This window comes from Stegodyphus dumicola, chromosome 6 (genome assembly GCF_044657685.1).
Source record: "Stegodyphus dumicola isolate Sdum_Otavi_A_Nest chromosome 6, ASM4465768v1".
Taxonomy (NCBI): Eukaryota; Metazoa; Arthropoda; class Arachnida; order Araneae; family Eresidae; genus Stegodyphus; species Stegodyphus dumicola.
The window spans coordinates 86,410,569-86,469,663 of record NC_140773.1 but is presented as its reverse complement, the minus strand read 5'-3'; the positions used below and the strand labels follow the sequence as shown (position 1 = coordinate 86,469,663).

Genomic DNA, 59,095 nt, shown 5'->3' with positions numbered 1-59,095 from the left:
CTTCCTGTTTTTTTTTATCATTTATGCTATTTGCGGCACTATATTTGCAATAATAATATATTTTTATGCGATTTCCATTTTTTTAATTATTAAAATGAAAAATTAAGCACATTTTCCTAATTTTTAGAAAATTGCGTAAGTAACGTAGATTTTAACAAAAAAATCTAAACTGTATTTTAAAATACTTATGCTTTTTAGAATTGAAAGTTCCAAACATAACACATTAAAAGGTATAAATTTTGTGTCTGCAATTGGTAAATTCTACAAAGAGACTACGAACCTATATGAAATTATAAGTATGCAAAATTTATCTAGCTTTTAAGGTATGAAATGCTTAACATATCTAATAATCAGTAATGCTTATGAAAAATCTTTCTAATTAATTTCCTCTATTTATATCTGTAATTCAAAAGGTAACAACTTTAGCTAGTTAAGTTTAAATATGGAAAAAGAAATAACAGCAAAATGCTACATTACCAGATAGGACAGAAGGGAAAATGTTGCGCACACAAGATTCATTTCAGATTTCTATGTCTTCGAAGAAAACCAGCAGTGCAGACAAATTCAAAATTGTGAAATAAGTGTACGTTTTGACGTTCGCTTATATATCAAAATTGTGAATTTCCGCGTATACGAAATGTGTTTTTGAAATTGGCAATTACGAAATTTGACAAATTATCAGCTTTCTTCACGCATAAATCGTGCGTGTGAAGGAATAATGCATTAAAATCTTTAGATTCGAAGGCTAGGTTCACTCTGACGAATTAGACCATACTTTTTACAAGGAAAGGAATTTTCTTTCACAAGGAAACTGGTTTTTTACAAGGATTGGTTTTTACAAAGAAAGGAATTTCGAAAAAGCTTTGGAAGGTTAAAAAAAACGCAGAATTTTATTTCAAAATCCTCATGGAAGAGAATAAACCTGGAAGAATCATTTACACAAGCAAAATAATTGTCTAAATCTATACAAATCTGATTTTTTTGCGGAAAACAGCATATTACCTTAATAATTTTTTAAACAATTGATTTTTGTGCCATTGTAACGTTTACTCACTTAAATAACTTATCCACAGATATTATTTTCATTTTCACCTTACATGAAATAACTGCATTATTTAAATTTAAAAATCAAGAATCTGTGTAATCGAAATAACAATTTTCAGCGAATGAATTGCTAATTTCACTTACTGTTGGAATAAATTTTTGCTTTGACAAATTAAAACCGAAATTTATCTATTGACTAATATTAAACGTTTAAAAATTTATCAATTTAGTTAGAACTTCTGTTTTTAAATTAAATTATATGATGCGATAAAGACATAGCGCATTATAATGCTTAATTATGCTTACATTTCAGAAAAAAAAAATTTTAATATCTCTTCTATTTATTTTATAAAAATAAAAATCTTTGCAAATCACATTAATTTCTATTTCCAACCAAAATATTAAAAAATTCCTTAATTGTTTTTTTTTTTTGGTGCTTTAAAATTTCTTAATATGTTATTTTTAACCGCGGAATGCTTTGAAAGGTTGGCATTTTCGTTACCAACATTCATTCTCAAAGCGGAAGAAAAATTCGCAACAGAATATCTAGAAGACCCATATAATAAATTTATATGGATCCATATAACAAAGTTACGGTTCATTTTGTTTATAGTTGTACATATCTGTTTTTCCAATTACTAATTTTTGTTACATTTTGTATATTATTTACTAAAAGTGGTTACTATCAAAATGAAGTTACAGTGAACCAACCGTAGCTATTTTGGTCGTGCCGCTTAGTCAACAGCAAGAGACATTTCCGCCTAATTAGCATTTAGCCAGCACGTACACTTCAGCCTAAAATACTTTCACTGATATGTACAATAAGAACAAAAAGTGTAAAACTGTTTTAAAAAAATCCATACATATTATCGGCCAGGAGGGTTGCAGCACACTCGTATATTACATTACATTATCTTTCACTATTTTTTAAAAGTGAAAGGGACTAGAGATTTCTCGGCGGCCCAGGTGAAACTATATAAGACCTGGGACATCATCAGTTTCTCAGGTTTTGTTTAGCTCAGCTTGAGTTTCGGGTATGTAGAGATCCCCGCAGCAGTTTCGTCGTTTTAGATGTGCTCTGTATTACGTTGTGTTTAACGTTCTTAATAGTTTCAAGTGTAACTACTTATAGTGCTCTGTGGTACTGCGAACAGTTGCACGCCTATTTTTGTGGAAAGTTCCAGAATTGTAAAGTGTTTCTTTTGAATAAAATTAATTTTATCAAGCTAACGCCGGTTCTATGAACATGCAATGTATTACGAACACGAACGCACGCAATAATACAGAGTATTATTATCATTACCAATATCTGATAAAATATCTTCATTTCTACTTCCCTGTATCCTGCCATCCGCTCCTATTATTGTCTACTGCTAGCCCCTAAATCTCTAATCATTAAATGCAGGTGGAAATGTTGTGCGAGCATTCTGCTACAGCTTTGCGATCGCTTTCGTCGTCACCGTTCATTGTCTTTAGAGTCAGTAACTTCGAAATCATAAAAAAACATTAGATAACAGCGTTTTCTTAAAACGTTTCACGATTATTTATTATTCATCAGTCAGAGACCAAGCATCCCAAATCTACCAGCATATCAGTTAGTAAGATGAAAACAACCGCTACGTTGAAGAGTTCGTTTTTAAAATTTAGGTAGCTCTTTTTCTGAAACCCTTGAAGTTGAACATTACGTATACTTAAAAAAATTCAGAACCATGGTGTGAAATTGCTAAAGGAAAAATTAAGAAAAATACTTTAGGAAATACTGTATTTCATTCTGCTTTCAGATTATACCAGCTGTTCTGCAGAAGCAGAGAATCTGCCGACAATGGCATGCATACGTTTCGAATTGTTAGAATCAGGCTGAAAATTCAGAAGATGCTACAGATTATCCTTAAAATTCATTCTTATGCAGCTGAAGAAATTGCCGAAACAACACGATTGAGCTTTATTCCTTATTGATTCTGAGCATTATTCGGTTCTTGTGAAATGTTTCAAGCTTGCTCAGCGTAAGACAATAGTCCAGCGGCATCCCCATGTTCTTCCAATCTCATTTCTTGCGAATTTTCGTTTTCGGAGTGGGGTAGAGGATCAGTTGAGTAAACCTTAGAGCCTGAGAGACAGTCATTTCTGGTTGTTAGGGAAGAATACTTGCTCTGGCAGCACTACGTACTCGACCATTACTTCAAAGGTGATATGCATAGCACTTTCTTTTAAAATACTATCTGCATGAAAGCGTACCAGGCTTTTAATCTTAATTGATAAATGAAAAGATCGAGATCATATTATCAGAAGTTCCGTTCCTAAAACAGATTTTAATATGCTTGAACATAATAATTATTGATAAACAGTAAATTAATTTTAATTGCAATGATAAATGTACATTCACCTAATTATCCGTAGTTTCAAATGGACGTTATTCGGTTAAGATGGTTAAAAAGCAAATCTGAAAGTATAATAAACAATTTGTTTGTTTACATTGTATTTATATAAAGTATAGCTTTTTATGATGTGATGTTTCTGATTCGATTTTACTTTCTTTTAGGTGAGTACCGGAAGATTTGATTTTATAAATTTTGTTTTGAGAAAATGGCCTGCTTTATCCTTTAGCACTTCCGTAAAATAGGTAAATTAATTTTGTTTTGCTTTGTGAGTGTAATATTTAAGCTTATTATACGTGTACAGTTATCATTTTGAATAACTTAACTTATTTTGAATAATTTCAGGATTTAGATCTTTACTGTCAGTTATCTTTCTGTTTCTATACCAGAATGCAATTTGTTTCGAGAGTATATGAGGTGAGATTTTCAGCTTGTAAGGCAGATAGGATTATACCGTTAGGGTTTGCATTATAAATTTCTTCATTTAAATCGTTATGCCTCTGAGAAATTTGAACCAACTTCGCGTTAAATCATTTCTAGAGCCCTTGGGTACTAGAGTTAGATTTAAATTTAATATACTTTTGTTTTAAATTACATTGCCACAGTTGGTCGGCTGACCTGTAAGCAGAGTCATAAATTTATATTACAGCTGGGACTTAATAAAAAGATTTATTTTGAGACCTTTGCAATACTATATAGTTCTTTCCAGACGAGAGGTAATTTGCTCCAAGACAGTTAGGAATTTTGGCTTAGCATTTGCTAGCAAAGAAGACTAAGTCTGGGTCATTCTTCATATTTCCTGTTATATGCATGGGTCTTCATTAAATATATAAAAAATATGAGGCATCCTATAATTCAGTTTCATATTGCTTAATAGAGTTATTTTTTTCAAAAACGTTAAATGTGCGAATGTGCTTTATTTTGTTCTTGTATATTAAATGCGCATAAAATACTCTTTGTTAAAGCAAAGTTATTTTTGGCTTTCTGAGAATTAAGGAATATAAAAAAGCATGTTTTAGTTTAAGGGTTAAAAAGTCTTAAATATACCCAAAAATATTTTTTACAAGAACACAGATTTTTTTTAGCTTGTTGGAAATCTCTGTTAGGCTTTACGAAAATAATTCTCTCTCTCCCCCTCTTTCTTCCTCCCAAAGTGCACAAAATATGGCATCCGTCATTAAGTACATAAATGGAGAAAATATTTATATGAATCAGTTTGCTATATTAGAAATTTTATGAAATATTAATTTAGAATTGAAACATAAAAAATCAGCGTTATATTTGTAAATTTTCACACCACTAGTTTCGATGGTTTTACTGAACCATCAACCTCAGCTACCAAAGCGCAAATGAACGAGATAAGATATAGTAATTACATAAGACGAGGCTGGTTATCCATAAGGTGAAGCTCCCTATGGAAGCTACTGGCGCAATCTATTGATGAAACGAGAACTAAAACATAATTTTCTTAAACGCTGAAGGCAAAGATGGATTAGAATTAGGATTGTTAACTAGAACATAAAGATTTTTTTCATTGTGAAACGCCTCTACATTATCTAATAATTCACCAATGGAATATGTTTTTTGAATAATTTTGGCTGCAGAAAAATTGAAAGTGTGATTTAAGGACCAACAATGCTGGGCAACAGAGGACTTCCAGGTTTCCTTTTTTCTAACATGCCTCATCTTCCTTAACGCAAAATTTTAAGGTTCTCTTAGTTTGGCCAATGTAAATTAAACCACACTGGCTAGAAATTCTGTAAATAACCCAGGACATATCTGGAATGGGGTCCTTGAGTTTTGAACTCGAAATTTTATTGATAGGAGAATAAACCACCCGAAAGGTATATTTCTGTAAAATACGTGCAATTTTATAGCTAATTGATGGGAAAAAAGAGGTGACAACAAAATTCTTATAATCTAAAACAAGAGTGTGCCTTTTGGTTTGTTGAGATGTGAATTTTTTAATTGCTTCATTAATAACGTTGGGTGAAAGTCCCCTGTCAATAGCTACTGCTTTTAAATAATTTAATTCTTGATGAAGAGCCAGTTTGGAGACCAAACCTGATGTGCCCGGAAAACGAAGGAATAAAATGAAGCTAACTTTTGTTTGGTTGGATGACGTGATTTGAAGTGTGGAGGAAGACAAACAGATGAAAGTTTACGGTAAACCGTAGTACTGAAAATGGATGTGCTACGTGTGACCGAAATGTCGAGGAACGGAAGAGAATTGCATATCTCAAGTTCAAAAGTGAACCGAATAGCCGGATCAATAAAATTCATTGTTGAAAAAACTTTATTTAAATTATCTTTATTGCCGTCAAACAGAGTTTAAGTATCGTCTACTTAGCGGAACCATCCCGGGAATTGTAAGGTTTCAATTCGTTTTGCTTCATAATAATGCATGCAGATATCAGCCAGGATGAGACTGAGGGAGCTCTCCATGGCTTACCCCTCAGTTTGCTTGTACGTAAAACTCGTAAAACTTATTTTGGAAAACAGAATGCGTTTGTTTCAAACAGAGTTGAGTGAGGAAAATTAGTTCACCAATTTCGATAGAAGAGAAATGGTTTGGTTTTATTTTGGTTTCGTTTATTTGATTATGGCAAAGAACTCGAGGGCTAGCTGCCTAAAAGAAGAGATGCCTTCGTGGAAGAATTCTACGGGAAACTCGCTCATGTGTACATTACGCATGGAAACAGCCATGAAAGCGTCCCTACAGCCAGCCTGTCCGCCGTGATTTGAAAGCTGGACCGAACTACCAGTGTTAGGCGACTTTATCGCTCGGCATTTGGTGGACTTAGTCTCTATATTTCAGGAATGGGATAGAAAATTTTAGCAGTCGGAAGAGCAAAATTTTATTTAAAGAAATGATTGGAGCAAAGCGAAAACCAATGTAACATGATTTGTCATGCAAAATAAAAATGAAAAAAATGCTAAGCTATTAGAATTTTGAAAGCTTTGAAACCTTAATGACGATTAATAAAAGAAAGAACACTTGTGAAAGAGTTCAAAGAATTCCAATTTAAGTTATATTTGTTTTCGGTTTGCTCCACTCATTCTTTCCAATATATAAAATCGTTGTACTGTTACGATTGTTGAAATTTTCTTTCTAATTTCTGAAACCTATGCTTGATGCTCCTGAAGTTGATTTCAAAATCTACGCCAAAATAACTTGCTTTTGTGTTCAATGCTAAAGTTCATAATTTCTTTAACATTAAATTATGTTAAACATGTGGTGCTTGTTCATAAGTTTTCTCGTTAGGTACCCTGGAAACGGCCTTTTATTTTCTTTAGATAAATATGAAGGATCTTTTACTAAGATAGTGTCACATGTTTTTTGTCCATATGCACGCGTTGTCAGCTAAACGTGCTGTCTCGAATAAACGTCTTGTCTGTTAAACGTCCTTTCCGCTAAATGTCCGTGTCGTTTAAGTGTCCTGTCGGCTAAATAGACGTGTCTGTTAAATGTGCAATGTGCTAACTGCTATCAATTAAATGTCCGCGACTGCTTTAAATGTTATGTCATTTTGCATATCTGATAACAGTTACCTCAGTGCGTAGGAAATAAGAGATCGATAGAATAACAGAAATTTAAATTTGGGTATTAACATAAATAGTATACAAAAATAACTTATAGCGCAGTATTTACAAATCAAGAAATTGATAATCGATTTTTAAGAATGAAAGTTGATAATCGATTAAATGAATAAAGAATGAAAGTTTATAATCAAAAATAGAAGTTGATAATCAATTTTTAAGAATGAAACTGTCTTGCTGTAATTTCTCTCTTGATATCCTGAATATCAAGATGAAGTTCTTTTTTAACTGCTTTTAGTTTTGGATCTTAATTTCTAAAGTTATGTAACAGAAGAGTTTAAATTACTATTTCGTGCTTAAAACATGCGTTTATTTTGAGACATTAAAAAATCACTTTAATTGACAAACCAATCAAGAGCAAAATTTACCTACTGAAATTTCTCAGCATCAATTATACATACAAAATGACTACTGTTCATTAAATTTCAATCCCTCTTGCGTGGCATTATAACCTAAAGTTTAACTTTTCATCATGTGAAATTTAAGCGTAATTAGATTAAATTAACATAATTAGATTACTGTAAAAGAGATCTCACTCAATGTATTTCATGTTTTAGTTAAGAATTTTCGGGTAATTAACTTAATTCCTTAGCCAGGATTTAAAAGTTTTTGAAAGACTCTTGAAGTAAATGCTTACGCATAATTCGCAAGGTGAATTCCGGAATTGTTTTAAAATCTTTTTTTCACAAGACTTTTGTTCTTGAAATAGTAATTTAATAAGGATAATTTAAATAAGCCATTACTTTATTATATAAATAGAAATTAATTAAGGGGGAAAATTAAAAATGGTCTGAATTTCGCAGCATAACCGGGAAATTGTAAGAAATAAATCAAACATAGAGTAAGACGCTAATTTATATTCAAAGGTACTTTGTAACTATGAAGAAAACATTTCTTACCCTATGTTGAATTAAATCATAATTCATTGTATTTCACTATTTCGAATCATTGAAATACATCTCTTACTATGGTAACTTTCTGTAGGTGTTTAATAACTGCTGTCAACTAAATCTCCAAACAGGCTGACTGCCTGGAAATAGAATCCATCATAATACTTGAGAAATCCAAATAACTGGGTTATCTTTTCTTCCTTAGGCCAAATACTTGTTTAGTTAAATGAAACAATTTAAATTTAATTTATTGTACCTTATTTTAAAAACTACTACTCATTGCATGCAAAAGCGTATAGTTAACAATTTTAAATAAGCCGCGCAGCAGTACTGTGGTTAGGGGAGCCTACTGCGATATCGAAGAGCCTGTATTCGAATCTCGGAGAAGGCACGGCGGTAATTGACTGTCCCTTCATAAGATGTAATGGTAGTCTCCCTAGTAGCTGCTTCCACAATGAAGTGCCCTCAACTTCTGGCATTAGTAGTGACCAAGTCTAAATCGGCTAAGTGCCGCCAATGGGAGGGGATGTACTGGAATAAATTCTGTTGTGTTGAATCCATACCTAATATCCACAAAACATTTGAAGCAGTTTCTTATTTTCACACTGATTATTCAATAAAAGTTTTATTATTAAATTTCTGAGTTGTACAGATAAGACATTCATAAATCTTATCGTGTATAAACAGCAAATAACAGATAAATTTGGAGAAAATGTTCGTTTGTTTGAGCTAATTTAATCAGCATTCTAAACAAAAAGATTACATTATAAATAATGGGAGAATGAAAGTATTTCTGAGTTATGAAATTTAATTATGAATATCATGTAAGAACTGTCGTTACGTGAGAACTTGTACAAAGTCACTGAGCTCGAACTCGCCTAAAAATGTCACTTAAAAGTTTTGTTTTGGGCAGAATTCATTTGAAAACATCATTTGTTATGCTATCTCAATTTTTTTGGGGGGAGCATTTTTAATTTTATCCTACGTATTTCTATTTTCCTTAGATATTCCTTTTGTTTTATGCTGATGCTTTGCAAGTGTTTCCTTGTTCCGCAAAAAACAAACTTAACGTTTTTGGTCAGAACTCTGGTAATTTGTCAGCATGTGCGGAATTTACTGTATTTCGAATCTCTTTTTGTATGTTCAAGAATTTTTAAGTTTCAAAAAATACTTAAACAAGAAGATTTAATTTATTAGGAACGTACTTTCAGATACATTGATGACCTCATCACTTTTAACAACTTTAACAAATTAGAAAATTCCCAAATTTATTCCTAAAGCCTCTTTCTTTACAAAACTAATTCTTCACAAAACGTCATCGAATTTAGAGATCTTCAAATAGTTAACTACACACAGATAAAACTCTGTGACAGAACCCGAACTTTAAATTCGCATCTGATAAATTAATTAATTGCACTTCAGACATTTCCAGAAAAGTAATTAGTAACAATGTCATTAGTCAAGTACATCGAATCAAAAATATTTGTAACGATACACTAGATATTCAGAGCGAGATACTAATACTTATTCAAGTTCTTCAAAATGATTTGGTACTATGTAAATTTGTTAATTAGGGTCTTAAAAAGCAGTCGTCAAATACTCAATTTAAATCTATTAACTAATAGGGTTGTGACAATTAATTCCTACAGCTTCAAAAGGTGGAATCAGTGGATGTCTGTTACTTAAAGATTTGTTAATTTTGTATTTAAATTTTTATATGAATTACAATGTTTTTCTGGCGTTCTAGTCTGTTACTAACTTATGGGCCTGTTTAAATCCTCTCAACCTGGTAAATAGCCCTTTTTATTGAAGGTACATCCTCTTCTTTATGCTTTTTAGACTATTAACCAGAAATAAATAAATTTATTTTTTCATTAAAAACGTTTTCACTAAGAAGCTAGTCTCTGACGACAACTTTAACTAACAGTAAGATTATCTCGCTAATTTAAGGATACCATACCTCAGAGTTCAACACGTCATCAACAACTACTTTTCAAACTTTTAATACGACAAACCTATTACATTCCATTACAGAGTACATTTACAGTACCGCCATTTCGCTTGAAATTTTGTACACAAATAAAATAATTTTAATTTCATTTCTGGTATTGTCCCTTAATTTGCTTATAAGTCCCTACTTTTAATTTAATATAAAGTGTATTAATTTTGATTTTACTTTTAATTTAGTGTATGAATCTAATATAAAGTATTGATTTGCACATATTTCTATTACTATCTTCTCCTAAACATGTATTAGTTTCTACAGATTTCAATGGTTTTTATTTTTTTACAATAATATGAGAGTTGTCCGAGGTTATATTTCCTAAAGCGAAGATCTCGTTTAATTTAGTTTTTAAATTAAGAAGAATTTATTACTAATTTTTAATTCAGATTTTTTATAACAAATGTTATGGATTAAGCAGGTTAATTTCTTTCTAATAAACTTCGTTCATAACTTATATTCTACCAAAATAATTAATTTGATCCTTACTTAAAAAAAAGGCAAAACATTCTCATTTAATGTGGTTATAGCTATTTGTTAGTGGATTGGTTTGTTCCCCTTGACAAGTTTTAAATCTACCATTAAGGACAATAGCTACCTTTTCAGTGATTTAAATTTTAACTTTTATTTTTACTGTTTAAAATTTTTACGGTTTAAAATAATATTTTTATACGGCTTTTAAGTGGATTTACTGCAATAGAAATCTAAATAACTTTAAATGCTGACTTAAAATATTGCTAAAATACTGACAAAAATTTATTCCAATAATTTATCGCTTTAAGTGTTCCAATAATTCATCATTTTAATTTAATTTCTGATCCATGGAGATGATATACGAAACACCGTTTCTAATAATAAAGGATTGATTTATCACTAAGCAGCTTTTAGCTCAAGCATTTGGCTTTTTAAATTACTCACAAATGCTTTTAATTAGAATTTAGAATTTTCATTATATATATATATATATATATAGTACTATATTTACTTTTGTATGTGGTACTATATGTATGTGTATAGTTGTAGTATGTTTTTTTTTTTTTGATTACTTCTAGATATTTTTGTCTTATCTTTAGGTAAATTACTTTTAAAATAATTTTGTTTTCTTTCCGGAAATTTTGAATTTAAATGTAATTAATTACCTTTGTTTTGCAACAATTGTTAAGCAGTTTTTACCTTTTCTTTGATTCCACATTTATTGGAAGTTTAATTATTTACAAAAATATGCTTTTGTAATTATTACTTGAAACTTCATTCCTAAATTCTAGTTTAGAAAATGTTTATTTTATATTATTTAAATCTACATTGTATGATTTATTTAAAATCACTGGGATCAAATTATAACTTGATTCATTAAATGAAAATTTTTAAACTTAGGCTTTTATTAGCATTCTTTAATATTATAATATCAAAAAACATTTATGACGTTGTATTTTATTTTAAATTACTTTAAATGTATTTTTAAAGCTCAGGTTTTTATTATTTTGTGAATTAATTTTATTAATCGCTCGTATATGATTCAAAAACGTGGTTCTGTTGAAAGTGGTTTTCATCTGCTCCTTGAAAAGATCAAAGAATTTTTAACTACTTGTTCTTTTATCATGTTATTTATTATGTTGTTTTGTGTGTTCCTCAATTTTGATTTATAATCTTCCTGTTAGCTAGTTTACCACATTTGTTGATTTAATTAATTTAATTGTCTCCTGAATTTGTATATATATATATATATATATATATGAATATAAATTTTCAATCATGATAGTTTCTCAGATTTAAACATATTGTTTCCAAAAGTCTGCGTTACGTTTAGTAATCATTATAAATGTGTCATCAATGTAATTAGTAACATCGGAAGGCGCATAAATATTTCATTTACAAGTATTTTCTGTATTGATAGCATCATCGAAAAAATTTCACTTTTGTATAGTTCTAACGTATATTTTGTATCAGAATTTAAAAAAAGAAATATATTTTTTCACTTTCGGGAATTTAAATTTCCATGGCTTAATGATTTACTTATGTGTATGTCTTAGTGCTGCTATCTAAAATTATACTATTCGGAAAAGTTTAAAAAAAAAAAAAAAAAAAAAAAAAAAACTACTTTTCTTCATTCTGTAGTTCGAAATATTTAGTTTGAATTAAATACTAAAAGAGAACGCTTAGTGTACAATAGAACATTGGCAATCTTATTCGTTCAGTTCAAAAACTGTTATAACACTTCTACACGAAATGTTCAGAACAGACACATACCACTCTGTTAATTATCAAGCGTAATTAAGAAAGCTTTCGAGCTGACGAGATTCACTACTTTCACTTCCACTTATCTTTAAGATATTAGTTTAACTCTAATTGAGGCAGACCATTATTATTATTATTACATATCAGTTTTCTTAGCAAAAATTAAATTTGTTCGCAGCGAGCTGATTATCTTTGTAATTGCTGGTACTTTCCAGAAGCAACGCTTTCGTTATTAATTATAGACTTAGGCGGTTATTGAAATAATTGAATATTACAATTGAGAACATTGGAAAGTGAAATATGTTGGTTAATACAAACCGAATGCTGAAACGGAGAGGCATTTAATTTCCACGTGTTGTTTTCACATAGGGTTAGAAAGATTTTCATCGAGTGTAAAATGTCAGATTATTTGTTCTGTGATTTTTTCGTAATTTATTTCATTTATTAATGCTCAGGGATTAGTTAGTGTCTATATTGAAAAATAATTTCGTGTTTTGATAATAGCATTTTTTCTTATTTACAAAGATTAAATTGTTGTCACATTACATAATATCCAAGCAACAGCTGAAATTCCCTTCTGTATGATATGAAAGATCCAATCTTTTTTCAATATAGTCTTGACTCTGACGGATATTACGGGAGAGAAAAACGTTACGATGACATGTAGCAAGGAAATGTGATGTTCAACATCAAGGTGTATAACAACATTTCGTCCGAAGTCGAGTCATAAGTGTCGATTTACATGATTTACGTCGGTTTACATTAACAGGAGATAATTCCGTTTCACGAAAGCAGTGAACGAACGAACGATGGGGAAACGTGGAACGCAATATTCCTTGAGATTAATGAAAAACTATTAGATTGTGTTATTCTCTATAAATCAAACATAATCATTATGCCTGAGCTCGTAAATCACGTCAATGTACCCTTGAAAACGAATTCTATAATGAATTTCACAGTTTAAACGTCACTTTCTAAATAGTGCGTTCATCAAATCGTCCAAATGGATACGAAACCGTGGTAGACACTGCAGTATTCTGCATAATCAGTTTTCGCTATAGATCATCACGAAACGTTTTCTCTCCCGTAACATCCGAAACAGGAGAGAAACTTAAAAAATGCGGCAGGCTATGCCCTCAAATTAAATCTCCTCTTGAGATTATTTTATATTCTCTTGGAGAATGGTCTTAGTAAAATTGTCACCGTTTCATATGATCAAATCATTTAAGTTACCATAGTTATAATTACTGCATACGCAAAACAATATATTCTAAAAAAATATGATATTCATTAATTTCAAAGGGAAACATATGAACGTTATACAACAAAATCAGTTCTAAGTTTACCTTGGAAAGTTCAGTATTACCAGAACATCATCATTCGCTTTGTGAGTTAAGACCTTGTTTTTTGGCTTAGTAGCTTCTTGGTCATTTATCTTATTTTATGAAATCTCTCTACCACTCGATAATTTGTTTTATTATGTTAAAATTAAAAACAGTGTGCAATTGCTGGAATATATGGAGCTTTTGCCATTCAACGTCTTCAGATTGATGATAGAATTTAAGTATACCCTGGACGCATTATTTCAAATAAATGAGACTCTCCTGTCTATTGAAGTGCCAGCCTCGAATGACAGGCATTCAATCGTATTTCAAAAGACTGTGGGTGATAGTATAACCTCTCTAACGTCTATGCGAAAACTTCAAGCATGCCAATATTATGCAAAGATAAACATATTCTGAAAATATGTCTAACTAATAATCACGCAAAATCAGAGTACTGTAGTTTAGAAGCACTGATTAGTGTTCTGAGGTAAAATCAGATCAAGTCCTTCAATTCTGTTATAGCCAAGAAACTAGAGTTGCACCTGTTGTTGGCTTATGCCTTCCACGCCCTATAGGTGACCCAAAGACATTTTCTAGAATCAGCTGTAATTCCTCCACCTCTCGTCCTCTTTTGGCAGCCTCTCGAAAGGATTTCGGCTGTACAGTATTTTAAGTGCTGTCATGCAGCAAATACACGATACAATCACAAACATCCATGCCATCTCTAGAGTTCGAATCCGAGTCTATGACAGCCGGCTATGCTATCACTATGCTAAGAGGTTGACAGGCACACTTGATATCGTGTCCGTTTGCGTAGATGGTTAATTAGCTATGTTGCGTAGATGAATATTTAGGTAAGGATACTTCAAAATAAAGTAGGAAAGGTTTTTTATAAAGGGGTAGTTTCATTCCGCGTATTTAACTAATTATATTTTAATACAGCTTTACTGCTGAATTTTAATACTGCTCTTTCGTGAAAAGATAAATGAAATAAGAGTGACAACAGGCTAGAAATATCTAAAATTTTTCCTGAGTTAACATTTCGAAAATATTTACTAAGAACAACGTATTTATTTTTGTAAAATGTTGAAATATAGGCTGCTGTCTTAATAAACATATAGAGACGTTGTTTATTTAAAGAAAATTATGAATAACATAACAAATGAAAATTTTAGATTATAAAAATTAAGCTGCATGTTAATTATGCTTCTATTTTTTATGTTCATTTATTTAATTTTAATCTTAAATTATTATTTGCTACAGTCAGCCTATATGTAAATAACAGTTTAAAAAGTATGTTATGGCACACATTAAGTTCCTGTACAGCATTTTAATGCTAAAATAATGCGTAGTTCACACTTATCTTTTTTCGAGTCATTTCACATTCATGCTAATATGTAATCACAGACTCTATCATCCACCATCCTGAGAGACTGTCATTCACTCACCTATTGCCAACTTTACACAAGAAAACTGTGATTTAATTTTTTCTGTACGTTACCAAAATCATCAGTTCAAACTTTACTTCACCAAAATCATATAGTTCAAACTTTACTTCAGACGATTCATGTTACATTCATGCCAATACATTATGTAATCACAGACTTTATCGTTCACCATCCTGACAAACTGTCATTCACTCATTGATTGCCAGCTTTGCAAAAGAAACCTTTGATTTAATCTTTTCAGTAAGCTACCAGTACTACGGCTAATCCTGATCTTGAGGGTAAAGCGTTACAGTTCATCAAAAAGATGTTTAGTGTTTTATACAAAATACACGGAACAAATGATTTGCAGTGATTTGTTTTTGATAATGATTTTCAATAGAACAAGGAAAGTTTCATCGTAAATTTTCGTATGCACACACTTTAGAGAAGCACACGTTTTCAGGTGTAGCTACCCAGAAACTGTTCGATAACTCCACTATGATTTATTCTCTGCCCTGCCAGTGTTTTGCGTTGCATAGATGTTTACGTCATTATTTAGCTTCTTACAAATATCGTGATTTCTAATAGCTGATGCATCAGAGCATTCTATCTTTGTTAGTAGATACACATGGTTCCTGTTTAAAGCTTTTGGAATCCTGTTCTGTAGACTACAGGGTGACAAAAGGCTAAGTCTGAATTCATCCTAATCCTACTGACCTATTTTGCTATTGATAGCTTAGTTCACATAGTTTTAGTACCATCTTTCTATACGCTGTCTTAATAAAGATATAAAGACGTTGTTTATTTAAATAAAAATTTAACGAATGAAACTTTTTAAAAACACACAAATATAAGATTGTATATACAATGTACACAAAATATAAGCTTTTAAATACATTTTTCCTATTTAATTACTTTTTAACATTTACGTTTATAAACAATAAACCTCATGGTGCATCTTTAGCTGATTTTTTCGATACCTTAAATATTCGATGCAATTGTAAATATATTTAATATCTAAATGTATAATAATTATATTCAATATTTAATTATGTACCTAAAAGATATTTCTAATGAGCATTTGTAACATTGTTTCTGATGCCATGGATTTCTTGCCTGGTATTAAGTCATTTGATTTCCTCATAAAATTATCTTTCGAATTGAAATAGTACATTGTTTATTTAAGTGTCTTAAAAGCATTGTACACACTTCTTCATAGCATGTTTGTTTATTTTGGTTTTTTAATGACATCTTTAACATATGTAATTTATATTAGAAATAATTCACGTACTTTCATTATATCTAAAAGCTAATTTTTGTGAATATTTACGCTAATAATGTAATTCCTAAAAGACGTTTCTAACACAATCTTACAGTGATGGCATTCAAACGTTTTCAGGATCGGTTTGCTTCTTTATAAATTATTAAATTAGCTATAAATATTTTTGATTTAGTTTTAATAACTTATAAGATATTTTATCTCTCCTTTCTGCATGCTTTCGTGGTGTGACGGTATCACACACAGCGCGTATTCGAAATTCAAGGTTCGATTCCCGCGATGGCACTGCACATTTTTCACGTTCCTGGTTCAAAAAAATAACCTAATGACTCTACAAATAGTGCTCGAACTAAGAGGTGGTAAACAATAACTCTTTCACTAGGATAGGTCTTCTATTCGCAGTCGCCCTTTAAAAGTGGGAGTATCTCCCTCCTTCGAGCGTGCCTTCATAATGTAACGGTAGCACGAGGCGTGTATTCGAGAAGTCCAAATTCGAGTCCCGGCGAGCTCACTGCGCATTTTTCACTTCTCCTTCTTCCAAATAATCTAATAACTCTACAAAATGTTTCCATGAAACGAGAATATACTCGAAATTGCTTATGCCAATCCACTGAAAACCTGCTCTATTCCCCTACTGCACACATGTATGTATTACATGCATATTTCATCCCATTAAGTGTTTATTTTCGCATCATGCTAATAACTAATTCGCATTCTATGAAGACAGGTTAAAATAATTAATATGTTACTGGATCCATAGGGAGTTTTATAAGACATTATATGCAACAACACACCCCAAGGAAAAATAATATGTTTTGCAAAGTTGTGTAAATAATGAAATAACACATTAGCTAGTTTGCTTTCTTAGTTTATCATTTTCGATAATTTCGAATTTGAATTCATTACTACAATTCATCATAAGTTCTATTTCATTTTAAGAGTTATATCCAAGAGAAGAGATATTAATTTTGCAGCACAAGAATCGTTCCCTTTTGGCTATTTCCATAAAGAAATTTATAGTTTAGGTCCATTTCCATGAGTAGCTCTTTCTCTTTCACCGCCGTGCCCGATTCTATTAATTGGTGTCTCTAGCTGGTATTACGAAGCATTAATCTTAAAATATTATTTCTCCACATGTTGTTTCTCAATCCGTTGTTGGTATTTCGGTAGTGCTTGTTCCCGTCGTAGGTGCTGTTGTTTCTAGATTGGTAGTGGAAGTTGTTCCTGGACTGGTTGTGGATGTTGTTCCTGGACTGATGGTGGATGTTGTTCCTGGACTGGAAGTGGAAGTTGTTCCCTGACATGTAAATGTTAATCGAAATCTTGGTGGCTAAAAGAAAAGTATAGTTTTCATAAACATACATGTAAACCTATAGACATTTACAAGTAAAAGTATGAAAGACAGCAGCGATGTGCCTTAGGTCAATTGGTAATGCCTTCATATACTAAATATCCCTAAAGAATTCATATTTATAAGTCCTATAAGAGGTCAGAGTGAAACGGTTTAGTTCTCCTTAGCAGATGAGCATCTTGAAGCTTCCTAAAAGTATATAATGCAATCCCATCATGCACCCCGCATCCAGTGGTATTAGAATGTAATTTCAATAACATTTGAGATTCACAAATTAAGCTGAAACATCTCTTTTGATGCAACAAAAAGCGGATAAACATATAGCAGGAAATAATGATGATGTGTAGTTCCAGTTGCAACGTTTCTCAAGTTGATAACTTTATGAGAACAATTTAAACAGAGAGTGTAAAGCGGTTTAGTGAACACAAAATTTAGTTTAATGTGCTCCCAGTATAAAAACATGTTCAGTTAGTAAAATGTTCAACATACTATAAGATGTTAAATAATTAAATTCGTCAAATGCTATTATGTGCAAAACTGAGGAAGATATGCATAATTATTGTAACACTACTTTGAAAAAAAATATGAAATCAGATTATAAGGTATTTCTCCCGCCTTCTTATCGAACTTTCGTGGTCTAGTGATCTGCACGCTTAGCGCGTAATTGATTCCTGGCGAAGGCGTTGCATATTTTTCATCTTGCCTGCTTCCAGAAAAATACCTAATGTCTCTACAAGATTTTAAAATACGACCAAAGCGGCGGTTTTTAACATTTTGTGGGTTACCATTATTTATTAAATATCATATTCTTCGCAATTAACCATAAAATTCAATTCAAGAGCAATATCGCAAAATAATTGTAAAATGAGCATATCTTTAGAATTTCCGATACACAGTCTCGTGCTGTGGAGATAAAAATTTTCTTTTCTGTACAAATTTGCCATTGCTTCTTTGAAATCCTTAAGTTTGTTCATCAAAAATTCGTAAAGTTTACAAATTATGAAATCGGTAATAAAACAAACTCCAAATTTCAAATTTGGGCTTCCAGATCCCATATTCGCAGCAGAATTACGTTGTTCAAATTTGATGGCTCTAGGGACTATTGTTTTATCACAATACGAGAAACATACATACATACATTCATGCAGATTCTTCATTATTTAATTTATTGAAATATAATACAGGGCGATAATATTTGGTGACAACAATCTGAAAAGTGAAACAACGTCAAATGTCAAAGCGAAATTAATAGTCCTTCTGGGCAAGTTGCCCCTTTGAACTTTAAAAAAAAAAAGAGAGAGAGAGAGAATCCTCAGGTATGAAATTACTTATTTGAACAGCTCATGCGCAGGTAATAAAATGATTATAAATTCAAGGCCATTGAACCCATTAGAGGCGTTCAGTTGCACGTTGAACGTCCAAATCCGTAATTGGCGAACCCGCCTGTAGCATGCTTGTAAACATTGTGATAAGGGGTGATAGAGTTTCCTAAGCTCATCCTGCGATACATTCTGCCAGGCATTTCTCAATTCTTGCTCTAGATCTGCGAAATTTTCACGTGCGGGGATATGGCAGCCTACCACATCAGATTCATGTTCGATTGGCGAAAGGCCTGATGTCCGTGCTGGCCGAGGAGGAATGTCAACAGTTGTGAGAGAGTCAGTCTGGACAGTACAATAACTCATCACAAGCCAGTTGTAAGAGAGTATAGAAATGTGCGAGCCATATGGAATTAAGGGAATTGTCCTCAAGATGCCGTGCCATGAAGGGTAACGCAAACGGCCACAGCATGTCATCAACATATCGTTGAGCTGTTAAAGTCTTATGCAAGACGACTACAGTTGACCTGATGCCGTAAAAGATGGAACCCCACACCATCATACCAGGTGTAATGTCTGTGTGTGAAATTTACGGAGAAATTCAAAAATTTATTTCGGCGTATTTTGTTCAGTTTTGCACAAAAATAATTTACTTGGAGAACTTCTTAATTCGTAGCAACCCATTTTCGCTTTCTTTTTTTCATTGTAAAACGTGCGGAAAAAAGACGTCCTTCATACTTTCAAATAATTTTAACAAGGTGCGTATTATCGTTTGGCGTTATTATCGTTCAAGAAAAAATGTGCGAAATTTCAAATTGCTCCAATATGTAAATTCATGAATATCTTTGAATTTTGAATAAAAACTTTAATTTTTTGCAGGTGTGCCTAGAAATACATTAAGATGATGTTAAAACTTTTGTAGGTTATAATACAATTTTTTTTCGATACATTTATAAAAAAGTATTTAAAAATGCAAATATTAATAATAAATAATTAAAAATGTGCGAATTCTATTTGGATTAAGCCTAAATTTCGAATTCTGGAAGAATCAATCGAGTAAGTTTAATACAAAAGAAATATTGATAAATATATATCAGATTCAATTTATATTGAGGAACTAAAATTTTGAGAGCTATTTTTTTTAAACTACTTCCGCTATTTTTACACAACGTGGCAGTTTGCCATAATTTGAGTCGTACAATCGAAATATGGAAAAAAATTGGCATGTTATTTCAGAAAAAGTCCGATTTTGTGTCAAAGTACCTATATTAAAAAAAGACTATATATAAATCTAATACATATCCGAAGTCGTGCTTTCGAGACATGAAAAACGCAGTTTGAATTTCGTCAACGGGCCCAATAGATCGGGAAATATAGAACTGTTGTCTTTTTTTTGCGCAATGTACCTCATCATAGTAATTTTAGATTCTGTATAGAAATCATTTGCTCTATTAAGCATCTTAATATGTTTAAGCAACCATTCACTTACAGATTGGAGGTTTTTTAACACCATTGCCACGGCATTTTACTTTTACGACATTTTTGGTCATTTGTAAACATCTTTCAATATTTTTATGCAATATCTTTCACTATTAAAACTTACCTAAACACAATCAAATGCAAGAGGGATGGATCTATGTCTGCATTCAGGTGTAGTAAAGTACCAGTGAAAGTTTTTTTTCTCAAAAGGACGTTACCTCAGAAGGGCTGTTAGTCTCAGAACGGCTGTTAGTGAATCGCTTAAATGCATTGTATCACTTTTCAAATTGTTGCCATCAAATGTTATCACCCTATATTACATTTAAAAAATTAAATAATGAAGAATCTACGCGAATGCATGAATGTTTCTAGCCTTGTGAGAAAACAACGATACCTAGAGCCATCAAATTTTGAATAACATAATACTTCACCCGAACATGGAGACCTGGAAGCCCGAATTTGGAATTTCGAAACTGTTTTATTGTCTATTTCACATTTTGTAAAACTTAAGCGAATTTTTGTTCAAAAGACTCAATAATTTCCAAATGATCAGTGGCAATAATTTAGGACTGTTTGAGTCAGAAATTCGAAGCATGCTGTTTTTAAATACTTTTAGCCCAAATACTCTCGAAACGTATAAGTGTCTGCAAATGAAAACAACGCTCGTTTGAGCGTAATATAAAATCTGAAAGCGTTTAGATTTTTACATACTTTATTTCATTTCTGAAGTATCCTGTTTTTAATGTCTTCAAAATATATGTGTCGTATTTTAAACATAGCAGGTTCATATGACCTTTTATCTGCTCATACAAGCTTTAATGTGTTATTAATCTCCTTGCTTCGCACGTATGATTTATGATACGGCTCACGTTCCCTCCGTGAGCCTACTGGATCAAATGTGATATGGGAGCGAAGTGTCACTGATGGCCTTGTAATATTTGATAAACTGAAACGGAATGATTTATTTCCGATTTTTTTAAATGCGCTGAAATTATATCAGAATTCTCCAAATACATACTGAATAGAATCTATAGTGTTAGAGTTGCTATAATGAATATTATTTATTATTTTATTCTACGAAACTCGCGATACTATCATGTGCCATTCGTAATTTAGAAATGCTTCACGTTTTGTAGGTAAGATTTTTACTTCATGATTATAAAGACATAATTTAGATTTAGGAATATAATCATTATTACTAAAAATATAGTTTAATTTATTCTAAATTCTTATTTTAATTCTAAGTATTATGATTTTCTGTTTATATTATAAGAAATAGCATTTAAATGACATACGAAGAATCCAAATATTTGGAGAAAAAACAGGTTTTATGTGAATAATTTTCTCATATTAAACTTAATAGAAGAAGGCGCTCGATGGGCAGTGATGTTCGGCTCTCCAAAATCATTGGACACGGGGTAGAGGATTTCGTTCGCTCGACGTCGGGAGCAAAGACGTTAAACTATGTTCTTCTCATTAATGCGGCAGCTGATATTTCTAAACCCACTGAAAACTAACTTGCTTTATAAAATCTGTCGAAGTTGTTTTGCTATTAATAAATAATCTTCTAGTTCTTTTAAGAGCTTGGTGTAGTTTCATTTTTTGTGACATTTTCCTTTCAAAACTTGCGTATAATACACTTATAGAAAAGGCCTTTTTTTTAATTATTTCTTTTTTAAATGGCTTACGGATATTTTCATTTTTAAACGATATCCCTCTGAATTAAATTTATTCTGTCTTTTAAGGCTATTTTAATAACTATATTTTTGTTAGGTTAAAGATCTTTTTACCAACGAGTTTCTCTCATGTGATAAAAATTAAAGTAAATGACAAATTATATACTAGAAAAAAATCAAATTAAGAAATCAGCTTAATAATAATTGAAAAATACATGAAAGAAATTAATTCCCGATTCCTAATGCAATTAACCTTTTGAGGTCGGAGCTTTGGTAGCAGTAAAAGCTACCAAAGGACGGGAAATCTTGAACAGAATGCTTTCCCCCTTTTAAGAAATCACCTCCTATTTGCAACAAAGATTCTTATGTGTAGTTTAATGGATTCTCAGAGGGGTGCATCTATGTCGCAAAAGGAAGACTTTGAAAGAGATAAGTGTTTAAAACCCCAGGACGTGAAATTTGACATTTCACCCCACTTTTCAGCCTGGAAAATGGGGGAAAAAGATATGGCCACTAAAGTGGACAACCCCGTCGTTTCAAAGAGAGAAAGGACTCTATGGCCACTATAATGGCAATCCCGTCTTCAAAAGGTTAACTTGTAGGAACATCGCTCATGAAGAAGACAAATTCAATTTTCAAACATTTGTTAATTTAAATATCAAAGTATAAAGCTCGTACTATTTACAAAGTAATTATTATCTTTATTTTTCTCTCTTGTGTATAATAAATTATTTCGTTCAAATCTAACAATTAGTCTGCACTAATACGTTTTAATAAGAAATTTAACTGTGTGCTAGAAAATGCATTGACTTGGCTTTGCCTAGATATTATGGTATGTAAACTGTTAAAGACTTTTATCTGAAAAAATAACTTTAACAATATTAAGCTAGCATCTGTAAATTTATATTACATGGAATTTCATTTTCTTTTTTGCCCTCCTTGTAAATCAACTTCAGAAATTTGTATTCTTTTTGTATGGGTTGCAAACTTATTTTCTGGCAAAACGATATTTTTAACTTAGAACCTGCTAAGTTCTAGTTTAGAACCTACTAACTACTATGTTCCTACAAAGTTTACTTACATCTCTATTTCCTCTTGGTGGGTTGGGTTCACAAGACAGACCTTCTTGGCAAGGACAGTATCCCATGAATTTTCCGCCGAAATACTCCAATTTGGATTCAGGTTCCCTGCATCTCCTACCTGGAATGGAAAAATAAATCTCAGCTTTCCTTTTCTTTCTTTTCTCCGCCGGCAGGGCGAGTTGCTTGTCGGCTTGTTTAAGTTCTATTGCAATTATAATTATTCCTTATGTTCTTAGATCATGTTCTTCAAAGACGGTCTTTGCAAGAGAAAACGAATGGAGGAATTAAAAATTGGAAGATAACTGTAAAGAGAGTAAAGATTTGAAGAGGGAATGGGGGCAATGTGCTGGCTAGTATTATTTCTGCGTGCAAACCGATTACTCATTCAAAAGAGAAATTCTTCGTGTTACCAAATTTCTATCACACGTACTATAAATTTGTACATAAATACATTTATAGTATGCACATACTCTTTCAAAAGTATTACACTATTCTTAAATATGTTTATATGGACATCACTGATACAAATTAAAAATCATAGATACCGAATTCTGTTACAGATATTACACATAATTACATGCATATATCTAATCACTATTAAAATATTAAATTAACTATTAAATTCACACTATTAAAATATTAATCACTATTAAATTAACTGGTTCGAATAAATGCGTTCATGCAAACACTCCTGATACAAATGTACAGATACTCAGTTTCTGTTACAGACTCGAGTATTTCATAAATTTGTACGTAATACATGTGTATGCGCAAATGTACAGATGTGAATTCTGTTACAGATATTGCAAATAATTACATGTATATCTATAATAACTAGTTGGAATGAATATGTTGCTGCAGACGCTCGTAATACAGATATACAGATATTCAGTTTCTGTTACACACGCTATAACTTTGTATTACATGTGTATACACATGCACTTTTAAAAGTACATAAGCTAATTCAAATGCTGATGCTTGAATCCCTAATAGAAATATACAGATACGAACTCTGTTACAGATATTAGTAGTAATTATACGTATCTGTGGACTCACTGCTAAAATGCATTAACTAGTTCAAATAAATATATTGACGCAGGAATTTTGTACTTAAATACATATATGTACACAAGAATCACTAAAATACGTAAAATAATCCAAAGTATCATGTTGAAGGAGATACCTCAGTATACTCATAAACATATAGCAAAATGTAATATATAAATATCGATATGAATGCAGTAAGTATGCAGAAGATGGGGAAATATGTACTGATTTAGCAGGAAAAGTATTGTGATACTGATAACGACAAAAATACAATTTCATAAAAAGGCTTAAATATAGTTTAATCTTCCAGAAATGCCGACTATATTGCTTGTATAGTTAAGGTAAAGCGCACTAGGGCTAACTGGATAAGATAAGGATTTTCTAAGGGAAACTGGCTCGGATACACGATTAATATGGGGAAAATCACGAAAACGTCTATGCAGTCAGCCCATTCGCCGGCATTAGAAGCTTAAACAGAATTACCATTGTACAGCGACTTTACCACTCGGGCGCTGGTGGGCTTTGAGTTTCAAAAAACTATTGCTTAAAATCTACATTGCGTAGTTGTGATCCGGGAGATCGGTCAAAACTTGGTTTTAAATGAAACTTTGTCGAATAAATCTTTAAAATATTCTTGTATATATGTTTAAATTTCGATTAATTTTGCAGCTTCAAAAGGTAACTGAAAGCCCTTAAAAGTTTCAGGATGAAAACACTTTCATTTTATAGAAAAAAGCATGATTAAGCAATGGGTTTGCAAAAATCCTTGGATTTTTAATTAAAATTCATAACTACATTTTTGGTAAATAACTACATGAATATTAAAGGACAACGTGTTCTTATACTGAAGTTTACTACTTTATACATGATCAAGATGAAAATGAATGCAAATGCAGAATTTATAATAAGATAAGACATTGCATGCACAGTATTTTAAACAAATTCCTTAAATATAATTTTAATAGATGCAGAACCTTTGAAAGATATGTAACGATACATAAAATAATGAAGCACAAAGCGATTTATATTTAATTTTTCGCTAAATATGATTTATATAAATATAATTTATATGAATATTTACCTTCTCTGTTCAGCCTTAGACAGATTCCTCTATTATAGACCTGAATGCCTAAAATTGCAGCACAGCATTCTCCCTCTCTACAATCATTTTCGGTTTCGCATAAACGAGCGGACGCAACAGCCTGAAATAGAATGTTATGCTAAATGTATTAGTTGTACTCTAACTTTCAAAAAACGTCAAAGAATTATTTCACTTAAATTAAATTAGAGTGATAAAATAAACAAAAATCAGCAAATCATAGCAGTTTAAGAATGAACAGAAGAATAAGTATTAAACATGTCACTGCATTTTAATAATATTTTAGATTTCGTATTAAAAAACTGTATTTTTATGTTAAAATACAAAGTATTTAAGTCTAATGCAATATTCTTACTGTGCTGTATGGTGGACATTAAAACCTCTCCTGTATTGGAATAGGTAAACCCACGCGTAATTTCATCCCGAATTTCTGTTGCCATCTGTTTAGTTGTTGAGATTTTTATGATTTTTTAATATGTAATGTGAGAAAACGCATAATCATTCAGTGGTTTTTTTGAAACTCTTTTTCTTTTAATATTAAAATATTCAGATGTATGAGGTTTTCATGATTATTATGAACTATAAAGTCTAAAAATGTAAAAATATAGCAAATTATTCAATGTTTATGTAATATACAGCCATTTAAGGTAGATTGTCCTGGAGTGCTTACCTTAAGAAATAAATCTAACTGACATTTAAAGATGTGGCTTGCTTTATTTGGTTTTGGCAAAGCACGCGAGGGATATCTGCGTAAGACGAGGAATGCTTCCGTGTAGGAAATTTTAATGAAAAGTAGCTAGTTTCCATTTTAAACATGGAGAAAGTCACAAAAACGCGATACAGCCAGCTTGTTCTCCTAGAATCGAACATAGGTCGAATTATTAGCATTCGTTGAACTGCCGCTCTGTCGCTGATAGGCATTTAAAAATGAAAAGATAAAAAGACATATTTCTAGCAATATGAGACATATTTCTAATTTCATTCATTTCTAATTCATTCTAATTTCATATGAGACATATTTCTAGCAATGTTATTTTACTTGAAAATTAATGTAAGTATACGTGCCACAAAGATAATGCGTGTATCAAACAATAAACGCATTCAATATATTTATAATCCTTTAAGTAAAGAAATTGTAGAAAGATGCTTAATTTTGAATTCTTTTTAAGTACATTACATAGATATTTCCTAAATATGGCCATTGTAGATAATTCTTAATCTGATGTTTAAGATTTTCAACATAAAGAAAAGCTGAATAATGTAATTTTAAAAATTATCTGGCTAAACATTTCAGTAATATATTTGAAGTAGATATAAAGTTCTGATATTAAAATTAAAGATGTGCTGATACTAAGTAATTTTCAAATTACACTTTTAAATTCATATCGGGATCCAAGATATGGTAATCATTTTGTCAATTGATTAAAATTAGTGGGCTTAAGTGTGGACTCGTCCTCCGAGTTATGGTTCTTTCAGCTGGATCTTCATCCTAGTAGGGATGCACAATTACATAGACAAATAGATAGGCAGAGAATTCACATTTATATGAACAGAATAAGAATAAAAAATTAGATAAAGAGGTACATAGAACAAAGAGATAGACAGGTGATGCTGTTAAATAAAAGAGACACTGCTTGAAATTAATTAATTTACTATTTACGTTTCTGTCATCCATTTGTTTTCCGTCATTTTTTTCTCAAGCATTTGTTTTTCAAACCAAACCAAAGAACTCTTTTTACTGTTTCCAAAACTAAATAGGAAACGCAATGTTGCCAATGAACCCATTTTCCTTTTTAAGTTAACAAATTGGTAAATAACTTGAATTTATCCCGTGAATATAAGTAACATTTAAATGATAAGGATGATTTGACAAATTTTATAAAATATAAGTAGACTTGTCCTTCAGTTTCCTCTCCCTAGTCGCTATGTCACTTTTTTCCACAAGATCTTTCCTCTTTCACGAAGAAAAAAACTCTCGAAAGAGTTTTCACTTAGAGGGAGCTGCATACAGGTATTCGAATTTTAAAACTGTTCTAAAGCAAATTCTAAAATATTCTCGAATGTTTCCGAACTAAGATCCGAATCCTCCAAGAGAGAACAATATGAGATGGGAGGAGAATAGAAAAGAAAAGAAAAACGCCTTTAATTATTTGTTTTTAATTTGAAACCAAAATTTCAAATCTTTATGCAATAAGAAATAATTTCAAGAATATTACTTTAAAATAACGCCTGCATTTATCAAGAAAACACAAATGAAATTTTAGTTATAAGTGTGCCTAATTAAAAACAAAAATTGTGATTCATTTTCTCATTCTCAATTTCTTGCCACATACGATATTGCTGATCCAAGTGCATTGAAAATGCAACAATCAATTATTTTGTTAACATTTTTTACCGGAAGTAAATAAAATTAATCTTTCAGAGTTTTAAATTGCCATTTTTTATTAATTATTTAGGTTAGAAATGGAAACATTCCAATAAATGAAAATGTTCGGATACAAAATTGCTATCTCAAATCTTTAACGAGACTCATTAGATTAGATGTTTCGAAAGTCTTACTTCTAATTAAAAATACAGATATCAAATGATATCATTTGATTCAATTATTTATTAGAAGCAGATTACTGTTTTTAATCCGTTCATTTGTTTATTTTTCATTCCATTTGTTTGTAATTCGATGAGCAATAAATTTAATCACAGAAATAGTTAATAATTATACATAATGGTAAAAATATGACAGTTTTTGAGAGTATATCTGATAGAATCCGTCAACAAATTTTCCTATTTTTAAATGATAATTCAATGAAGAGAATACCGTGTCTGAGAGCTGTCTCATAAATTTAAGTTTAGTCAGGGAGTTTTCTTTTTTAGCCCATCTGTAAGGAGGGGGTTTTCATAATACGAAATAAATGCCGCGAAATCTTCCTAAGAACATAGTTTCAAATTGCACTCTTTTATTCTAATTGTAGGGTCATTAGGATTTTTGAAGACGGAAACACGGAAAATGTGCAATGCCCTCTCCGAGACTCGAACCTGAACCTCTCGAATGCACTCCGAGTGTACTACCGTTACACCACGCAGGTATACAGAAAGAAGGGAGAAAATACCTTACATACTTCCTCTTTAAAAGGGCAGCTGGAGATTAGGGGACTCAATCGCCAAATTCTGGTGGTTAAGAATAATCATCCACCACCTTTTAGTTCGGCCGCCACTGTAGAGGCGTTAGATGTTTTTGAAGCAGGAGATGTGAAAAATGATTAATGCCATCGCCGGGACTCGAACCTCGACCTCCACAATACTCGCCGAGTGTGCTACCGTTACACAACGAAGGCATGCAGAAAGGAGGGAGAAATTACCTTATAAAATGACAACCTTAGAGGAGTAATTTGTATTATGCTTCCGTAAATTACAGTCACTTTCATAGATGGTCATTTTAAGGACTTGTTTGCACCGAAAGGTTGCATTTATATTCTTTGCAATATTCTTGCAATATTCTTATTTATATTCTTTGCAAGTGATATCTTTTGTGTCTAATTTTTATGAGAACGTATGTAAATAAAACAAATGACTGCAATATTGATATTTTTAAATGAAAACGAAATCAGTTTTCTAACAACATACCTTTTATCAGCAAATTTATTCACGTACAGAAGTAAAAAATATCATTATATATCAACGACTAAATATTTCTTGTTATTTTAAGAAATAAGATGTTACGTGGTTAGGAAACATTCCTCGACTTTAAGTGCCAAGAATTATTTTTTCTTTCTTCAGGAACAAAAATTTATATAGGAACATGCTTTAACTAATTATTATTAATAGAAGAACCAGATGCTTAAATATCATTTCATGAATCAGTTAGCTCTGGTTTTGGATCTTTGATGTATTTGAGATAAAATAGTTTTCTTATTTATATAATACTGTATAAATATCTCATTTACATGTGTTTTGCTTACATTTTATGAAAAATTATTTATTAAAAAAGTAAAATTTTTCTTTGCGTATTTATAATAATTTTATGGACCGCGATAGTAATTGTAATAAAATTAAAAATGAGTTTGGAATGTTTACTTCTATTTAAAGTTTTATACTAGAATCTAAATATTTAAATAATACAAAATACTCTTATATTAATTTGAAACTAAAAGTTTTTTTATGTTTTTGTGGACAGTTAGTATGTTTACGATTTCGTCGTTATGTCATATCTTAAGAGTTGTTAACATTATTACACAGATATTTTTATGTGTCTTCTGCTTGAAGGATGTTTTTATTCGCTGCACTTAATTGCAAATGAACTGTGAAAACCTTTCTTTTCTTTATTGCATAAATATATTTTATCATCAGAAATTTAAATTTTTGAAAACATTAATTTGGTATGTTGTGGTATTCAAATATCCATCGCCTCAATTTCTAAAATATATTTTATGCTGGTATTTGTTTCTCCTGTCTCTTTGAATCGTTGATGACCGCAAAGATTTTAGTCAGAAAAACTGTTTGCAATAGTAACACATTTCCTGGATATTTTTTTTATTTTGTCTGTTAAAAATTCCTTATGTTTCTAGAACATCTCACTATTATTAGGTTCAGAAAAAAAATGAGGATTTTCTCGAAGATTGTTCTCTAACATTTTTCAACTAATTTAAATTAAAGCAAACGACTTAAAATGGTTGAATATGGACACTGCATTCTCCTTATGAAATATTAAAATTTATGTTCCTTGAATTGAAACAAAAGAATGAAATAGAGTGATTAATGTGTCCGCTCAGAGAGAGTGTTTAAACTTATTTTTCTATTGATATTATTATTGCTTCCATTATTAACTATTATGAATCTAATTATTACAATTATTAATAAATTATGTAATTACTGACGAATTGTAAGTCAGTTATAAATATCGTCAAAATAAATGAAGAGATTGTGGTGGAAATCGTAAAACAATTTATTTTTTCAGAACAGATGCTGTTCCACATTTTATTCAAACTGAATCTTTTTCTTACTCTAGGGTTTTTTTCAATAAAATTAAGCATTCGAATGATAAAAAATATATACTTATGAAGGATTTTCTGAGAGCGATTAACTTGTACGAAAGTTATAAAGCAGCAAATGAAAAAAAATATCTCGTGCAGCCAGTTCTGTCAGTAATCCTGAACTTAACTCTTTGAAGATAAAAGCTTTCATTGACCTTATAGGCTCTGTTACTTTCAATATGTCAAGTTATTTTAAATTATATTTTTTTCAGCCTACAAATTTAAAAAAAAATTCTTATAAAGGAGAAAAGTAAGTAGAATAATTTTATGAATTATTGTTTCATAGATTGATTATTAAAACCAATCTCATACATATAATACTTATCTTTTTCATAGTTTTCTGACTGTTTAATATAGAATTTAATTTTTGCAAAAAAGAAAGGGCCACTTCGTTTCCTCTTTAGACACTGTCTTTAATTTAAATATTTTATGATTATGTAGAGCAATAGATGGATTTTTTACAAACAAACGTTCTTTAATTAAAATAATTTAGAACTGGATATAAATACTTATATTAAGCAAAGCACAAGACGGCTAGTTTCCAGTTCCACATGACAGTTTGCCAAGAACACGTATAGAGAGGATAAAAGTGTATTTGTCTTCCTATATTCCTTCAGAGAATTTTTAGGCAGACGGACGGAAAGTGTGTTTTAAATTCCAAAGGACTGCAGTCACGAGCATCCATTTCTTATTCGAGAGATACGAATTGGATTCACAGACATGCGTAGTCAGCCTCCTCTAATCGCCATTCAGTAAGGGCCAAAGAATGTACGAGTTAGTTATTTTATTACGATATGAAATTTCATACTAATGTTTTGTTCTTTTATCATCTAACACATTTATCTATGAAACAAAATGCATATACTCGCTGATTATGTATTCTGGTTTTTTCTTAAAATTAAATCGTATTATGGGATGTGTTGAGAGTTATGTTAATCTGAGTTAGGTGTATAATCTGGAGTAGACATCTCTACTTTGAGGTAATTTGTAGATCCATTCTTGCACAGGCAACTCAGTCTAAATCCTTTTGACTACAATTTCGAAGCAAGTATTTACATACTGAGAATCTAACTTCACAATCTGAACCAGAATCAACGGAATCAGAGTCTGTCGTAGCTCTCTTCTTGTACCATCGTAATTTAAAACTTTAGTTTTTGGGTAAATTGGTTTTTACCCATTCTTCAGATAAATTGCAGATGCAAAATTCCAAAAAATATCCGATACAGTTAAATTAACTCAGATTTATTTTAATAAACGGCTTTAAAATATCTTTATTCATGTTAGTTTCGATATATGTCTTATTGATAACAGATAATTTCTATAATATGCCGTTCGAAATATAACTCCTTGCAATTTTCACTGTAGAATTTTATTCTATTAGCTTCTCGTTCCATCAGTGGCAGAGAAGTTAATACCACTGAATACAAGTAGTTCTATCTGGTTTGGGTCCAAACCCATTCAAACTGGTTGCTTGCCTTCGTATTTTTCTCATATTGTGTTTTCATGCTTTTAAAAGTACTCCTCAAAAACATTTTTCTTTAGGCAGATAACTGTCAGGCTTTTCCATATTGAAACAACTTGATACAAGAGCTTTTCTATTATTTATCCTATTAGGAAACAAACTTTAGGTTATAAGGAAAACAATTTTTGATATGTTCCACATGCAAATTTGATTCAGTCAGAAAATTTGTAAATGGTTCTAAAGACATATACTTCTTTCATGTGCTTATTATCATTATAACCTCAGCGGATTTATTTTGTTTTACATTAAAGAGATATGTTATATCAAAATCCTTAAGCTTTTGCATGAGGAAAGAAATTCTAAATATCTACGCTTTCTTACATGTGTAAATCTTTCCTAACGTTATAAGAAAATCCAATACGTAGTATGCCATTTCGTCCCTCGAGTGCTTTACCGTAATCAAATAAACCAAACCAAACCTACCTTTTGTCCTAAGGTATTTCGTCCTGTACGAACATGATATAATACATCTTACATTCAATGGAAAAATTACGCTTACTGGTCTTTTATTTCGTTTGTCTGTAAGGTGTGTCTGCTCCAAATTTCTCGAAAATAAGTACCTTACAAGTCTTTTCAATTAAAACTTATCATTTACAGTTTAGTTGAAGTAATAGGCCTATTAGATAAAACATTTGAAAACTATCTGTCTCTGAAAGCGCAGAGCCTTCAGAGATCCTTACCTTAGCGCAGAGCTTCTGTGCTACATTAGCTCATATATTCGCTCGAAGTGGAAGCAAAATATCTATGATATTTAAGTATCATAGATATTGTGCAAAATATCATAGATATTGTGCTTCAACATAATCTTGTTTAGACAAATTAAGTCAAACGTTTTCCAAGTTAAGCCAAATTTAGGTGAATTTTGTGATACGAGGAATTATCATAACTCATTTTTTCGAATTAAAAATGAAATAGGGCTTTATATAGAATTTTGTTTTTAAATTTCCTCTATCATTTCGCGCTTTATTCGATCTGCCAGTGACCATTGGTCCGAGCCAATGAGACAGTACATTTCAGTCCAAGATGTTCAGTTCCCGTGCACCGAACTAACTCCTAGCATAAGAGTTCACGTTTTCTCTTTGTTTAAAGTGATGCGTTGCCTTTTCCTTTACCAAACCCTCATCAAAGACATCCCTCTCCTTGGACAGTAATTTTGCTTGATTTGTCATAAGTATTAAGTGATTTCTTTAGTTACTCTCAAAGTCGACACATGTAAATAGGAAACAACTGTGAATATATGATATTTGCTTAGCTAATGCTTCAAACATACAGTTCATTATTTCTAAGTTAGACGAGAATTATCTCTTTCTGTCTAATTTCCTAATTTATGCAAACTAATAGTTGATTTGTTTACCTGAAGCTATGGGAAAAATGTTTTTTCGTCCGTTCATTTTTTATCATCTTGTTCCGCTTTATTTCCATTTATACTATTTACGGCATTAAATTTGCAATAATAATATATTTTTTATGCAATTTCTATAGCTTTAATTATCAAAACGAGAAATAGAGCGCATTTTTCCCATTTTTAGAATATTTCGTCTGTACATTTGAACCTATTAAATTGAAATATTTTAAACTTGTTGCTATTAAAAAAATGAAATTTATTTTAAAATCCTAATGCTTTGTTATAATTGAAAGTTGCAAACATAAAACATTCAAAGATATAATTTGATGTCTGCTATTGGTTAAATCTCATTTCCACAAAGAGACCACAATCTTAAACGAATTTATAAGAAAGCAAAATTTGTTTAGCTGTTATAATATGAAATACATATGTATACCTAATAATCAGTAGTCCTCATGAAAATCTTTCAAATTAATTTTCTTTATTTCGAAATATAATGCAAAAGGAAATAACTATAAGCTTATTAAGTTTAAATTTACAAAAAGAACAAATAGCAAAATCTAAATGCTACATTACCAAACAGGCCAGAAGGAAAAATGTGGCACACACGAGCTTCATTTTAGTTTTCCACGTCTTCGAAGAAAACCAGCAAGGTAAACAAATTCAAAATTGTGAAGTATGCCTACGTTTTTACATTCGCTTTATATATCAGAGTTATGCATTTCCTCGCATACGAAATTTGTTTTCGATATTGGTAAATACGAAATTTGTACTCATTATCAGCTTCTATTTCTTCACACGTAAGTTGTGCGTGTGATAGAATAATGCATTAAAAATTTAGATTCGAAGGCTAGATTCACTCTCACGAATTAGAGGACACTTTGGTATTTTACGAGGAAAAGAATCTCGAAAAACCTTTGGAAGGTTAAAAAAGAACGCAGAATTTTATTTCAAAAACCTGATATAAGAAGTAAAGCCTGAAACAATCATTTACGCAAGCAAAATAATTGTTTAAAACTATAGAAATCTGATGCTTCTGGAAAATAGTATTACTTCCTTAACCATTTTTCTAAAAAACTATGATTCTTTTATGCGATTTAAGTTACGTTTACTTGCTTCAATAACTTATCCAAAGATATAATATTCATTTATACCATACAGTGAATAACTGCATGATTTAAATTTAAAGATCAAGAATCTGTGCAATGGAAATAATGTTCAGCGAATAAAATACTAATTTCATTAATGCATTTTTGGTTTGATAAATTAAAACCGAAATTTATCTATTGACCAAAATTTGACGTTAAAAACATTTATTAATTTTGTTAAAAACTCACTTTTTAAATTAAGGTTATACAATGCGGTAAAAGCACCGTGTATTATAATACTTCATTATGCTTAAATTCCAACAAAAAATATTCATTTCTTATATCGCTTCTATTTATTTTTTTAATTAAAAGCTTTGTTAATCGTCTTAATTTTCATTTTCAATCAAAATATTAAAAAATTCCTTAATTGTTATTTTGATTCTTTAAAATATTTTAATATGTTACTTTTGCCAGTGAAATGTCTTAAAATGTTGGTATTTTCGTTAATAGCCTTTATTCTCAGAGCGGAAGAAAAATACGCAACATAATACCTAGAAGACCCACGGTAAACCAACCGTAGCTATTTTGGTCGTGCCGCTTAGCCAACAGCAAGAGACATTTAGAGTTTTCCGCAACTGACATTTAGCCAGCACGTCCATTTTAGCTTAAAATGCTTTCAGTGATATGTGCAATTCGAACAAAAAAATGTAAAACTGTTTTGAAAAAAATAATTCCATACATATTACCAGCCAGGATTGTTGCAGTACACTCATATATTACATTGCATTATCTTCCAGCAATTTTGAAAAGTGAAAGGGACTAGAGATTTCTCGGGGAAATCTATGTAAGACCAGAGAGAGCATCAATTAAAATCGTAAAAACAATCTTGTATTTAGCGTAAGTATACTGAAACACTGAGTTTCAATATACTTAGGCTAAATACAAGGTTGTTTTTACGATTTTGATTGTTACATTAGCGTGTTTCTCTTCTAGTCTAGAGCATCAAATGTTCAGTTGTTGATGTTTAGTTCAGCTAAGTTCAGAAAAGTGAGAGATCTCCGTAGCAGCTTCGCCTTCCAGAGGTTCTATGTCTTGATCTTCAGAATCATAAAAAACATTAGATATCAGTGTTTCTTAAAACTTTAAACAAAGACCAAGCATCCCAAACCCACCAGCATATCAATTAGCAAGATGAAAGAAAACTCTACTACATGGAAGAATGCATTTTAAAATTTAGGGGAGATCTTTTCTGAAACCTTTGAAGAAGTTGAGCATTACGTGAATACTTAAAAGATTTCAGAATCATATGTGAAAATGCCAACGGAAAAATTACGCGAGGAGAAAAATACTTTAGGAAATACAGTATTTCATTCTGCTCTCAGATCATAACAGCTTCTCTGCAGAAGCCGATAATCTGCCGGCAATGGCATGCGGGTGGTATCTGCTTTGTAACCATCTTAGCCAGATACCGCCCATTAGTTTCAAATGGGCGGTATCTGGCTAAGATGGTTACAAAGCAAATATAAAGGTATAATAAAAAAACTTTTTATTTGTATTATATTTATAAAACTATAGCTTTTTATTATGTCTCCTTTTGATTCGATTTTAGGTGAGTATTGAATGATTTGATTTTATAATAAATGTCTTTTGGAAAAACTACCAGGTTTCTCCCTTACTTCTAAAAAATGTACTTTTTTTTTTTTTTTTTTTTGCATGACATCTGTACGCATGGACTGAGTGAAAGAGTAATTTTCCCCAGAAAAATTATAAAAGTGATGTAAAATGGATTCAGAAGAGAATTTTTTCGTGGCGTCTGTACGTACGTACATATGTATGTATGTACCTCGCATAATTCAAAATCGAGTAGCCTCGGAACGTTGAAATTTTCTATATAGGACAGCTATAGGATGTAGTTGTGCACCTCTCTTTTAGTGGCAATCGGCTGCACGAAAAGTAAGTATACATATACCCACTCTGTCATTCAGCTCCGTGAGCTCAGTTTTTATATCTTATATGTTCGTAAATTGTGCTATTTTTGCTTTAAAAATGATTAATTATGCTGTTCGTATCTTCTGGCTAAGGTTTTTATGCCTTTAGTTAACCTACATACAATATTTGTAGGATTATCGATAACTTGTTTAGGTGTGGGTAAGCCTAATCTTTCTTACCGTAGCAGCTGTATTTGTTTACATTTGAAACTTATGAGAATAGTGGATTTATTGTCAATCTAAAGAAACTAGGCATCACAACAACAACTGTTACTTTTTTATTTGCCTAATTTCTTTTATGCATCGTTTAAGATTTATTATAGTATTTGAATAGAACATATGGCAACAATTAGATTATTCTTCGGATGATATAATTTTTGCACATTCTGAGTTATAAAATGAAATGAGATGTAATGCTGTTAAGTGAATCTAGCGCCAGAGTGTCGCTATGGTTAATAAATATAGTGAATTTTAAAGAATGCATTTATTCTATTGTGGTTTATGCGCTTTCGACGAAGTAGATTTTATTCAATTCAATAAGTTTAAATGAAATGCAGGAAAAATGCGTATAATTTGATCGTTTCATTCTTATGACTGTTGAAATTTTCTTTCCTTTTTCTGAATTATAAAGACCTATGCCTGAGCTCTCGAAGTTGATTTCAAAATCTACGCCAAAATAAGGTTTCTTTTGTGTCCCACTTTAAAGTTTATAATTTCTTTAACATTAAATAAGGTTAAAAATGTGGTACTAGTTCATAAACCTTCTCGTTAGCTAGCCTGTAAAGAGCCTTTTTACATCCTTGTGCAAGTAAAGGAAGTATTGTAATCCCGAACAATTTTGGATATCATATTACAACAGGAATTTCCATTTTGACCGCTATCGAACGTAATTTAGCGATGTTTTTGTGTGACATCTATACGTAAGGACATAATAAAGGACTATTTTTCCAAAACTGATTATAAAATGGATTTAAAATGTATTCAGAAGTGAGGTTTTCGTGACGTCTGTACGTACATATATATGTACGACGTATCTCATATAATTCAAAAACGAGTAGCCTCAGACCTTTGAAATTTTGTATGTACGACTGCTATAACATTTAGTTATGCACCTCTCTTTTTGGTTTAAATCGTCCGCACCAAGAGTATATATTTATATATATATGTATATACTCACTCTGTTACTCGGCTCGGTGAACTCAGTCCTTTTTATTGTTATGTGATGGTAAACTGTAGATTTTTTGCTTTAAAAGTGACTGAATGACATTGTTCTTATGTTCCGGTTAAGGTTCTTGTGCCTTTAGTTAATCTCCCTGCAATAGTTTTTAAATTATGAACAATTTAAACCTTCTTTAAGTTCCACTAAGCCTAACGACGCCACTATTTGTTTACATTTGAAACTCAGTAGCATAATGAACTAAGTTAGTTTCTACACAGTCTTCAGCATCGTTTTGCCTAGTGGGGGTCAAAAGTTTTGTGCGCCGAAAAATATCTGTCTTTCTGCCTAATTCTAATTAATTTAAACTCTGATTTTAACTTTGAAAATTATTTTTAACGGTTTTTAACTCTATCGGGTGTTTTAGATTTTTCTGCATTTTACAATTTTTAATGAAGATGTCTTGAATATTTTTATAGTTTTTCCTTGCGGCGAAGTGCCAGCTGAATTGGTTGAATATATCTGTAAATGAAATTCGGGGGAATAAGTTTAAATGAAATGCAACAAAAAAAATTGTGCATAATTTAATAGCCCGTACAAGGAAGTCCACATCAGATATTTTTTGAGATGAACATGAAGAAATTTTACTAAAATATTGTCTTTTTGTTTTGTCTATATGTACGCCTGTCATGCTGTTGGTTAAACAGCTTGTTTGTTAAACGTCCTGTGTGCTAAATGTCTGTGTCGGTTACATGCCCTGTCGGCTAACTCTCCATATCGATTAAATGGACATGTCGTTAAATGTGCTGTAGGCTGATTGCTGTTAGGTTAAATGTCTGCTACCGCTTTAAATGTTGTGTCATTTTGCATATATGATAACAGATAGCTCAGTGCGTAAGAGATAAGAGATCCTTAGAATAACAGCCATTAAAGCTCGTTAGTTAAAATAAATAGTACATAAAAATAACTTATAGCGTAGTACTTACAAATCAATGACTTGTTTTAAAAGTTAATAATCTGGTATATTTTGAAAAATGAAACTGTCTTGCTCTAATTTCGCACTTGATATCTTGAATTAACGTTCTTTTCCATCTAATTTTAGTTTCGAATTTAACTTCTAAATTTATGTAACAGAAGTGTTTAAATTACTATTTCGTGTTTAAAACATGTTTTTAAGACATTTTCAGGAACGCTTGAGTAGACAAATCAATAAAGATGAAACATCTTAAATTTACTAATGAAATTTCTCAGTAGCATCAAGTATAGATACAAAATTATTACTGTTCGTTAGATTTTAATCTCTCTTGCGAAGCATTATAGTATAAGGTTTAAATTTTCAACATCGGAAATTTAAGCATTATTAGATTAATGGAAAAGGGGATTTCACTCAGTGCATTTCATGTTTTAGTAAAGAATTTTCGGGTAATCAACTTAATTCCTTTGCCAGGATTTCAAAGTTTTTGAAGGACTCTTGAAGTGAATACTTACGCATCAGTCGCAAGCTGAATCTCGGAATAAATTTTTTCTAATCTTTTATTCAAAAGGCTTCGGTACTTGTAATAGTAATTTAATAAGGAAAATTTAAATAAGCCATTACTTTATTCTACAAATAGAAATTAATTAAGTGGGAAAATTAAAATAATGACCTGAATCTCGTAGCATAACCGGTAAATTGTGTGAAATAAATCAAACATAGAGTAAGATGCTAATTTATATTCAAAGATACTTTTTAACTTAAAAGAAAAAAAATCTTACCCTATCTTGAATTAAATCATAATTCATTGGATCTCGTTATTTCTTATCATTCAGATACATCTCTTACTATGGTACCTTTCTGCAATTAATTAATAACTGATGTCAACTAAATCTCTTATCAGGCTCTCTACTTGGAAATAGAATCCATCGGGATACTTGAGAAATCCAGATAACTGGGTTATCTTTTCTTCCTTAAACCAAATACATGTTTAGTGAAATAAAAGAATTCAAATTTTTTAATTTATTGTACCTTATTTTAAAAAACTATAGGTATTCATTGCATGCAAAAAAGTATAGTTAATAGTTTTAAATAAGACGCGCAGACGGCACAGTGGATAAGGTCGCCTACTGCGATACCGAAGGGTTTGGGTTCGAATCTCGCAGAAGGCGCGGCTGTAATTGTCTATTCCTTCGTAAGAAGTAACGGTGGCCCTCTTAGTAGGTGCTTCCAGAATGAATTGGCCCCACTTCCGTAGATGTGGTTGTTTTGGAAAAATTCTAAATTCGTTCAAAATTTCATCTGTTTTTATTTTCCTAACGTTCCTTCCTTGCATGTTATTTTTGCAAGCTCCATATTTATCCCGGTGTTTAAATTTCGTAAAATAGAACCTGAAATTTAGTGGAATAAAAGCTTATATCAGTGCAACAACTACTTTCTGCGCAATTAGGGAACTGACATCTGTGCTACCGTCTCCTGCGCATAAATGTTTAAGCCGTGTACAAATCTGTGAAATAAAGTGAAATTATTGCATATTTAATTATTCCAAATTTTATTCTAATTCTACCAGGACATATTCGGAGGGGCTGGATTGGCATAGTAAATCTGTATTTGTGCTGCAGTTCTACTTTTTTTAATTCATTAACACGTAACCATTTTGAAATTTGCCTTCTGTTCTCAGTGTTCTTTTAGGATGTGCAATTTTTACAACTAACAGTATAAAAAAATAAAAAAATAATCATTGTTCATTCACATCAGATTGCTAAATCGTAAGCCTGATGTTGTTTCAGTATTTGTCTAAGAGAAAACTGAGGTCTAATTAATTATTTCTCATAATGAGAAAAGAGTAATTTGGATATGAGCTTAGCGTTTCTGATAGAACTTTTAGATAAGCACGTCTTCTTATTTATAATAATAAAATGCTTTGGAATGATCAATAAAAATTTGAATCAAAATTTCTACTACCATCCTTTCCGTCCATTTATAGATATGTATTTTTACTCTAAGTACTCTTTTGTGTGTACGCAGGAAGAAATCCATATGTGTTTTTGGAGATTTTTATCGCCGCTTAAAATTTTAAACAAAGAACCACTTTAACGCAATTCTAATGAAACACATTTGGACTTAAAGTTCTTGAGCTGCATTAAATATTGCAAACATTATTTTAAAATGATTTCAAATATATTTTCGATTTCATGTTTTTCATGCACTGTTTTGAATAATTAAAGGGAGGTGAAATGACGACAGAAATCAGTATAGTGATGAAAGTATTTAAGGTTAACCTTCTATAATGTGTCCGAATAGAACTTTTACGCTATGGATTTTATTAAAACCTTACATATGATGTTAAAATTCTTTTTATGTAACAGAGATTACAAGGCTTATATAGATAAATTAATGTATTAATGTGAAATGTTATGATACCCAAGTCATTATATAAATGAGATATTAACAAGGCAGTTCCCAGTCTTCACAGTCATCATCTCTGGGAGGTTCGCCTCCAGGGCCTTCTAGCTCATCATCGATTCCCTCATCAGGAGTTTCATCACCAGTTCCTTCGCCTCCGGTTTCATCGCCAGTTCCTTCATCTCCAGTCTCATCACCTGTTCCTTGATCTCCAGTTTCGTCTCCGGTTTCGTCAGGTACTGTAGTTTCCTCAGTCTCTTTCACGATCTCATCAATATTTGTGGTGACTTCTACTTCAACGTCAGTTATTCTGCCTTCAGGTTCTTCAGTTTTTGGAGGTTGTACTGTTGTCGCTGCTGGTTTCTGGCATATCATAACTGGCACAGCACTGATAGTCTTTACCTGTGGAAATAACACATGTAATTAGACAATGACATAGATAATTTTGTAATTCCAATCCTAGTATTTATTATTCATCCTGCATTTTTTTTTTCATTTTACACAAGCAAAATTCTGCTACTTTCATTTTGTAATGTCAACGCATTTATCTGCTGTTTCTTATTTTAAAAGAGTAATCATACTTGAAAATAATTTAATGTTTATTTCTCATAATTTTTTCTTAAGAAAGTATCACTCTTCTCTTGAAATTTAAATTAGATAAGAATATCAGAAATAATTTTCTCTATTTGAGATAAGGTCATCAATTCCTTGGTTTACAAAACTATATTCCATTTGAAATTACCACCATTTATAATCATTTTAAAGAATTAAATGCAAACAGAAAATTACTGTGTTTTGCATTTTTATTTATTTTCAATTAGTTTAGTAACTACCTTCATTCAGTGCAATGCAAAACTTTATTTTCAACACTATATTTTAAATGATCATTGCAATGCAGAAATTTATTTGAATATCTTGTATTGAATGCTGCATATTTTGAATGATTCATTGCAGCTTAATGCAATAACTTAGGAGAAGTAAAACTTACCCATACTTCATTCTATGAAAATATCTCCCATACTTCATTCTATGAAATGTACCTGTATTAATTATTTCTTATTTTCTCACCATATCAGGCCAGTGCTAGGTCTTTTTGCCCTCAATGCACTATTTGTCACTCATAAATTATTGTTCAAAAATTATTATCATCATTATTATTCATAAATTATTATTCATATTATTAATTATTATTCATAAATTATGTCATTCATAAATTGCATTATTCATTATTATTATTATTCATAAAATATTATAATTTTTATCATTATTATTATAGCTTTGTCATTCATAAATTATTATTATGTGTCCTAGAATTAGTTCGCCTCTAAATTCTACCATCCTAAGCGGCTGTACTGGTTGCATCGTCTCTCACGCTGATCCTGTTCTCTTTAAATATATCTTCCTCTTTACGGGAAAGCGTATTTTTAATCTGTTTTAGAATAATATTATTTAAGTTTCAGGTTAGTTACAGGATTTCCCTCCCTCGAAGGTTTGCCAGCATTTAAATCAACACTTAATGCTAACAATTTAGTTTGTATTAGTTTTAATTCTCATATTGATAATCGCCATGTTAAGTATCAGATAATTGTTCTGCAGTGTACTATAGAAAAAAATAGGTTTACAAATATCATAAATAAGGGCATCGAGAGATACTAATGCAAATGATTTCCTAAGAAACGCTCGGTTTGAAAAGAATGAATTTTATTGCGCAAAAACAAAGTGCTATTATGGATTGCATTATTAATTATCCAATTAACAGTTATTGTAAATTTTAAACTAAGATTCTTATGCTTTTTTCCATATTTTTTTCGGTTTTTCAGTTTTTATTAAATAAAATACCGTACATCAAATTTCATTGATACATTTACTCAAAAGTTAATTTTTATGCGTACCTACATTCTGTTCTTTACGCTCAGAAAACCTACAACACTAAAATCGACAGTGAAAAGATCCCACCAATGGCATAGCATTGGTAAGCAATAACTTAATAGCTGTTTTGAAATATGAAAAAAATATATAAAAAAATGTATAAAAACTTTAAAAAACCTCCGTTGGAAATATGCAATTGAATCCGTTGAAATGCTCTCTAGCAGAATCCATTGAAATGGTGCTTTGTAAAATGGTAAATATAAACCCATTTGCACACGGTTCTAATTTCCCCATCTTTTCTTTTAACAGAAAAATAAGCAAGCTCAAATGAACATAGTTTTATGCCTAATACCCAGAAATATTTTGAATTTCATTTATTATTTTTATTTATTTCATATGTATGGGGTATGTATGGGGTACATTTTATATGTATTTTATATGTATGGGGTACATTTATATATGCATTTACTTGTAATCAGTAATAGGAATATTCACTAAATATCCTTAATACGACATTTTAAACAATCTTGTTCAAAAGAAATCTAGAGTTGAAAGATTGGCAGAATGCGTGTATTTAAAAAAAAAAATTAAACAAAAACAACTATCTTAAGCTTAATTTAAAGTGCACAATTTCTTTAAGTGTGTGTTTGCAGTTAATGGCAATCTTTTAATTATTTTCAATTTAAAAAGGACTCATTGCAACTTTTATTGCTGAAATTCACGCAAGAGTTACGTTACATCTTATTATTTATGTCGGTAAATTCGAATAAGCTGTAAAATACATTTAGTTATAGATGACTACCAATGAAATATATTTTTTGCTCTTAAGTATAATTTTTGAATGGAAAGAATAATACAAGAATATATAAATTAATTATAACATAATAAAGCTATAGTTAAGGAACCTTACTTTCTTTCGTTTAGCTGCACATTCCAATCCATCTTGGCATGGGCAATAGCGCAAATACTTGCCACCATAATAGTCCAGTTTGGCTCCAGGTTCATTGCATCGTCGGCCTAAGGAAAAAATGATATTGATTATATATAAGGGGAAAATGATATGCAGTGTTTTTGATTATTTGTAATTGCTAAAATACAAGCCTTACTTAGGAGAATTTGATTTACTTAATGAAAGAAAGAACCAGTTAGGAAAAAAAAGATGTGTATCGATGCCATCTCGGTTTCTAAAAACTCGGATGTACATAAAAATTGCGGCCAGTTTAAAAAAAAATACAGACGTAAAAATTTTCCGTAATTTGTATCGCATAATGTCGCTTTTAACCCTGCTTTCATGCTTTAGCAAAATAAAATTGTTGTCTGGATTTTTTTTTATTAAGAGTGATAAATTAAAAATACCTTCTGACTGAGGGGCTTAAGAAAGGTTAAATTTTAGGTCTTTTCCTCAATATTCCCCTGTTACTTCATATAGTAATAGTCCGGTACAAGCAGTAATTTCCTGTTAGTCAATACACAAAAGTTTTTTTTTTTCGAATGATATTTAAATTGTTAGTATGAGAAATATTGCATAGATTTTATGTGCCATGTGTGCAAAGAGGCATAGTATAAAACTTATAAATTATATGAAAAGTTATGGATTACACTAACACTGATAACAGAAACCAATAATACCTCAATAATACAAACCTCGGTTAACTAGGATTTGGATTAACGATAATTCTGCCGAAACACTAAGTTTTTTCGGTGCAAGGAACATAAGAAATCAGCTATGTCTTTATCAAAATTTGAACCACGGATCTTTCAATGCTATCCGAATGTACAATCAATAATAGTATGCGAGTATGTACTGGTAAATACGAAAATTCCTTACATTCACTCGATTTAAAAGCGGCTAACGAAAAGGAACGAGATGCAGTTGGCCAGATCCATTCTTCTCGTTATCATGGAGTCCATCCATAAATCTCGCAACTAAATATCATGGAGATTGTCCTGCAAGATATTTAGTTCGGGTATACTTTAGGTGTTTCTGGAGTGGGAAATATGATGAATCAACTGTGAGATTCAAACCACTTATTTTCCTGTCCTAGCCGGATGTGCTACCAGTTACACCACGATAGCACCCTCAAGGGCCGCTTTTATAATTATAGAATTCATAATTGTTGAAATTAGGAAAAGATAAAACAATTCCCTAGTAAAAACAAAACCTAGGACATGCAAAACAAGATTGAATGAATAATGTCTGGCATCTAAGCAACATTTCGAATGATTTTTTTGTTTAAAGACATCTTCCAGTAAGTTAATATGTTATCTAGAGAAATTGACGTAATTTACTAATTCATTGGGGCTTTGTATGTGCTACTTTGGAATCAAAAGGAAAACGATATTTCAGTTTAATTATGATACCGTTTCTAGTTCCTCCAATGGAGTTCTTTTATGAATGAAATTTTGAGTTATTGATCAATTTGTGGAAAGTAATTGCAATAATGTTTTTTAATTCTAAACTAAATTAGAAGACTATCTTCATTCTTCCCAGAACATGGAAGTTGTAAATCACCTTTTCCATCAGGAAGACAGCGATAAAAGAAATCAGGATGTGGCCTGCCTACACACAGTATTTATAACTACATCATTTATATCAAATGCCAGAGACAGTGCCAAAAAGGATTGAAGTTCATCTTATTTCTTTTGTTGAGCAACTTTGTCAGAAAAAAGAAATGAAATGAAATGATGCATATGATAGCCCACAAAATGCGAGTAGGAATGTGACTTTCAGTTCTTGGATTCTTATACAACCATTATTCATCAGTATGAATCGTTCTATGGAATTTTAGTAACAGAATACTTTTCAGCATATTCTATTATTTAAAAATAACACCTAACGCACAAAACGCAGTAGAAACTCTACTAAGATATATTGGTGAGTCCTTACTGTCATTCATATATAAAAAAAAAAAAAAAAAAAAAAGACTTCGAACACTACGAACCTAAATCTAAAAGAAAATGTATCTCTCAAAACTGAATATCATTTGATAAGAAGACAGTATAATAAAGAGAACTAACTTAATTAACGGTAATTGCTACATTCAGTACTATTAGATGCTGCTTTAGCCCCGCAGCCAGAGCAAGCCGCGCCTCGCTAGACGTATTCTGCTTTTTAGCTGCTTGAATGCAGCTGTGCCACGAATGAATTTTGAGTACGTGCGGGCGAGCGGGTATTTCGCTGTTTTGTTAAAGCGCAGGCGGGCGCCCCTAGCGACTAATGCACCAGTTAAGAGAGAGCGAGCCAGTCGCAACTTGTCTGTCAGTGTACAGTGGCCAGTGCCTGGTGTGCCTAAAATTCTTACACGAGCGACGAGAGTACCTATTTGGCGCATTAAGCTACTTATTCTTTCAATCAGCTTTAGATCTCACAGGTATTTTTGGCATCAGTTTCATAAGTTTGTTATAACTGTGTGTTGTTGCTTTTATTGTTATAAAATGAAACATTTTCTTTGGTGCCACCTGTTTGACATGGCTGCAAAGAAGAGGTAAAGAAAACCGGAAGACGAAAACCGTCAATTTAAAATTGAATGGAGCGAATCTTTCTTATTTGTACAAAAATCAAATGGCTTTCCGACCTGCCTTTTTTGTCAAGAAAAATTGGTGCATAACAAGAAATAAAATTTGGAGAGATACTTCATAACTAAACACGTGTCATTTGATAATAAATATCCCACCGATGATACGATGAAGAAAGCATCTGAAGTAGATATGATCCTGCTTGAAATTAAAAGCATCGCCATACAGAAATTATTTATCTTGCCAAAGGTATTTTTCTAAGAAAATTCAATATCATTGTTCACATTAAATGCTTATTTCGTCTTATTTTTATTTTAATGTAAAATATTCCATAAATAAGATTATTAATAATATGATATCTGGTATTTTTTAATGTTACTAGCTAGTTTAAACCGACTCCAAAAAATGTGATACTTGAAAAGAAATTTGGCTCTCAAAAGAAATACTAGTTGTTGTGCTGCTGATCTTTGGCTCTTTAGTTGAGGTTGTTGACCACTGACTTAGCCGAAACCAGTGGCCAAGTGAGAGTTTCTTTCTCTTCACAATAGGTGGCGCTGTATTTTAATTTAAGAAATGCTTTGTTGGCTTCAATTATTAGGTGTAAATTTCACACGTTATTTACATTTGCTGTAAGAATTACTATTTTATTTCCATACAAATAAAATGTTTTTACGCCGGCTTTTTATTCCGAGTTTCAGAAAATGCATAGCATTGAAAATATAACAGTTTTGCTCTGAAGAATGAAATGCTTTTCCTTTTCTCGATCCATCTTCTAAGTCGCTATCTGTTTCTTCCCACGATATAGGTATTCGAAGGTTGAGAACTATGCCAGGTGTTGTTTACTGAAAGCAAACGCAGTTCTTATCATATCTTTGATACACAGACAAGAGCTGTTGGCTGTTTCACAAGGAGATCTGTTGTATTTATTACAATACTCAAATTTACTCAAAAGAAAAAATGTAAATTTAAGGGAAGTTCTTTAGACTTTATAATTTTTCCCTTTTCCCTTTAACTTTCCATAGGTTTAAAAAATTGTTATATTTATTTTTTTTTAAATATATCTAATTAAAATGTATTAGTACTATGTTTATTATCCATTTCATTAAAAGTTTTTACTTTTTCCTGTAATAACGTTGATGTCGGAAAGTCATTAGACACTTTGTATTTCGGCAGAAATTTTGAAAAATTAAACATATCCCTCAACATGAATTAATTCCAGTCGCTATAGTGGTTGCTAACTTGTTTGGTATAGTGGTCAGCAGTGATAGCTGTGTAATGTAAGTTCGAATCCTGGAAAACGTACTGATGTTTGTAAACGTACAGCGCGTTTGTTACATGGAGCGTCTAAAAAACGGTTCAGCTGAACATTCCCACGAGGTCGCCGAGAGTCTATAAACATTTTTCTTTAGCCAGTCTTGTCTGTCGGACAAGAGCGGAGTATGTCGGATTCCTTCGTATGTGTCTTCTGTCAAAATTGAAAAGAAGGCGAACAATGTCGTACTGTCACTAAGTGGCCAAGCCCTTGACCAAATACGGGTGCTCTGTTCCTCTTGGACATGATTAATTCCTGGATCTGATCGAGATCATTTCAGATCAGGATTGATCAAGATCTTTTCAGATCAGGGTGATTAGTAATAAGAACTACTGACCGTAATCTTTTAAACGCTAGATGGATATGCTAATAACTATACCATAAGCACACATGAAAATACTGCGTGTAATCCCCTACATTCTATTAATTTTTTCACGTGAGTCGCTTTTACGGTGCAGTAATTAAGGATGCTAGCTGGCTTGTTGCTTGGTCCGAGTTTCAATCCAGGAGAAGGATGGATACTTATAAGTCCATAGTGTTTGTGTGGCCTTTAAAAATAATGGTGAGCCGAAAGTCTACTCGAAAAGTTTATGGTGGTTTTCCACTAATGGGATTGCAACTCTCCTTTCTCTTGAATGTCGTTCGATCGCTGCGTATGGTGCAGTCTGGGTAACGTTCTTAATGGTAGAAGGGCCAAATGACTGATGAATGCATTAGGTATTCGAACACGTTGAAAAGGCCAATTTTGCCAAAAAAAGAAAAATTTTCTTTTATTCGTTCATTGGATAGATTGTTTATTTAGCTTTCTAAAACAGATCTGCTTTTGTTTCTACCTTAATTAGAAACTCAGATATGAAGTATTTCATAAAGACGAGGAAACCGGAAATGGGCATTTAAATCACTTGTTCATTATTTTAATAGCAGGGTTAAAATCGTGCAATTTGAATTTTGTCTTTATTTTATACGTTTTAACTCATAGAAAGTATCTAATGAAAATTCAGCAATGGCTGGTTTGATCGGTAAATAAAAATATGTCATAAACGTCTATTTAATGAAAACCATCTATATCAAATTTTAAAATAAACACTAGGATGTAGTTTATTCTATTCGCAAATACGTATGTGTGCGAAATTTCGAAAACGTCCATTCAGGAAATATTTGTCAATAAATAATTTCAAAATTCAACGCAAAAATACAGAGAAAATATAACATAAAAACTGGTCGATTTTTTACTTTTATCCTAAAACCTGTATAAAGATCATTTAGTTGAAGATTCTGAATAAATATTTGTAATATTTTTAGTGTTTGATCAATTTAAACTTGCAAAGGTCGAAATACTGACATGATTAGTGTGATCCTTATACAAGGATATGTTAAAATATTGAATTAAATCCATAAATATGCATATCGAATTTTGGAAAGCGTCACTGTAAATCATGTTGTCGCAAATACATATGTGTGCAAACGTTCAAGCAAATTGGCTGCGTAGAAAGAGGTCAAAAACTGTTTTCAGGATTCGATGCAAAGAAACCAAACTAAGTAAAAACCATGTAACTTCCTTGCTTTGAAAGAACATAAATTTAAGAAACAAATATTGTACATATTTTATAATTATATGTATTTTTTAAATAATGGACTATTCTCAGATTAATGATAAATTAAAGGCTTCCTAAAAAGTAATTGAATAATTGATTACTATTATGTTCCACCAATCTATAGACTTAATTTGGCAGTTTCTCTGTCAAGTACACTATTTTCACATTTCGCCTTAGTTATAAATTATTGCTCATGTAATGACGAAATAACACCGTTCATTTATTTATACGTTAAAGGACAGTAATTTTATAGCTAGCTATTCAACGCAGAAATTTCTCTGTAATGACTGTGTTTAGCAAAGAACCATCTTCTAGATGTCCATTACCTTCTAGACAGATTAAATTCTTTGTACTTGTTATTGCTGAGAATACTATAGCCCATAACATTATATGAATGCTATTACAGAATTGCGTAGTTGATGTAATAGGAGGAAAGAAAATGAAAAATTAAAATAGGAATAATGAAATTATGAGTAGTATTTTAAAAATAGACCTTGTGTAACATGATACTTATTAGTACTTTAAAGTTGAATAAATTTTGATTTGATTATTTTTAAATATAATTGTGCTCCGCACAAGGATTTACCCCGTTCCTCTTCCGATTTAAATTAAAAGTGGTTCAGGAATTTAAATTGCTTAAGAATTGATTAAATCAACGAAAATATAATTAATTTGTTAACAGCTTTATTCGTTTCAATGTGTGTTAACCATATTTTTATGAGTACGAATATTTGATGCAAATCTTACATTAATAATTTTATTTAGCAATGTTTGCTAAATTCAAACTGCATTTCTACGAAAGTAAATTTCATAGTTTAATTAAATGTAATTATATCATATACAAATAATTCATAATAAAAGAAATCTTAACTTTCTTTTTCTTCATGTTGAAATTTCTGAAAAGATAACTAAAATATGTGCAATTAAAGAGTACCAAATTTACAAGATAATTATTATATAAAACGGAAGCTTGTTTCAGTATGTGTCACGTATATCAGTTTAGCGTTCTTCAACAGAATATTATTACGTGCGTTAAAAATATTTATCTTAAGAAAGAATATCTTCGTGAAGGACATTCTAATAGAAAATCGCTCGAAAAATCGTCAAGAACTGGAATTTAAATCTTTGACAAAGCCTGTAATTTTATCCCTGTAAAGGGACTAGAGACATTTAAAAACTTTTTTTATGATGACCAGGTGCTTTATTTAATAACCATTAGTCTTGCGCAACTACAAGGACCGGGAGTGATGGCCATTTTGTTATGGAAACACATAATAAGTGGACGAACGAATAAGTAGACAAAGGGACGAATAAGTGGACAAAGATGCCTTCTCTGGGATTCGAGCCCAGGCCCATCGCTACGGCAGTCAGGGTCGCTAACCACCAATATCGGCCGGGCGGCCATTTAAAATCTTTCTATTCGAAAGCGTTGAAGAAAGGTAGTGAAAAATGGAAGGTAAGAGACCTTTTGATTCTATCCCCTGATGTATTCTCAATCACACCTGGGATAGATCCTAAGCACATAACCTTCATATGCTTTGCCTTTGTAGAAACTGTATTGCACCAGATGGCGCTGTGTGCGCTTGAATTCTTCGGACTAGGGCAGAACCTTGATGATTGCGAGAGATGTAAGACCAACGCGAAACATTAACAAAAGTTTATATGTGCTTCTCTTTGTTGTAAATGTATTTAATTGTGTCGTCAATAAAATATAGAGAAAATGATAAAAGGCGAGAATGCGTCTGACAGGTAAGTGAGATTTCCTTATATTTGATTTGAATTGAGTTTTAGCGACAAAGAATGTTTATGCGTATTTAAAAATCGTTTTGGTGCCGAAACCCGAGAGAGAACTTTAGATAAAGTAATTCGCGCAAATAGAATCCTGAAAACGAAAGAAAGCGAAGTTGTTCGCGAAACTGAAAGAAGGAATGTTGAAGAAACCAGAAGTGAGCAGTAGAATACAGTAAAACTTCCTCGTTTGCAGATACCTCAATACGATGGCAATATATTAAAGTTTAACGAATTTTATTCTCAGTTTGAAGTAGCTATCCATAAAAATGTGAATCTTAGTAATGTAGAGAAGTTTAGTTATTTAAAATCGTACTTAACAGACGAAGCTGAGGTAGCTCTACGTGGTTTAGCATTAAACTCTGAAAACTATGAAATTGTCTTGAACATATTAAAAGAATGCTTTGGCCGAAAAGATATTATTATAGATGCGCATATGGCAGGACTTTTAAACTTAAGTCCAGTACGAAAATCATATGACATTGTAGCGTTGCGTAGACTTAACTCAGAATGCGAAACACATATTCGAGGATTAGAAAATAACGGAATTAATCCTAATAGTTACAGTTGTCTATTGTATCCAGTGTTGTTAAAATCGATACCCAAAGATTTGTCCTTAGAATTTTCTCGTAAAACACATTCGTAAGATGAAAACAAAATATCTGATTTATTGGAATTTTTAAAGATTGAAATTCAGTGTCGTGAACGTAACGAGTACTTAAGTAGAGACTTTAATTTAAACACTTTAGATTAGCGATTGGAAACTAAATTTAATCCTTTACAAAAACCTAATCAAAAGTGTGGGAGATTTAATAAAACTAAGGTTTATTATAACGGGAAAAATAAATTAAATTCGAACATTCCTACTGATGGATATTGAAGCTTTAAAAAAGATTACAGCACCTGTCAGACGCGCGGCAACTGACACTATGAAACTGTTGGGGGTCAGTCTGTAGAAACTTCTGTAGAAACTGTATTGCACCAGATGGCGCTGTGTGCGCTTGAATTCTTCAGACTAGGGCAGAACCTTGATGAATGAAAAGAGATGTAAGACCAACGCGAAACATTAACAAAAGTTTATATGTGCCTCTCTTTGTTGTAAATGTATTTAATTGTGTCGTGAATAAAATATAGAGAAAATGATAAAAGGCGAGAATGCGTCTGACAGGTAAGTGAGATTTCTTTATATTTGATTTGAATTGAGTTTTAGTGACAAAGAATGTATATGCGTATTTACAGCTTTAATTAAAATATCAGTTTAAGTTAACTCTTTAAAAAAGTCCAAATAAAAACAGGAATTTTGTTATTTGCCAAGTGATTACCATTTTTCTGAAAGTTGCATGTCCTGTACGTGTCAATACATGACGTTATGCAGAATAATTTATGCAAAGCCCTTTTCTTGGAAATTCGACAAAGATTTATTTGAAATTATAATAAAAACATGCCAAGGTAAAATTAAGCAAGAAATCAACACCTAGTTTGCCGTAGAGCTTGAATAATATTCTGTCGATTTCGATGGAGTTCAGATATAAGTACCTCTTAATGAGCATCAAATTTCAAAACGTTTTTTCGACGTGTTTGAACCCGCATTTGCATAGTCATGGCTTTCAATATTTGCCCCCAGTGAGGAGAAGTACATAGTATGTTTTGCGATGATAGGTGAGGAGTGCAGCTGTCTGACTATAACTTTGATATGTGACTGAATTTCCTGTTAAATTTGTAAAGATATGCAACTAAACATTTTAAATGTTACAAACATGTGATGATGAAATATTTAGCATTTCTGTAAAATAATTTGTTGCGAATTGGACGTTGCAAAGGCTACGTTGCGAACTGGACAATACCCACATAAACATAATTCGTCTTATTATTTTAATTAATTTAGTTAAGCCATTAGCTGCCACATTCTTTTTCTGCAATTCGTACTTCTTATAGGTTTTCTGATTAATATAGAGAATAACAAAGATAGACATATAAAAGAAAGCTTCTTTCACATGAGCTTCAAAAGGTAACTTTAAGTAGTTTACATAAGTTTACATGAAAAATAACACCATCTTTAACATAAAAACTAGTGTGAAAAAAATCTATACACTCACTCTCATTAAAGCGCTATGAATACAGCCTATGACTTCCATAAGTTTGGAATTTTACACAATTTTCTTAATAAAAAATAATATAAATTAAATTCTATTTTAAGTAAATAATGAATTAAATAACAATTAAATTCAATTGACAAATACTAATTACGCAACTTAAAACGATAGCTGGATAAAAATGCCAAAAAAACAGCTATTTTTGAATATTTATAACCGAATCAAACTTTCCAGGGAAGAAGGGGAAGACAGTATGACAAGGAAGTTTAATTGGTATTTATACACTTTATTCCAGAATTCATAACATTACTGAATATAAGATATGTATACATGTAAACTTTCATTCTGTGAAATTTCTATAATACTGACTGCACATTAATCTTCAAATGCACGTAAATTGTGCATATGTTCCTTCTTTAAATGTTAGTATTTTTCCATAAACTGATGGATAAAAAAGAAGCTGCATTGGTTCAATGCGCACAGAATATATGTACAAACACACACACACACACACACACACATATATATATATATAATTTATTTACTAAATAATATTGATTAAATGATTATATTATCTGCTAAGTTTAATCATAGTAGAATTATCTTAAAAGAGTGAATCCATACTAGTAAGTTATATTTTGAAAGATGTTTTGAAGTAACTTGAAAGTAAAATGTTAAAAATGTTTTAACGGAGACTGGAATTAAATCATGAATAACAAATTTTCAATTATAAAAGGAATAAATTAAAGGCAAGAATTAAATTAAATGCATGTAACCATTGTCATTGATCGAAAATTAGTTGACTTTTCAAAGGGAAGAAACCAACTCCCGTTCAATGAACAATAATTAATAAATAAATACGAAGGTGTTTCGTCTTTACTCGAGCAATAAGGCTAAGCCAAACCGGCAATTCAAGTCAGGCCAAATATTTCCGTGAATAGAAGGGATTATGAACCAATGCTGATATTCAAAGAACTTATTCCTATTAAGCATTTCAGCCAATTCAATTTCGAGTAAAAAGCAATTTCTGCAGTAAATTTCGATAATGCTGATATTATTCAAAGCCCCTGCTACCGCTCAGAATTTTCGGAAACACTACACTTCTGAGTCAGACGCGAAGAGAACACTTTGCCCACTCCCCACTAGAAAGAACGTAAGTTAATTAATACTTTTTATGGCCTTTATATCTTCATGTACATTCACTTTTCTTATTTTATTTTTATATTATTTTTTAATTTTTTTACAAAGTTTGCATTATTTATCTTATATTTTGTAATTTTCTAATGTTTATTTCAACTACTTTGAATTCTAGTTCATAATGACAATTTTCAATGTTTAATTTTTACAAATAATATTGAACTCAAATGCATAAACACGAGGGTGTCGGGGGACGGTTACTCGAGCATTATCGAAATTTACTGCAGAAATTGCTTTTCACTCGAAATTGAATTGGCTAAAATGCTTAATAGGAATAAGTTCTTTGAATATCAGCATTGGTTCATAATCCCTTCTATTCACGGAAATATTTGGCCTGACTTGAATTGCCGGTTTGGCTTAGCCTTATTGCTCGAGTAAAGACGAAACACCTTCGTATTTATTTATTAATTATTGTTCATTGAACGGGAGTTGGTTTGTTCCCCTTGAAAAGTCAACTAATTTCCGATCAATGACAATGGTTACATGCATTTAATTTAATTCTTGCCTTTAATTTATTCCTTTTATAATTGAAAATTTGTTATTCATGATTTAATTCCAGTCTCCGTTAAAACATTTTTAACATTTTACTTTCAAGTTACTTCAAAACATCTTTAAAAGTATAACTTACTAGTATGGATTCACTCTTTTAGGATAATCCTACTATAATTAAACTTAGGATATAATATAATTAATTAATCAATATTATTTAGTAAATAAATTATTATTAACTTACTTTGCAGCAATTGCGCAAGTAGCAGTAACTTGTTTTCGCACTCAATGAATTTAAGATCATACAACATTATGTATATATATACATCTTGTACTATTTTGTTATTTAACAAATAACTATATTTCTTATTGAAGTGGCAACGCCATATTTGTATGATGTAACCGCTGCTCAGCAGCGTAAGAAATTGTTTAAAATTTATAATAATAATTCTGAAGTTTTACCTGCTAGGAGATGCATGCAAAATTTGTAACAAAAAGACTGTATTCAAATTATCTATCTCCGTAAACTAAAAATAAAATTTATGTTTTACTAAGAAGATTGTCTGTTATTTTGTAAGTTACTGTAATACGTGTAATATATATATCGTGTGCATTGACTACTATAGATCAAACACTCGTACAACAAAGCTGCATATATATATAAGTGTAGAAAAACTAATTACCGGCTCTTGATAATTTAAGACAGCGTCCTTTTCCCATCATGTGTGAAGAAGTTAACGCAACGCAACACTGGCCATCATCGCAATCATCTTCTGTTTCGCATCGTTTTCCATATGTCAAAGCCTGTATAATGGAAAAAATAGCAGAGTATAGGGTCTTGCAAAAGGACAAGAGATGATCACAAGATTGCAATTAATATTAGAAGGGAGAATGGAATAAAATAATTTTCCTCACTCAAAACAACTCGTATGAAATTGAAATTTGTTTCTTGATTTATACAAGCGGTATCGTGACGAACTTGAGTGTTATTTTTTATGTATAATATTTTTATGGAGACTTTCTAACTTGTTATCAATTCCATTTAAATTCGCATTCTAAAACATATACAACCCAAATTTCACTTATATTCAACCACTTGTATTTAGATAGTGAACCTACTTCCTCCAGTTAAAGGTTTTATCACGAAGTTTTTGGTGCAACTGTTTAATTATTAATTTATTTCTAAATTTATTTTACATAGCTCGTTAAATGTACATTTAGGAGCGAAATTCAGTAATTTGCAGTTTCACCAAAGTAAAACTAAGCATATTTTCATGATATTCTAACATAAAAAAGATACGTATTCCTTAATAATATTTTAAATTTGTATTCATATTTTTTATTTCATTGTATTTTGAATTCTTAGGTAATATGGAGTATAATGCACTTTTTTTGTTTGTTTAGGGCATTTTCTATAATAAATTTAAATGTGCTTTTATTTAATCGAATTCGTAGTCGTTTGTTATGTTTGAAAGGTTTTTTTTTTTTTTTTTTTTTTTTTTTTTGTGTGTGTGTGTGTGTGTGTGTGTTACGTTATAGACCTTGGAGTTCTAAATCGATGAATACTTGAATTATAATGAAAATTCAATTAGGACTTGAAATATGTTTAAACATTTTACTGATGGGCTTTGAACTCAAATTTTATCATTAAATTCATGATATTTTGCGATTTGTCCCGAACTTGGTGACATTGTATAGGTTTCTGAAAAAGGCATTTTTCGAATCTAATGTGCATTTTTTTTTCGACTTTTCCAGAAGTGTCAAGTAAACCAATACTTAAATTTGCTTTCAAGCTGCGAGTCGGTATTGCTTGGAACGCAGCGTTTCGATTCATCAGTATTTAAAATCAAGTAATTCCAAATTTAGCTAGATGAAATACGACCTTAGAAGGACGTTAAATTCCCATAGTGTAACTTTTTGTATCTTTGCCCCAATTTTGATGACATACTGAAAATCGAAAATAATTCGCGTCATTCCGATACAATTGAGATCTATGCTTTTCAGCTTAATGGGAATATGATCTGCTTTGTTAAGCTTTTCTAGGCCTTTGCTATGTCAAGATATGCAGAATCTTACTACTGCTTTGGAACGTGCTATTCGCTATGCTAAGCTTACCGTGAACAATATGTTAACTATCAAAAAAGCAAGTATGTAGTTTTAAAACAACGTGCATTTTGTTTCTTGAATTAATATCTAAATTGTTGATAATAATAAAAGAATAAATTTGTTAGAGACTTGGGTATTCAAAAACACAACACCGTTTTAGCAGGTGAGAAATATTTACTGTCATATCACATACGATTGCCACTAAGCGCAGGAACACTATCTTTATTCTTTTACCTATCACAGAACACTTAGAATATTTTTCTGTTGTGAGAAGTATGACTTTATTAAGTGATTAAAACTGTGTTTTTTCGTTCTGAAACACTATTTATGTTTATAAATTAACTAAGATTTATCATTCCGAAATTTTCAGTTGCAGTAGTAGAAAATCTGATCGATTAAATTGTTCTTCATACATGAGTAAGGCCCTGGGTTCAAATTCCGATTAAAAGACTGGTTTCACGGCTGGTTTCTGATTCTTCACTTTCTACGTAAATACGAGTCAGTTTTCCCTAGCTAGTGTTCTACAAATACTTGCCTTTCCTTAGGCATGTAGCCCTCGAGTGCTTTGTCGTAATCACATATTACAGGCCATTCCAACGCGAATTTAGCCTTCATACTTAAAAATAAATTTTGAAAGAAATGATCGAGAGCATTAAAGTAACCTAAAAATGTATTCTTATAGTTACGCCTTTAAACGCAATTCCCAGCCGCACGTGCTTTCCAGTTACACTACAAAGGTACTCGGAAAGTAGGAAGAAAATACTTGCATCCTCTTCACATACAAGGCGACTGTGAAGGAGATGATAAAGTTGCCAAGTTTTAATATTAATGCATTATCATCCAGCAATTTTCGGCGCCACAGTAGAGTAACCTAGATTTTTTGGATCAGGAAAGGTGAGACATGGACATATTACTTTGTTGGAATTCGAACTCCGAACCTCTAAAAGTTGCCTGGACATGCTTACAGTTACCACACGAATGCATGCGGTAAGGAGTTAGACAATACCTTACAACTACAGGTTTGAAAATTTAAGACAATACTTATATATGTTGCAAAAGAACAAGACAAATAAACTAAATGTTAAAGAAGCTAATGATTAACGAAAATAATTGGTGCAATATGAATAAACTGCAAATTCACTTTTTGCAAAGATGCTGATATACAAATTCCTATGTCTAGTTTATGTTTCTTTAGTTTATTTGTCTGACCGATATTGTATATAATTTTGTACAACAGACTAAACTATTTGATTTATAATTTTTAAATTTTATGTAAGTCCTTAAAACTATATAAATTTTTGGTATAAATTTGTAAAAGGTGCTGGTCTTCCAGTTTTGTTGTTAGAAGAGAACTAACAGTTGGAAATAATACGCTAACTATTCTATTTTAGAAAAAAAAATTAAATATTTAACATATTAATAATTTCATTAACTGGAAATGTTTAAACGAAATTTCTCCTCGTTAAGCATAATAAGTTAATGAATTTGATAGTTTATTTTTAATACTTAACATATTGTTGTACAGTTAACTAATATTCTTCGATTTTAATTAGAATTTCACAAGCTCTCAAATTAACATAAAAGCAACAGAAATTAATGCAGCAGATCTAACACCCAGTCCCCTAAAAATTTCTTGAGTTACACAAAAAAGCTATTTAGAAAATATTCTTTCAAGACAGACAAATCCTCAGAGTAAGTAGTTACTATCACTTCTTTTCAGAGAGTACATTAAAACTCACTTTACGTATTTTTTGCTGTACAGCTGTGTGTAATATTTATTCTCTTAAAGATTAATTTTATAGATATTTTTTGCAACAAGACAAAATTGTTATATGAATTCTCATGCTACTTCGCTCTTCTGCATTGCAGATACTTTAAAGTATAATAACAATACAAGCAAAATATTACCAGACAGGCTGCAAAACAAGCAATTGGGATGATCAGCTTCATGACTGGTGAAAATATTTATTTCAATAAGTAAACAAAACTTTTCATGCTCACGTTCTTATATCTTCTAAACTCCCTGAGATTAATCCACATCAAAACACCTGCTACTGTGAGAATATTTCCAAGCATTTATCTGATTAGTCTTCGATTAAATCTACGCATCTATCAGAAATTTATTTCTTCAGTATCTGTGTAATGTACATCTGAAAATCACGTGTCACCTTCAATGTTTGTAATATTCATTTGTGTCATCATTCTTTCATTAGCATACGAAACAAATGAAATTTTCTTTCATCCGTTATCTTAAATTGAAATATTTTTTCATGAAGGAATATTTGACCAAACATTTTACTATAACCTTGACTGATTTATGGATTAATATTGTTTGTGTCTTTACCTGTAAAACAAAATTTTCTTATGAGAAAGTCTTACCTCAAGTCACGCAAGC

At 31.1% G+C, this 59,095-nt stretch overlaps 2 protein-coding genes across 2 annotated transcripts; both read right to left on the bottom strand.

The window, feature by feature from the left end:
• Nucleotides 1–17,029: 17,029 nt before the first annotated feature.
• LOC118193107 (AVIToxin-VAR2-like) lies at nucleotides 17,030–33,856 on the bottom strand. Its single transcript, XM_035364151.1, has 4 exons — nucleotides 33,701–33,856; nucleotides 25,213–25,333; nucleotides 23,084–23,202; nucleotides 17,030–17,507 (listed from the first exon to the last, which is right to left on the bottom strand). The coding sequence occupies exons 1-4, from the start codon at nucleotides 33,740–33,742 to the stop codon at nucleotides 17,322–17,324; spliced, it is 468 nt and encodes a 155-aa protein (XP_035220042.1). The 5' UTR covers nucleotides 33,743–33,856; the 3' UTR covers nucleotides 17,030–17,321.
• A 6,776-nt stretch (nucleotides 33,857–40,632) lies between these two features.
• On the bottom strand, nucleotides 40,633–58,757 carry LOC118193116 (uncharacterized). Its single transcript, XM_035364158.2, has 4 exons — nucleotides 58,609–58,757; nucleotides 55,278–55,398; nucleotides 43,515–43,621; nucleotides 40,633–41,137 (listed from the first exon to the last, which is right to left on the bottom strand). Exons 1-4 carry the CDS (start codon nucleotides 58,648–58,650, stop codon nucleotides 40,778–40,780), a joined length of 630 nt encoding a protein of 209 aa, XP_035220049.1. The 5' UTR covers nucleotides 58,651–58,757; the 3' UTR covers nucleotides 40,633–40,777.
• Between the last annotated feature and the right edge of the window lie 338 nt (nucleotides 58,758–59,095).

Excerpts from the sequence above, each read along its gene's own strand:
- LOC118193107 (XM_035364151.1), bottom strand. The coding sequence starts at position 33,742 with ATGAAGCTCGTGTGTGCCACATTTTTCCTTCTGGCCTGTTTG. Across the intron at positions 25,334-33,700 it reads TTTTCCTTCTGGCCTGTTTG|GCTGTTGCGTCCGCTCGTTT; the intron begins GTAATGTAGCAT and ends ATTCTATTTCAG. Across the intron at positions 23,203-25,212 it reads TCTAAGGCTGAACAGAGAAG|GTAGGAGATGCAGGGAACCT; the intron begins GTAAATATTCAT and ends TTTCCATTCCAG.
- LOC118193116 (XM_035364158.2), bottom strand. The coding sequence starts at position 58,650 with ATGAAGCTGATCATCCCAATTGCTTGTTTTGCAGCCTGTCTG. Across the intron at positions 55,399-58,608 it reads CTTGTTTTGCAGCCTGTCTG|GCTTTGACATATGGAAAACG; the intron begins GTAATATTTTGC and ends TCCATTATACAG. Across the intron at positions 43,622-55,277 it reads TCTTAAATTATCAAGAGCCG|GCCGACGATGCAATGAACCT; the intron begins GTAATTAGTTTT and ends TTTTTTCCTTAG.